This window comes from Vigna unguiculata, chromosome 5, assembly GCF_037176805.1.
Source record: "Vigna unguiculata cultivar grain cowpea cultivar isolate G323 ecotype 2 chromosome 5, ASM3717680v1, whole genome shotgun sequence".
Lineage (NCBI taxonomy): Eukaryota > Viridiplantae > Streptophyta > Magnoliopsida > Fabales > Fabaceae > Vigna > Vigna unguiculata.
In genome coordinates, this window is record NC_140796.1 from 14,682,592 (window position 1) to 14,754,680 (window position 72,089).

Here is a 72,089-nt window from a genome sequence, read left to right on the forward strand (position 1 = left end):
CACCAAGAAGATTCAATGTGCAAGAAGATCATAGATATATGTATTTGTACTTTTATGTATGTATCAAGAATAGACAAGATGGGTATAGGATAAGGATAATTTGATATGAAATGTAGAGGTTCTAATCATTCTTATGGAGACCTAAAGCAAGGAACAATGTAAACATCTTTTGTATAAGGGTTGGAGTACTACAAGTGCTCCATTATATATAGATATATATACTTTGCTGATAAAAAAAATAAAAATTGATGGTGTTATATTCTTTTTGAGTGATGTTGCATACATCTTAAGAACCTAGTTAATTCTTTAAATTTTCTAGTGTATTAACCCATTGTTAATTATCCTTGTTCTAATTGCAAAAATTTAATTTGTGCTTTATTCCATAAACTTAGAGGAAAATGCTTGTCCAAAATGAAATTTTAAAGTTCTTTTATGTTAGAGGCGTTTCAGGACCATGCATTCCTTAGCTCTCTTGTTCCTACTCTCTCGTAGCATTAGTCATAATTTTCATTGCACTTGTCTTTGATTCTCGAGATACACCAAGTTTCCTCTTCTTTCTATTATACGTCCAACCATAATTTCCTACATGTAGTTTCATATATTAAGTTGATCAGGCTCAATATATAGTTAGATATGAAGTAGTAATTTCATGATCAAGAAGAATAAATCTCATTATCCATATTCCAAAGGTTAAATGTGGTCTAATAACGTAATGTAAAACTACAATTAAATTAGGCCTTAGAACAAAAATAAGAATTATGTGATTTATGGTAAAAGATATATCTATATAACATAACTAATGGTGAAAACAAAGATAGTCATAAGAAGAGAGATTATATTTAATTGATTAAATTTCTTTGGTGTGCATTATGATGGAAAAGAAGTAGTTATAGTTATGTTTAATCATACCTTTGGTTCCCATTTTGGAGTCAAAATCTCAACTTGGTACCCGAATTTTTAAAAGTTTCAAATTGGTCCATTTTTTGTTAAAACATCTCAAGTTTGCCCTTTCTATTAAGTTTAGGTTGACGCAGTTAGAGAGAGTGTCACGTGTTAGTTCCTGGATTTTTTGACTTTATTTTATTTATTTATTTTTTTGAATTTTTTTAAAAAAATTAAAAAAATTGTCACATGTCAAGCTATCATCGTGCCACGTGGCAGTGATAGAGTAATGTGGCAATGACAATGACATGTGTCACTTATGTCATTTCCAATTTCTCAATTTGGTCTGTTTATTTTAATTTTTGTCTCAATTTAGTCCCAATTTTTGTAAATTAGTAATTTTGTCCCTCTCCAAATTGAAATCAAATTTAATTTCTATATAAATGTACACAAATATTTCTATCAAAATTGATATTTCAAGTAAATATTTTAAACCAAATTAAGTTCATTTAATTAATATTTTACATTGAACTTTATTTAAAATTGTTTTAAAGTTGTTAATAGAAAATAATGTTAATAGAAAAAAAAATTCACAAATTAACTAGTTCATGTAACAATAAAAAACGTATGAATTTAAAATTTGAAAACAATTTTAAGTAAAGTTGAATGTGAAACACAATTTTAAATAAACTATCGTATGTTAAAAATATATAATAAAAATATCAATTTGAATAAAAATATCAAATTTAATAAAATATTTGTATAACATTTATATAAAAATTAATTTTTGTTTTAATTTGGAGAGGGACGAAATTGTATTATTTTTACAAAAATAGGGAATAAATTGAAACAAAAATTAGAATACAAGACCAAATTGAGAGTAAGGAAATGACACCTGACATAATACTGACACTCGACATTATCACTGCTACATCCTCTATCACTGCCACGTGGCACAATGATAGGTTGACACGTAGCAAAATTATTATTTTTTTAAAAAAATTCAAAAAAATAAAAAATTCAAAAAATCGAGGAACTAACATGTGACACTCCCTCAAACGGCGTCAACCCAGACTTAACCGAAAGTGCGAACTTGAGACGTTTGAACAAAAAAGGGGACGAATTTGAGACTTTTAAAAATTCGGGTACCAACTTGAAATTTTGACTCCAAAATGAGGACCAAAGGCATGATTAAACCTTATAGTTATAATATAGTTAGGTTCACAGATAAAGGTTGATTGGTTTTGTTATATGGTAACTTTATGGATTGGTTTTGTACATAAAAAAGGTATAGTGGTGGTTAATTTAAAATAAATTATAATATCATAGTAACTTCGTCCGTTATGATGCTAACCTTACCCTATTATTTTATACTAATCTCATTATTTCTTTAACTACTCTCTCCATTTAATATCATCCTTGCTTTTCCCCGTTTTAGTTACTTTATTATTTCGAGTATCCGATGTTTGAAAAAGGTGGTTACCCAAGGTTCTTTACGTGGCCACCTAGGTTATAATTTTGTACAAAGGTTTGTACCAACATGCATATACACGTGGACACATTGGTATAAACACTCAAGTTTTGGGTTTAGGGATAGTAATTTTGAAACTTCTAAATCACTCTTAGATTCTTCTAAAAGTGGTGCAGGTTGGAATATATGGCTACCGTATCAATGGTATATGGTAACCTTATTGATTAATTTTGTACATAAAAGAAATAAGAAATGATATTTCGGCTTACACAATCTCTCTTACTCTTAACGTGGCGGCAGCATGGATGGAATTTTATTTTGGTTTTGATCTTTTGTTTTTCAAACATGTGGGTGGACTAATAATGAAAACATTTTGACATTCAATTCTACTCTTTGAACACATTTTCACTACTCTTTTTCATGCCATACTCATCACTATTTGAAATCCAAGAAATAGTCTCTCAGTTCCTTGGACTATACCGAATTCTTAGATGAATTGATCCAGTAACATATAAGATAGTCTTACCTCAATTGGCGATTCTTCACAATGTATTTCATGTGTCACTTGAGAAAATACATACCAAATAAATTTCCATGATTTGCTCTACAAGATTCTTCTTTTCTTCTTGAGTCATGATCACATAACATATTACTCCATCTTTTACTTCCCTGAGAAATTTTCGAGTTGAAATTGGTTCGACACAGTCTAGGAACAAAATCTTTTGTTGTCTGCAATTAATCAAAATGTGATTGGTAGTCAACCAATCCATCCTAAATGTAATTCTAAATTCTGAAAAGGCAAGCAAATTAAACTTACTCTGAAGATATGTGCTAGAATTATGATTGGGCATCCAACATAGATTGAACTGGGTCAATTTTGACCCAATACTCGTATAGAAACCACTAGTTCAAAACACAAATAACTCATTGGTAACTTAAGCTCCCTCACACAGTCTAGCGACACAAAGGAATGAGTCACTCCATTATCAAACAAGACATTCACACATAGATCATATAATGTACATGTATCATGAATCAAATTACCTAACTAGGTAGCCATAGCGAAAACCCTTCCAACAGCTCGAGGCTTTCTGTCAAATGACTTTTGTTGTTGTGATTCCCCATTGTAGTGCTTTAAGGATAATCCTTCGCGAAATGTCCTGACTTTTCACAAACAAATATCTTTAGCAAGTCGAGGACAATATCTCTTTATATGAGTGCCTCCACACACAAAGCACTTCAACCCTTCCTGATCGAATTGTTAAGGTCTGTCATAAGGCTTCTTTTGCGACTTTTTTGTAGATGGTCCTCCCTTTACTAGTTTTTCCATTAAACTTTGTAGGGTAATGTCCCATGGAATTGCTCAAGTTTGGTTGATCACTAGATCCATTCGTTACTTGTTACCTGACATTGATCATTCTTTCAAAGATTTTAGCGACTTCGTCCATTCCATCAACAACGTGCCTAAAGTCACTATTATTAGCTCTACGAGACACCTTGTCTATACCATACAAGTTAATATAAAAAAAAACACAAACAGGTCATAAAAAGTAGAAACATAACAAGCTCACTCCCCCACAAGCCCCAAATGTTTTTCAAAATTCATACTCTAATAACTTCCTCTGCTCCCACTAAGTCTTATAAGCAAAGCTTCCAAGTGTCACTTCTCATCCCTCCCTTGGAGAGCTTTTCCGACCAGAGTTTACCTCGAGTGTAGGTGCCACCTCCCATCTCTCCTTAGGATCTACCCAGGTCAAAGGTCACCTTGGATACAACTACATAGAGTTACCCTTCTCATTGCTCCCATTGAGTTATGTAGGCGAAGACCACTCCCCACTAGAGACTAGCATAGTGTCCCCCTTATCCTTAGTCACCATCACACAAGCAAACATTTACATGTCATCCCAATCATACAAAGACAACACCAACTCCACGATTTTTATACATTCAAAATAATACATCACACAAAAAATTCTATTCAAATGGCTCCACTTACATTCTCTCAACATTCTTACTTTCAATGATTGTCATCACCTTAAATATATTCTCTAACAATCCCAAATTTCCTATATCCTAGGATTAAACTCAAACTTTTTCCATTCAATTCTTACTGCACAACCACTCACTAACTTTTTTTTTTCAATTGCCATAACTTTACTTTACTTTACTTAGTTGCTTTCATCTATCCTCAAGAAGTCCATTTCGTTATGTCAAATCGAAATTACTCGATTACTATTCAAATTTAATTATACTATCATCAAAATTAATGAGTCGTTCAATCATATGGAAATCATCAAGATTCCATATATCACCATCTATTCTTACCGCCTAATATTCATTATTACCTTCTCAATTTAATGATTAAAATTACTTAAACACTTTCTATACATAAACTAAATAAAGTATACTTGTCATAACTAAATCATTTCTTATAATGAAAACTCAAAAATCAACATAGTTTAATAATAATATTCACCACTCATTATAACAAAATTCATTCAACTTATTCATACTCTAATCCTACTTAAAAACCATAAGTTTATACATCATATATACTTAAACTCAAATCTTTAAAATTTCCATCACAAAAATGCTTAGAACTCTTAACTCAAATTTTCACTTATCAAAAACCCAATTACACCTACCACAAATCATATACAAAGTATAAAAATACACTCTTTTGTTTTAAAGTTCAACTAAAAATACAAATAAGTACCTAACCACCGATTAACCAATCAAAGTGATAATACTCTTCAAAATTGAAGAACAAAGAAAGTGAAACATAAAATAGGATCAGTCGTGTTCAACTGATTGTTATAACTACATACTTATATTCCAAGCTCCCAACAGTCAAAATAAAGAATTATATGTCAGTCTACATATTAAAATTTCAACAAAATCCAACGATAAATTAAGAACATATGATTATTTTACCAAGATAGTTCATACATACAAGCTAAGTGACATCTAACGCCTTCAAAATAAAAAAAGTAACTTGCTTTAACTCCAAACCTCTTATTCCCAGTCCCAACGGTCAAAATCAAAACCTATGTCTTAGGAAATATGAATAAAAATCTCATATTAATCAAACGGTTAATTGAGAAAGTCTAGTCATTTTACCAGAACAGTTCATAGACACAGACTAGATTTTCATATCCATGAATGGTTTTCATCACATTATTTAAATAAGACAAGTTAGATCCCTTTACTACCATCATTATCAGACTTCTATTCATATCCAAACCTAGTTCTCATGATATTATTCATTATAATTATTATTTAAACAAAACAACATAGTTCCCTTTACTTGTAGAGACTTCCTCGCTAAGCTTCACAATGCAAGGTGTATGACTACTTTAAACCTCACTAGAGAGGCTAGAAATTTGATAGGGAGAATGATGTGGAATGCATGGTTAATAGAAAATTGATTGATGAAATGCATTGCCAATTAAAATATTATGGCAAGTAGATTCCATTTGGTAAACTCTAAGTGGACCAAAAAGATCAATAAGATCATTGAACTTTACACAGAAAAAAAAAGGTGTGAATGAAGAGAATGGGTTTTTCCTTCATAAGGCCCAATGAGCAAGGAGTACAATTACAATAGAATGGGTGTAAAAAAAAGGAAGATTTGTAGAAGCTAAATAGGAATATGGATACTAGTTTTATGTTATTTTAAATTATTCTATTAATGTAAATTTTCTAGGATCTTACCGTGCACATTTTTGTAAATTCTCAAAATTGTGTTGGCCTCTCTAACGTTAATGATTTCAGTCAAGTCACCACCATTTTGAATCATCATTGTCATGTAAGTGACATGTTTGAGATAAATTTGAATTGGGTCTCTAAAGTAGACGATGGGCAGTGGATGGCTTAGATCTCTATTTGTCATTTTCTGGTAATATCTCCATGAACTGCGAAAATGTCAAACATCTATGAAGACGAATAGTGATTTATTTCGACGAATTAAATTCCATACCATTTTCAAGGTGACAAAGCATATTACCATTGTCACAAATGATTGCATAAATGAAGATATCATTTGAAATTGAAGAAGTAGAAGATTTGGAAATAATTAACATTTTTGTAGAGTGAGAGCAAATAGGAAGTTTGAATGAGTAGGATGGTAAGTTTTCTCTTTTATAGAAAAGAATTAAGTGATCATGTGACTTGCACAATAACTTAGGTGATCATGTGGTTTGTATACTAGCTTAGGTGATCATGTGGGTGACACAAGACCTTAGGTGATCATGTGACTTACACAATAAATTAGGTGATCATGTGAATGCAGAAGACCTTAGGTGATCATGTGACTTACACAATAAGTTAGGTGATCATGTGAATGTAGAAGACCTTAGGTATTCATGTTACTTGCACAATAACTCATACAATTATGTGACTGACACAAGACCTTAAGTTATCATGTGACTTGCATAATAAATTAGGTCATCACTTGAGAGACCCATTTTGTGTAAGTAATGATACAAAAAAAAATGTACCAAATAAAGGATAATAGGTACCTACTCAATAAAGTTGTTAAGTCTTGTCTTTTTGACAAAGTGCATGTGAAAGCATTCATTGATAAACTAAGTCAGCTTATCTCCCAATAAAGTTGAGAAGTGAAGTCATATCAAGTTCATAGTGAAGTTTAATCAAAATTGAATTGTGTTATAAATAATCTCCAAAGAAGGGTCAGAAGGCTTGTGATGGTTGATAATACATACTATATAAGGATGGTAGTAGTATTTTTAGAAGTTGTTGAGTTTGTTAGCATAAGAAGTAAAGATGGTTTTTGTTGAGGAGATGAATGCTTTTAATTTATTTAATGCTAATGTAGATTTTGAAGATGGAAGGTTTGCCTTTTGTACTTTTCCAAATAGAGTTACGATCAGTCATATGCGGCATATCATAAGAAGTCATTTGTCGAGACCACAGGAATCAAATAAAGTCATTTTTATTATTATATCCCTCCCAAATTTGTTGAAGGAGGCACTTTTAACATCATTTTCTTAAAGAATGATGATGTTCAAAGTGTGATTTATTAACATTCAGTGATAACCATCATAGAGACGATGTCATTTTATGTCAATTTCATCAAGATTGAAAATTCGGATTATGTTTGTGGTTCATCATCCACCAACAATGGTGGAGTTACTGATGCACGCCTGTGAGGTGTTATTTGAATAAGTGTTTAAGACAGATTAATGCAATGTTTTAAGAAATTTATGTCAATTATTTATTTAAAAAAAATCCACCAACAACCTTAATTAAGAGTGAAATTTATGACACGACTTGGACTTTAGAACTCTTAATTGCAATGTTATAAATGTTATAAAAATATAATAAACAATGTTTTTTCAAGTATTTTTCTACTTAGTACCATAGAATGTTCAGGAGCCATTAAAAGAAAATTAGATGTAAAAGTTAGTAAAAAAGGAAGTCATCACCTAGACAAAATGGGTCACTCACATGATAACCTAACCTATTGTGCAAGTCATATAACCACCTAAGGCCTTGTGTCAATCACATTATCGTTTTAGTTATTCTACAAATCACATGACCACCTAAAATTTTGTAACACTCAAATAGTGTATAGGTCACATAATCACTTATGGGAAATCAAAAAAATCGAAGGGGCTAAAAAATGTACGATAAACTGACTTCACCATATCACAAGAGGTTTGGATCATGCATAATTTCCCAACACATTCATGAGATCATTGAAATTGACCCTTCAACACCAATTGCTACAATCATTATTGTCAAGTCCTCAAAGGGTACACAACAACATACACAAAAGCTTGGTTGGCAAAGCAATAAGCAATTAAAAATGTCTACAACAATCGGGAAGAATCCATCAACAAATTGTCCACCCTACTACAAGCAATGCAAAAATTTCTTCCTAGTTTCAAATACTTGTTAAAAACACAACGAATAAGTGATGGCGAATAGGTCTGAAAAACCAGGTATACTTCAAAAAACTTTTCTAAACCTTCAAACCATGCACTGTTGGAGTTGTGAGGATCCTTGCAAATCGCTTGTACAAGTCAATGAAACCTTCAAGTACGACAAATATAGCAACAACCTGCTAGCGACGGTTGCAAGGTTGCAAAAGACAGAAGGAACAACATATTCCAAATTTCATTTGCTATAGTTTAAGGTGAAATAGCATATGCTTAGTTTTTTTCCTTAAAAACATAGGAGACATGTTAAACCTCAAGAAAACTTATGTGCGTGTTAATTATTTATAAAAAATTCAATTACCGAAAACTTCACACAACAAATTTTAAGTAAAACTCATTAAACTTATATAATAAAATCAATTAATTTGACAATATAATTTTACAATCAAATTTTTATTTCTTTCAACAACAAATTTTTAATCAATTATTTATTCCTTTATTTTCAAAATACAGTTTTTAATAATCTATACATTTCACATAATTTTTAAAATATTTAATTATTTCAAAAAATTACATCAATTGATAGATTTTAATATATTTTTACATTCCCTTTTAATTAAAAGAAACAAATTAAAGAACTAACTTTTTATTATTATTTCTCCTAATTTTAATGAAGTTTAAAGAAAACGAAATAAATAAATAAATAAATATTGTAAGGCCCACTTTTATTTTAGTGCCCTAATGTTTAAGGGCTGCCACACTGTTGGGCCTAAAGGCTGGTCCATAGGGTGTCAAGACTCCTAAAGCAGCCAAGGTCTCTCATTTGCAGCTCTCTCTGAAAATCAGGGCTCTAACTCTTCCATTTTCTCTCCACAGAATCTTTGCTAGGGTTTGGATCACCATCATCTTCAAAGTAGCTCAACCTCGTTCTCTAGGTCACGTAAGTTGCTCCTTAGCTTATACTAATTCTCCTCTAGTCACATTTTTTGTAATCCCAGTTAGGGTTTCGTGGTAACCCCGTTCCTGTTCTGTTTCACCGTTTGTTTTCAGCTCTTTGGTTTACCCTTAGGACTGTTGTGCTCACTGTGTGCGTATCGAAATATTCCGCTAGCTTATTTCCAGGTAAGGGAAGCTAGGGTTCACTTGTGTATTACGTTTTTCTGCTTGCGTTACTGCTATTTCACTCTGGTATGTCTTGTGTGCTGCGGTGAACTTATGAAAAGCATTATTGAGCTGTTTGGATCTTGTTTGTGGGGTTGTTGCACAAGACACCAGTGGTGAGCACTGGTTTTCTTGCCCAAGCGAGCACGTCTTACCTAGGCGGGACTAATAGAGGCTCGCCCTAGTTTTTCTGCGCGAGCTGTTGCTTGAGCAACGAGTCTCTGTTTTGAGCGAGGCACAGTCTCACTCAAGCGAGGAGGGCTCGCCTAAGCGAGAGAGCGCAGGAAGCCATTGTTCCCCTTTTTTAGCCCTCGCCTAGGCGAAAGGAGCTCGCTTGAGCGAGGAGCTAGGCGAGAGTGCGTCTTTGTTTTGATATCCCTCTGTTCTTGGATGTTTGGCATGTGTTTGATGGAATTACTGTATTAAAGCATGAAATTGGTGAATATGCATGAGCAAAGATGTTTTATGGGTGGTGAATGATGAGTTTGGCATGATCTTAATGTGGAATATGAATGAATGGTTGGTTATATATGTGATCATGGATTGAGTATGAGCATGAAAGTTGTATTGATTAATGGAATATGTTATTAGCATGGTTAGGATGTAATTCCACGAGTTTCTAGGTGAGACTTCATGGTGGTGCCTCAGTTGGTCGGGGCATAATTCTATGACCCCAATTAGTGGGAGTTCATGGTGGTGCCTCATCTATATAATTTAGTAAGGATTCAAGGTAAGGTGGCATCTTGACACTCTAAAGAGTCAATTAGTCTCACATAGAGCGTACTGACTCTAGTGGTGAGAGTAGTAAGAGACCTAAAACTTATTAAGGGCTAACCTTGTTTGTGAGGGATGAAACATTGTAACACTTAGCTCGGGAGAGCAGAGAAGTCCACCACCATAAGTGCAAGCATCCGCTAAATCCGACTAAGTATATGTATCCGGATGAGTCGTGTCTCGAGTCTTAGTGTATTGTGTGCAAGTCATAACATGATTGGGTGATATCTGCAAATTTGGACTATGGATATGTATATAATTGTATGATAAACTGTTTCTGCTCTAACTTACTCTTCTACTTGTTTGTGTTCTTGTGTGTGGTTTTCTTCATACTTATATTCCTTCAAGTGAGTAGTGAGTCTAGTTTGTCCCTCTTTGTTGTTTGGAAAAGGAAAATAAAGATTTCTATATTTCTTCTTCATTACCATTGCGCAGTACTTTTGCTTACCCATGGCTACATAAGTGTTAACCTGTGGTATACGTTTTGAAAATGTGTGAAAAGATGTACGTTTCTGAATTCACACGTTCTCCCAATTGTATTATCTATTAGCTTTTATAGGTCTAGGTTAATAAATTAGCCTTTGCACTTCCCAATAAAGTTGATGGGTCTTGTCATAATGGGAAGGTGCAAGTGAGGTCATTTATTTGAAATATACGCCAGCTTTTACAATGGTGAGAGTAAATTTCTGAATTGGCATCTTATCCCAATCGAAGTATCTATCACCTTTTACAAGAGTAATATAATAAATCAACTTTGACATCTCCCAATAAAGTTAACAAGTCTTGTCATAATTCGAAGGTGCAAGTGATGTCATTTATTTCAAATATGCGTCAGCTTTTACAATGATGAAAGTAAATTTCTGAATTGGCATGTTATCCCAATTAAAGTATCTATCACCTTTTACAAGACTAATATAATAAATCAGCTTTGGCACCTCCCAATAAAGTTGACAAGTCTTGTCATAATTAGAAGGTGCAAGTGAGACCATTTATTTCAAATATGCACCAACTTTTGCAGTGGAGAGAGTAAATATCTTTCTTGCCACGCTATCCAGGTGAAGGTAGTCAGTTCTATTTAAGGTTGTGGTTCCTTAGTTTGAAAGTTGTGAAATGCTCTAGTATAATAAGTAAAAATGGTTTTATTTGAGGAGTTGAATGCATATAATTCCTTTAATGCTGCTATTGATTTCAAAGATGGAAGGTTCTCCTTATGTAGAATTCCAAATGGGGTTACTCTTAATCATATGCGCATCATCATAAGAAGTTATTTGATGGGACCATCTGAGCCCCCACTAAGCCATTTGTGGTACCATGTCCCTATTCAATTTGATGCGGAAGGCATTAGTTCGTTCCTTTTTGTAAAGAATGACGAAGATCTTCAACATGCCATTCAGTGGCACTCACTGATGGTCCCTACGGTGACAATATCTTTTTATATTAACTTCATGAAAGTTGAGAAGTGTGACAACTTTGTACCTATTTAGTTTTTTTATGTTTTAACATTGGTCTTTAAGATCATTGAACTTGTTGAGTTTATCTAAAGAAATTGTTGTTCGCTATTTGGCAATGAAGCACTTGGAATGATTGAGTTTTTCCATTACTGATCTTCGAAATGGTGTTAAAAACGGTAAAGTCTTACAAACACATAAACAAGACCTATTTCATATGTAATAAAATATTAAACTACATCTTTGTCCTTTTAATCACCGTAGTGGTGTCCAGTTCCACACCGTGGTCGACGCCTATTTCTGGTGTAGTTCCTCCTACGCACTTCAGGTCTAAGTTGTTCTACGTGTGAAGGTTGTGGTTCGTGTTCCTCCTCAGGTTGACGATCATCTTATGCAGCAAATAAAGATGTTTCTGCATATGAAATGTGGACATAGTAAACTGAGTCTTGGTGAGGCTGATCCAGACCTTTTAACAAATTTAGACTTTGGGGATATGTACGCAACCACGATTGTGCAGAAGGTAGTGTTTCAGCATAAGTTGCAAACATACTTCGTATGCCTAGTTCTAAGTTTGAAAAAACTGAATTCCTTATTCCCTCCATACCTCGTGGTGGAGGTGGAGTGTTTAAGTCATGTATAGTTTGTCGTGGTGGAGGGACATTTCTCGATGTCGATGCACGATACATTCTAGGATCATTTAACATTTGTGGAACTGGCAAATATAAACATGATTTTGAAATGTACCGTGACATGTACACCATTGTGTGTTGAAGTGACCCCAGCATCGGTAATCTATTCAACGTTAGGTCACACAGGTTATTCCATACCTCTATCTATTGTGCATGTTTAGTAACCCAATTCGCATCTTGTCTCCCCCTCATATCTAATTTATGTAGATGATCAAGGTTGTGGGGTTCTTTAGGGATCTCTTATGGTAACCGAAAATGTAACTTCACCCAAATAAACCACAACAATAATTGAAAATGTTAGTTATTCATTTAGAACCATTTATCGCTATATAAATGTTAACTGTTACCTGATTTTGTTGCATGTCATCTATCCTTGCCCAGTATCCGACTAAATCATCGTGGGGGACATTTCTGTAGTTCAATACTCGACCGTCGCACCATTGGCAAACTAGCAGAAAAGTTGGTGGAACTCTTGAAATGGGTACAATAAAGGGCATTCAAAACCATGCCCATGATTGTAACAACAAAGCACATTCACCCATAGTCCTCGCACGTCCATCGGTTGCTCTGCACATCTTCCTATAAAAGACAGCCAAACACGCTGAACCCCAACTATATCTCCTGGTTCTTCGAAGATTAGTTAAATAGTTCAAGTACATTAAATGTACTTTATTCCCAGTCTTATCGAACATTAAAACCCCTCTAATCAGTCTTAATATATAAGCTCTAGCATGTGCATGAATGACCTCAATACTAGAATTTTCATATATAGGCAACAAATTATCCCTTAACCATTTTAGTTTGATCATAGAACCGACAATCGATTCTCCCTTAACCGGTGTTATACCTAATAAGGTATCACACATCTCGTCCCAATCCAACATAGTTAGACCAATGATAGGGGGTCCATCGACACAAAGCCCCAATTGAAGTGACACATCTTCCAAGGTTATGGTGCATTCTCCAGTTGGAAAATGAAATGTGTGTGTTTTAGACCACCACCTTTCTACCAAGGTAGTCACTAAACCATGGTCAACCTCTAGATGTCTCATTTTAGCCATATCGCCAAACCTTGCATATTGTAAGACTGTTCCCAGTTTTTGTACACATCTTCAATTGCTTGTTGTTTCGGCAACCATGCCTTTCTGTAGGTTGTGTTATATCCCATAGAGGTCTGGATGGAAGAAATTATTGTTGCGATTGGTGTGGATGGGTCTGACTCCACCATTTGTCTTACATGTTGAGATATTATTCTTGAGCCCAAGTGCTTGTGGTCTTGTGTTATGAGTTGTGTGGCACATGTGTGCACACCTTCAACCTTTCTAATTTCCCCACACTTGGTCCCTTGTACGTAATATTACCTGACATTTCCAAGGACACACTTGTTGTGTTTGAGTGTGTGGTTTTGTAGGTGCAATGGTTTATTATGCGGTACCTATTTAAAGCATCTAGAAGTTGTTCCTTTGTTTGGAACCTCATTCCTTGGGTCAGTGTACCAACATCGTGCTCAAAGTTGTCATACAACATTGTATGGTGGTCATATGCGTTTGAGAATTCTTGATGTGGGGTCTGGTTGTATTCTTCATATAATTCAAAGTGTTGTGGTGGGTTATAGGGATATGTGTCTGAGGGTGAAGGTGGGGGTAAGGGTGTTGTTGTATGGAGTGGACATCTAGATTTTGGTCATCTTCACTAAACGTGTCTAAGGATGTTGTAGGTAGACCTAGGTTTTCAATTTCTACGATAGTTGGAGGAGAGAACCTTTGGGTGTTGTGATGTGTGGGACTTTGAAAAATATTTGAGGTAGACAGACCGGTTAGTAGTTTAATATATGACTGTATATCATTTCCCTAGTCCCCTAGGTAGGTTGTGTTAAGGTCAAATAGTTATTGTTATGGTTTAGTGTTTGGATGTGGATGATGCGCATCAAAATGTGTTAAAGAAATATTTTCAGAAGGTCTTGTACCTGAGTTGTAGGTGGTGCAGAGTTCAATAGATGTAACAGTTGGGGTGGCCTGTATCATGTTGAAAGTGTCATCCTAGTAGTCGTCATCTTGGATTTGAGTGGTTATGTATGTGATATGTTAGCCACAAACTTTAGTCGAAAATTTAAAATGGATGAGTGGAACTCCATACCTTGGATCTCTATTTGCCTTGTCCATTATTATGCAAATAAGTTTGGACAAGTCAAAACCTCTATGGATGCAGATCGTGATTGTCTTTACAGATGCAAAGTAGACACTAGTTTGAGCGTCATTGGCGATTTCTCCATTGTCGTATACACAGACAAACTTTGATCCTTCCATTTGAGGTTGTGGTTGAACCTGACTTTCGATGATTTTTTAGAGTAAAGAGAAATTACAAGACTAAGATTGTGAGTTTAAAATGTGATGGTAGTCTTTTATACCAAAATTAAAGTTATCATGTCACTTTCTATTATGTGAACATGTGACTTGCATGAGAGTTAATGTTATCATGTGAGTGGCACGAGCTTTTATGTACTTATGTGATTGACATGACTTCTTATGTACCCATGTGAGTGACACGAAGTATTATGAACCCATTTGACTGGCACGACCTCTAATGTTAGCATGTGACTTGACTACATTTTATAAGAGATTAGCATTTCACCACCCCCATTATGTAAGTTCAAATTCATTGAAATTAAAACCTGCATACACATTTGATGAAGAACGTCATAAATAAAAATACATACTTTAAATAAGAAAATATAAACATCAATCTAAGTTGAGGGACATGTTGAAGTTATTAGAAAAATCAAAATAAATTTCATCAAAGTGTAAGACCCGAGAAATTTAAGTAATTAAATAATTAATTAATTAATAAATGCAGGCAGTGAGAGTCTTTATGACAATTAATGCTAGCTTACATGATGTGGAGTAGTACTAGCTCAAGTGGTTGAGAGTACTTAATTGTGTGAGAGGACTGAGATTTGACTCTTGTGTATGTTAATTGTGTGTATTTTTAATGGTTTATTATTTTAATAATAAACTATTTGATCATGATAAGTGATAATAAAATCCTAGATTTATAGGAATTACCACGAAACATGAATGGGTTGAATGGTCGGGCATTGTCTTGATAATTAAGTTGTTGTAGGTTTGAACATTGGCTAGCATAATTTAGCCTTGACTTGTTAGGTTAGGGAAAACCTAGAAACACTAGTAGCCGGAGAAACCAAAGAGGTATGGAATAATAAGTTAGAGTGCAATGAATTCACTTATTAATGGTGTAAATTAATATTTTCGTTTTTGGTGAATAAAGGACAATTATTAGGCTAATAATTGTGAAAGGAAAGAGTGTTAGGAGGGGGAAGAGTGGAATTTCGTGTGGATTATTGGGGAGAGTTCTGGTGGGCACAAGAACGTGAGAAAGAAAAGTATAAAGAGACTTTTCTGCAAAGGTTAGAGAAAGACTTGGAACTAGATCAATTGTGGTGCTCGAAGGACTCTAGGATTTCCAATTGGAGCAAGGAATACAAGGTTAGGGGAACTGCTCTAATTGTCATATTAAATTGTATGATTTTACGTGATATGTTGTATGATTGGGTGACTTTTTTGCATTAAAATTCCACTGGTTTTGAGTTTTTGGAAATTCCAAGAAATCGCCTAGCGGCTTTGAAGGCCCACCAGGTGATGCATGAGCGTGACACCCATTTTTGGGTTTTTTAAGATGAACCACCGGGCGGCACAAGTGCTTCTGCCAGACGACACGAATAGTAGTGTGATTTCTGTGATTTTTTTTATGGACTTTATGATATTTTGGGTTGTTGCGAAAGTATCTTATGCATGTTAAATGAGTGATCTTGTATAATCGTTGATCATTACTGTGTTTTATGATACTTGAATGACCGAATGGGTTGCAAATCATGAAGGGTTCATGTTACAACAACCCATTTTCTGGGTTTCTGTTAAGTGAGTGAAAAAGGCCACTATTGATGATATTACTATGAGCGAGTGTTGCATGATCATGACGGATTTTGGGAAAATATGGGAACATGACAATCATACTTTAAATGTAATGGAATATTGAGGGCATGCGAAATAAGTATATAGCTTTGATTGTGTCTTATGTGGTGTATGTGAATTGTAAGCATGTAAAGGGTTGAGAAAATAAGAATGGGAAAATAACGTGTGTTGGAATTGATTTAAGATATGAGTATATATGAATTATAAAAGAGAGGAATGTATGCTTATACTTGAAAGATACATATGTGTTGTGATGTTATAATTTGGAGTAAATGAATGTGTATGTTGATTTCTGGATGTTTGAGAATTGAATGGTTGAATGCTAGGAACGAAATTATGGTACCTAAAATCAGTAGTGTCACATTACTGGTATAGCGCCTAGCGGTTCAGAGTGGACCGCTAGGCGATAGTAGGAAACAGGGAAGTCTTGTGTGTTGTGGCACCTGGCGATGATGTGGAACCGCCAGGCGGTCTACACTGCCATTTCGCCTAGTAGCGCTTAGGTTACACTAGGCGATGTTGCAGTAGCAAGGTGCGTTTATGATACTTTTTGCATGGCTTGTTATGTTGGTCTTGGTTTAGGATATGCTTATTGTCATGAGCGGGTAGGTTCATGACTGGTGATGAACACATGACGATATGAGTGAGGAAGTTCATATCCTAATACTCTCGTGTGGGGATACGAGCAGGGAGGTTCGTATGTTTCGTGCTCACACTTGAGAGATGCTGCGAGCGGAGAGGTTCGTAGTGGATCACGTGTGTTGGACTAGGAGCGGGAAGGTCCGTAGAGTTGGACCACGAGCGGGCAGGTTCATGGAAGCATTGAAATCCCTAAGACCAGCTTGAGTATGTACCTTGTATAGTGTAGTGTGTTTTTCTTAATTTTGTCTTAATGTTGTGATGTAAGACTTAGATCAGGAGATGTTGTGCCATGAGCGGGTAGGTTCATGGATGATGATGAACATGTGATGATATAAGTGGGGAGGTTCATATCCTGATACTCTCGTGTGGAGATACGAGCGAGGATGTTCGTATGTTCCGTGCTCACACTTGAGAGATGTTGCGAGCAGGGAGGTTCGTAACCAGTGGATCACACGTGTTGGACTACGGGCGAGGAGGTCCGTAAAATTGGACTACGAGCGGGGAGGTTCGTAGAGGCAGCACCACGAGCGTGCAGATTCGTGTGAGCATCATATATCCTTAGTCCATGGTCACTATGTGTGTGAATTGAAGGTTGAAAGGCCTTGAGGTACTAAGGTCTTGACCAAGAATTAACTAGATTAAACTAGTTTGGTGTATCTTGATTTTATTAACTTATATGTTAATTGTTTATAAGTTCACACTATCTGCTTGTGTTTGGCAATGATCGTATAATGCGTTACACGATAGCAGCTGATGTTGTAGGTGGTGCTGGTGAGAAATAGCATAAGAGAGAGGGTTAGTTGGGAAAAGCTTTTATTGGAGTTTTATCATTATTGTTTCTGTTCCTGCAGAGAACAAATAAGATAAGTTAGGCTGCAGAGAACAAATAAGATAAGTTAGGCACAAATGTCACCTTACCATATAGTCCGCTATCTCTTCAGTTGGCTTCTTCCCGGTTAATACATGTCAGCTTGAACCTAGGAGGGGTTACCTGCAGAAGAGTCTCCGAAGCTCAAGTAAGTCAAAGCTCTCAGAGAGTCAAATCAGTGATTAATGAATGTGTACCTTTAATTAATGGGGTCCACGCGTATTTAAAGAGCATTAATGATGTCTGATCACCTCATGGGCCGGGCCTTGACTTGGGCTCTAGCTTGGGCTATGAGTGGGCCTGGGCCCTAACCTAAGCCCTCAAGACCTATTGGACGCAGGGGCTTCTATTTCACTAAGTTTATTGGAGTTGTCGGCCTGGGCTTTAATCTTACCGGGTTTGCTGGAGTAGCCGGCCTAGGCCGGCTACCTTCCTTGACGATATGTATAGGTTAGAACCGATACAAGTTAGGCTGGCTCGGCCTAGGTTGAGTGCTTGGCTGCCTTGGTACATGCATTGTTTACTTATTTGGTCGAGTCAGGCTAGGTGTGGTACACTAGTCCCCCAACCTTGTCCGATGAGAGTTGTCGGTCAAGGGTGATATGTGTTGGTTATGTTGGTATGCTAGCGGAACCGCCTAGGTGTGGTACACCAGTCCCCCAGCCATTAAGTGTGATGAACAGTGTTAAGGCTAAAAAGTGGTAACCGTTAGAAGGTAGGTGAAGGGTACCAAGGGTCCAATCAAGAAATTTTGGCGTCGTCGTTTTCAAAAGTTGTATCTTTCGCAATGATGGTATCGATTGGTCTGGGATTTTATTTTGGCGGGAAGAGTTTTCGTCGTTTGGGACCTTGGGCTATAAATATGGGTTTGAAAACGGGTTAGGGGTTACTTGTTTCATTTGCGAGAGTTCTGAATTCAGAGATCTTGTGCGCATCATAATGTCCGACTAATTCCCAAAATCAACCGACATCTTCCCGTAAAAATGAAACCAGGTATGTCTAGTAGTGATAGCATGTCTACGTCTAGTAATAGTGAGAGTACCGAGTCGAAGAGGAGTAAAGATAGGCGACTTGATGACGAGGGTACGAGTTCTGGGGTTGTTACAAGTGGGATGCCCATGGAGATTGTGAGGGAGGTTCGAGAGGATCCCCCCGAAGAGTTGGAGGAGAGCAACTGGCCGGCGAAAGGCGACTACGGGTGGGTTGCTGCTGACGTTCGTGATCAATCATCTTTGTTCAGGTGGTCCCATCTACTGAACTCTTGGTTGAATTGCACACCTGTTATCTCTAAGGGTGTCAGTGGGGACATTGTTTCTCTGGAGAGGGTTAGTGCTATCGACCGGGTATGCCATGGGCAGGAGGGGGCTACCGAAAAGTTTTTCTACATGTATATGTGCCACTTTTCTCAACTTCATGTGCGATTCCCGTTAGATGATTTTGCTATGGGCGTATTGCGGGCGTTGAATGTGGCACCTACACAGTTACATTCGAATAGTTGGGCCTATTTGTAGGCTTTCCGCATTCTGTGCCAATCCTTATACTTGGAGCCCACTCCTTACGCTTTCTTGTATTTTTACGACACCAGACCTCGGCGGCCAGCTACTTGGCTATCTTTGATAAGTCGTCCTAGCATCAGCAGACTGGATGCCTTCTCCCAATCTTTCAAGCACTTCAAGGATGGGTACTTCAAGGTCGTCGTCAAGGAAGGAGGCAAAGCTCACTTTTTGAATGCGGATGGGAGTACCAAGTTTTCCTTTAGTTGGACCAGCAATCCCTCCCGGTATAAAGACATGGGGGTGGAGGAGTTGTCGGCTGGTGATAAGGAGGTGGTGGGGATGTTGTTGAAGTTTGTCGATAAGTTGTCCACTAAGGGCTTAGTTAGGGTTTATAATTCGGTGCACCCGATAATAGATATCGAAGGTATCTGTTTATTACTTAAGTTGTGTTAATAATGCTAAGTTGTTTTGATCCGAGTTGTGATGTGTTATTGTAGGGCATATGGCGCAGTCTGGAAAGAAGAATCTGGCGCTCTTTCAAACGTTGAGGAAAGAAATGGCCGCTAAGGCCAAGGCGGCTGGGAAGACTGATGTTCCCAACTTACAAGAATCGGTGGTGGAGGTGCACGTGCACGGCGGGACAAAAAGGAAGGCTGAGCTTCCGCCTCGACCCGGAAAGGGGAAAGATGTGAAGAAAGTAAGGGCGGCCCTGCTTGGAACGGGGTCGAGTAGTGGAGAGAAGGGGCCGGAAGCTGGGTTGATCGAGCTGCCGGAGATATCTGTGAGGAAGGACATTTCAATTACCCTCCCAGATACCATCGTCAATTCTATTGACAACATGGATGCGGAGCACATTGTGAGAACAATGGTCGAATTTGGGAGCAAGGCTTTAGTCTTAAGCCGGCGTGTGGGGTCGCTTTATAGGAGAGAAGTGAAGGAGGGTGGCCGGGAGAAGGTGAAGGAGTTGCAGGGGAAGGTGGATAAGCTGGAGGAGGAAAAGGCTGCATTGGAGAAGGCAAAGGAAGGCTGGGAAGCGGAGAGGAAAAGGTTGGCAACATGGAGGGTTCGTTGCTTGGACTCTGAGGAAAAGCTGAATAAACGTATAGGGGAATTGGAGGAGGACTACGATGATTTGAAGGACAAGTACGATGGAGTTGTTGGTGAACTTGATGATCTGAAGAACAACATCATACAGGAGCACATCAATGGTTTTGAGAAGGGATTGCGGCATGCGGCTTTTTTCCATCAAGATGTGGACGTAACAGACTCGAGGTTTGGTGTAAATAAGGATGTTATTGACGAGAAGTTGGTCCAGGAGGATGAGGAGAGTGGGAATGAAGAGGCGCAGGAGAAGGTGGTAGAGGACGAGAAGAAGGCGGGCGATGCCGAGGAGGTGGCACTTGATGCAGCACAATAGGATTTTGGTTTTAATTGATTCGAGAATTTATGAGCCTATGTCTGTAATATTTGGTACATTTCGTTACATTGGTACATTCTTGCACTTATGTTTAAATGCGATTAAGGTTCTGTATGTTATTGTATATGTCGGGTTTTGATGATATGTGGTGTATGTGTGATGCAATCGATTGTATGTTAGGGGTGTTCGACCCAGGCCGTTTACTTGTGGTAAGGGTGGGGAACTTAAACGAATTAAGCACAAGTTAAGGGTGTTCGACCCAGGCCGCTTACTTGTGGTAAGGGTGGGGAACTTAAACGAATTAAGCACAAGTTAAGGGTGTTCGACCCAGGCCGCTTACTTGTGGTAAGGGTGGGGAACTTAAACGAATTAAGCACAAGTTAAGGGTGTTCAACCCAGGCCGCTTACTTGTGGTAAAGGTGAGGAACTTAAATTAAGCACAAGTTAAGGGTGTTCGACCCAGGCCGCTTACTTGTGATAAGGGTGGGGAACTTAAACGAATTAAGCACAAGTTAAGGGTGTTCGACCCAGGCCGCTTACTTGTGGTAAGGGTGGGGAACTTAAACGAATTAAGCACAAGTTAAGGGTGTTCGACCCAAGCCGCTTACTTGTGGTAAGGGTGGGGAACTTAAACGAATTAAGCACAAGTTAAGGGTGTTCGACCCAGACCGCTTACTTGTGGTAAGGGTTTAAACGAATTAAGATGAAAAACACATAGAAAGTTGTACAGTTGGGAATCCTTCTTTTTATTTATTGAATAGGGGTGCCTCGTTAAAACCTCCTTGGCCAAAACCCTCCTTAGGGAAAAAAGACCAAGTGAGGAAAGAGTACACCCGGGGTTACAAGTATTGGTTCGATTACAATACACATTCAGCTGAAGTATAACTTGAGGTGGGATACATTCCAAGTGTTGGGAATCTCTTCCCCAGATAATTGTTCTAGGCGATAAGCTCCTCCTCCTACATCTTCTCGTATGCGGTATGGGCCGTCCCAATTGGCGGAGAACTTGCCATCATTCTTCCTAGCACTGCTGGCCATTCTCCATATTAGGTCCCCGATGACAAATGATCGTGGATGTAGATTTGTATTATATTTCCTGACAACTCGTTGTTTGGCAGCTAAATTGCGTATTTGGGCTTTTTCTCTGAGTTCGAGTAGAAGGTCGAGATGTAGGGCCATGTTTTGGTGGTTGTGGGTTGGGTCGTATAGTTCTCGGCGCAGGGATGGTTCGCCAATTTTTACTGGTATCATGGCGTCTACGCCGTAGACTAAGCTGAATGGGATTCGTTTGTTGATGATTGGGGGGTGCATCTGTAAGCCCACAGTACTTTTATTAACTCTTCAGGCCATCGGCCTTTGGCGGTATCCAATCTCTTGCGCAGCTCTACGAGGATGACTTTATTTGCTGCCTTTGCTTGCTCATTGGTTTGTGGATGTTCTACAAAACTTGTGATGTGCTTGATGCCTAGGCCGATGTAGAATTTGGCTAACTCCTTGTTAATGAATTGTCGGCCATTGTCTGTGATGATGGTATGTGGTACACCATATTTGCATATAATGTCCTTCCACACGAATTGCTGGACTTGGTGGGCCATGATGGTAGTTAGCGGCTTGGCTTCAATCCATTTAGTGAAATAATCGACGGCTACAATTAGGAATTTTACCTGCCCCTTGCCGGGTGAGAAGGGGCCGAGGATGTCCATTCCCCATTTAGCAAATGGCCATGGGGACAGTATGTGATGTAGTTGTTCCTATTTTTGGTGAATAAGGTTGCCATGTTTCTGACATGGCTTGCATTTCCTGACATGATCCTGGCAGTCTGCTTCTATGGTAGGCCAGAAGTATCCGGCTTTGAGAACTCTTGTAGCCATGGTGCGTGCACCGGAATGATAACCACAAATTCCTTCGTGTAGCTCTTTGATGATATATTGGGCTTGCTTTGCCGTGACACACTTAAGTAGGGGTTGGCCATATCCACATTTGTAGAGGTCATCGCCTATCATGGTGTACCTGGCGGCCTTAGCCAGCCAAGTTTTATCTGCGTCGAGGGGGGGTTGCCGGTTTTGAGGTATTGAATGTAGGGGGTGGTCCAGTTTTGGCTTTGGGAGGGGGTGTCGTTGTTAGTTGGGGTGTGGGTTAAGTTTTGGCAAGTGTTTGTGATGGAAGGTGTGGACAGTGTTTGCTGTAGTAAGGATCGGTGGCGGCTTTTGAGCTTGGTGCTGGCCAATTTGGAGAGGATGTCGGCCCTGACGTTGTCGGTTCTTGGGATGTGTTCGACGCGGACTTGTTCGAAGGCGGATTGAATGACTGCACGGACCAGATGGTAATATTGTAGAAGAATGTGGTCTTTGATCTGAAACTCGTCATTTAGATGACCTACAGTGAGTTTGGAGTCGGTTTTGCACGTTAACTTTTTGACGCCTACTTCGCGAGCTAGGGAAAGGCCAGCGAGGATGGCTTCGTATTCGGCTTGGTTATTGGACGTTTTGAAAGCAAAATGAAGGGATTTTTCGATGAGGATGTCGTTGCGCCCTTCTAAGACGATGCCGATGCCGGCACCCCTTGGATTTGAGGAACCATCTACATGAAGTGTCCACTGGTCCTCTATGGGTGTTTGTTGTAGGTCGTTGACGAAGTCTAACAGACACTGGGCTTTGATGGGGTCGTGGGGTTCATAGCGGATGTTGAATTCTGACAGTTCCATGACCAATGATGACATGCGTCCGGTTAGATTTGGTTTTAGTAATATTTTTTGGATTGGGTAGTCGGTCTTAACAGTTATTGTGTGGTTTTAGAAATATGGGCGGAGACGGCGTGCTGCGTGGACCAAAGACAGGGCCAGTTTTTCTACCATTTGATATCTGGTTTCGGGATCTTGTAATGTTCTGCTCACAAAATACACAGGATGTTGTGTGCCTTCTATTTCTTGAACAAGCGCGGCGCTGACGATATAGTCGGTGGCCGTGATGTATACCAGCAGGGGTTGACTGGTATCCGGCTTGTGGAGGATAAGTGGGGAGGTTAGGGTTGTTTTGAGTTTTTGGAAGGTTTGTTCACAATAATCAGTCCACATGAATCGTGTGGATTTCTTTAGGAGTTGGATTATGGGTTGGGTTTGTTCGGCTAGTTTGGGTAGGAAACAAGAGATGGCTGTGAGACGGCCAATGAGACGTTGGACCTCCTTAACAGTAGTGGGGATGCGCATTTCGATGATAGGCTTGCATTTTTCAGGGTTAGCCTCTATGCCGCGTTGGGTTAACATAAAACCAAAGAATTTACCCCGATCAACGCCGAATACGCATTTGTCGGGATTGAGGCAGAGGTTATATTGGCGCAGCACGAAGAACTCTGCTGACAGGTCTTCAGCATGTTGGTGATGACTTAGGGACTTGACAACCATGTCGTCGACGTATACTTCGACACAGTGCCCCATTAGGTAGCTGAACACCTTGTCCATTAGTCGTTGGTAAGTTACCCCGGCGTTTTTGAGGCCAAAGGGCATGACCCTATAGAAGTAGTCGGCATCGTCCGTGATGAAGGCGGTTTTGTGCATATCTGCTGCGGCCATGGGGATTTGGTTATACCCTGAATATGCATCCAAAAAACTAAGCACCTTGTTTCTTGCCACGCCGTCCACGAGTCGATCAATGTTGGGTAAGGGGTAGGCGTCGCAAGGGCAAGCCTTGTTCAAGTCCGTGTAGTCTACGCACATCCGCCATTTGTCATTGGCTTTCTTCACCTAGACAACGTTAGAAAGCCAAGTGGTGTATTGAGCTTCTTCTATAAATCCTGCGCTCAGTAGCTTGTCGGCTTCGACCTTGGCTGCTTGCCGACGCTCTTCACCAAGCTTGCGTTTTTTCTGGGATACGTAGCGGGGTTCTTTATATATGGATAGTTTGTGGGATGCCACCTGGGGGTCTACTCTAGGGAGGTCGGCGGCCGACCAGGCGAAAAGATCTGTGTTGCTGATGAGGATAGGTGTGATGATGGCACGCTCGTCAGAGTTTAAACCGGTGCCTAGGTTAATAGAGTGACCATTGGGAAGTTCTAGAGGAGAGGTGTCCTCAACTGGTTCGAGGCGGACATCCCGGCCTATTCTGAGGTCAAGGTCCTCGCCGGATAGGGCTATACTGGAACCGGGGGGTCGTTCGATATGGTTGGTTTGTTGGATTGGGAGTTGTGGTCGCAAGCTGGTCATGTAGCATTCACGTGCCAAGCACTGGTCGCAGTGTATGGTCAGGATGTCACTGGATGGGGCAGGGAATTTCATGGCTAAGTGAGGGGTGGAGACGACTGCACCAAGGGTGTTGAGGGAAGGACGGCCTAGGAGGATGTTGTAGGATGTTGGCGCGTCGACGATAAGGAAGCGGATTGGGATGATTTTGGTCTGGGTTCCATCCCGAAAGACGGTGTGGAGGTCAATGTAGTCCCTGGTGGATACCTATTCGCCGGAAAAGCCATATATTGGCTCGTCGTATGGGATCATGGCGGTGTCAGGAAGTTGGAGTTTTTGGTAAGTGGCCCAGTAGAGGATATCAACAGAGCTGCCCTGATCAACAAAGACTTTCTTAACAGCATAATTTTCGATTTCGACAGTCATGACCATGGGGTCATCTTGTTGGTGGTCGAGGCCATGGAAGTCATCATCTGTGAATACGATAGGAGGCATACGGCGTCTATGGTAGGAATAGGTGATGTGGTTGATGGATTGTATATGGCAGAGGTGTCTTTTCCTGGCAGAAGAGGTGGAGCCTCCGCTTGCGAAGCCGCCAGAGATGGTGTTAATGGTGCCTCGTAAGGGGGGGTCGGCAGGGGTGATGTCGGTGCGGGCGGGCTCTGGTTCTTTATTGTTGGGTTGGGCGGGGTGGTTGTTGTGACGGGAGTCATGTGGTGGACGTCTGTGGTCAGGTCGAGGGGGGTGACGGGATCGTGAGGAGAAGGAATGGTCGTCTCTACGGATGAAGCAGCGAAAGTGGCCGGGACGGACCAGTTCTTCTATTTTATCCTGGAGTGCCTTGCAATCTTCTGTGATGTGGCCATGGTTGCGGTGGTAACGGCAATATTTGGTCATGTCGGCGTTGGGGGGTGTGGTTGTCTTGCGGGGTAGAGTGATTAGATCGGCTTGGAGGGCTTCGTCGAGGATGCGGGAACGGGCTACGGTGAGGGGGGCGTATCTGGTGAAGCGAGGTTGGCGAGGTTCGCGTGGGCGGGTATCAGGGCATGGGTTAGGTTGTGGGGTGGGGTTGGCGGTGGTGGCTGTGTAGTCGTTGCAGAATTTAGTGTGAAGTGTATGCATTTCCTCCATGCGGACATAGTCGGCTGCACGCAACTTGAGTTCGTGCATGGAGGCAGATGGGTGGAGATAGACGTTGTTGGCGAAGGGGTCGGGTTGTAGGGTGAGGGTCATGCACTAGAGAATCATCTCCTGGTTGAGGTGTGGTGTACGAAGGGCGGCTTTACTGAAGCGATCGATGAACACTCTGAGTGGTTCGGTGGGTTCTTATCTAATGCACAAGAGGGATATGGTGGTGGTTTGATGGGGACGGCTGCCGGCAAAATGGGTGGAAAACATGTGGGAGAGGACGTCGAAACTGTCGATTGAGTAGGGCGGAAGAGTCATGAACCATTCTAGAGCAGGGCCTTTGAGGGTGGTGGGGAAGGCTTTGCAAAAGACTGCGTCTTAGGATGTGTATAAGGCGACGTGGGTGATGTAGACTTTAAGGTGCTCGTCAGAGTCGATGTCGCCAGTATAGCGATCCAGGATGAAAGGTTCCCATTGGGTTGGAAGAGGGGTGTTGGCAATGAAGTCCGTGAATGGGTGACAGCGTCTGGGCTGGTGAGGAGGGAGCAAGTGAGGTGGAACGAGGTGGTTGATCATAGTGGGAAAGGTGGAGGTGATGTTGTGAGGGGGAATGTGGGTTGTCGGAAGGTATTGTGGGTTATAGGGTGGAATATGGGTGGTGTGTAGGGTGGTGGGTATGTTGTAAGGGATTTGGGTGGTAGGGAGGGTAGCGACGGGGGTTGGGGGTGTGGTAAGCCCCGGTTGACCAGGTGGAAAGTGATGGGGATGGGTGGAGGTAACGGGTGTCTGTTGGGTGGTGGTGAAGGTGTGAGGGGTGGGATTGTATTCACTTTCTTCTTCTGTGGGCTGGAAGGCCAAAGACTTCACAGCTTCAGAAGTTTCTTTGGCTTTTCCCTTCAGATTGGGATCAGCCTCGATCCTTCGCCTCAGGCGAGAGTTCTCTTGCCTTAATGCCTCCATTTCATCAGCGCTACATTTCTTCAAATCTGCGAGTTCCTATTGCATCTTTGCTTGGTCGTCTAGGATGGCGGCTAGATCAGGGGTGATTCCAAGAGGTCCAGAGGGACCAGCATCCGCTTGCTTGTTCACTCCAGCTTTGCTACGGGTGGAAACCATCTTCAGAGAAAAACGAGTACTAAAGGTGTTCGTCTCGTGCCCCACGGTGGGCGCCAATTGTTCCTGCAGAGAACAAATAAGATAAGTTAGGCACAAATGTCACCTTACCATATAGTCCGCTATCTCTTCAGTTGGCTTCTTCCCGGTTGATATATGTCAGCTTGAACCCAGGAGGGGTTACCTGTAGAAGAGTCTCCAAAGCTTAAGTAAGTCAAAGCTCTCAGAGAGTCAAATCAGTGATTAATGAATGCGTACCTTTAATTAATGGGGTCCACGCGTATTTATAGAGCATTAATGATGTCTGATCACCTCATGGGCCGGGCCTTGACTTGAGCTATAGCTTGGGCTATGAGTGGGCCTGGGCCTTAACCTAGGCCCTCAAGACCTATTGGACGCGGGGGCTTCTATTTCACTAAGTTTATTGGAGTTGTCGGCCCGGGCTTTAATCTTACCGGGTTTGCTGGAGTAGCCGACCTAGGCCGGCTACCTTCCTTAACGATATGTATAGGTTAGAACCGATACAAGTTAGGCTGACTCGGCCTAGGTTGAGTGCTTGACTGCCTTGGTACATGCATTGTTTACTTATTTGGTCAAGTCAGGCTAGGTGTGGTACACCAGTCCCCCAGTCTTGTCCGATGGGAGTTGTCGGTCAATGGTGATATGTGTTGGTTGTGCTGGTATGCTAGCGGAACCGACTAGGTGTGGTACAGTTTCTATGAATTTTGCAAACCGTGTTTTATTAATCTGTGAATTTGGATATTGTATTGGAGTTTCATAAATTATGGATTTCTAGATAACTTCTGATGTAATAAATGTTTTAAAATTTCACGCGTTTTTGGAAAGTGAAGTATAATAAATGAGGTTTTCATCATATTTCTTAATTTTATTATTTAAATTAGTAATATCTGACCGGAATGTTATACGAGAATTGCATTATTATGCCTTGCTATAATAAAGGTCATTATCTCAATTGGAAGGAGACATGCTTTTGTCATTCCCATGTAAAAAATGGACTCAACATCATCATCTCCACATATCGTACAAGATCGGTAGTGTGTAATGTCACCCGATGTGAAGACCAGTAACCTATAACGTAAGTCTACTTCATAGTCATCTAACGTTGCACCATTGAATTCCTTGAGGATTGCCTGCTTAAGTTGGGACAATGTCATAGTATTTGTTATAGTCACCCATGCCATGTTGGAGCTAATTTATTTATCGGAATAGATATCTTCAACACAGATGCAACCATTGAAGTACACCAACATAGTGAATGTTGTAGATGTCATTGAGGAGGGGTAGGATTGATATCGCACTGACTTGATTAGATTGATGAATGAATTTATGAAGGACATTATTTATAGCCTGAATGGCTCAGCATGGGATATAGCAATGACAATTTTTGTTTGTTTATGTTAATGGTTTAGATTCTAAGTAGACTAATCAAACGCACAATATTTAGATCCACTTTGTAGAACAAGCCAAGATTTTTTTATAGTGGTTTATGTTGTAGTGATTTTCATTATGTGTTGTAGCTTTAATTATTTGGCATGTGATATGTCAGGTTAAAATTAAAAGCAATGCACCTGATGAGTAGTAGGCTTTAGTCAATGTCATAACGTGATACCAACATCACAGACACAGTTGATATACGTATTACATGATGAATGACAATCAGACTTTATTTTACTTTACCACGTGAACCCACTATAATCCAAGGGTAAATATTTTTTTTTACTATAAAGTAACCAAGCCGCTTATAAATTATTATGTTGTTCAGTTCACAACCATAACTACTTATTACCAAAACAAGGATGGTGATCCATCACGAAAATAACATTCACAATAATTTTCTTGTTGTTGTTAACTTCAAAGGTCGCATAAATTGTGCTTTTTATGTGTCGACTACTATGAATTTATAGATGTTGAAGGAAGAAATTGCAAGCTATCATTGTTGCAGTCAGGGAAAAAGAGTCAAAGATGTATGGTTTCACAAGCCTGTGCTAGGATGCAAGGACCAATATTAAACAATTAAGCTCCTTACGAATGATGATGTTCGCGACATGGTTGCCTTCTTCCTTCCACTCCCACATGATCTCCCAACAAACTCAGTTGCAGCCAATAATGTTGATGACTAAAGCTTAGTTCTTTATGTGTTTAGGGAAGTCTCAACAATATGTTTAGTAATCTTTATGATTAGTAGTTAATTTCCATTAATGACTTCAGTGTGTGCAATGTAACAAAGTATTTGTGTTTAATTGAACTTTTCTTTAAGTACTAAGTACCTGTTATTCGGTGACATTATCTATGGATTAATATTTGTTATCATATCTGAAACTTATGTCATTGGTTTAATTGCATAAAACATTATAGAATTGAGTTTAAATAATATATTTATCCCATCATTAAGACCACAAATAAAATTGACAAAGTCATTCACTTTACTTCATTCTCCGCCCTTTTTTACTACTAAGCACCTATTGTCTGGTTCATTTTTGTTCACATAAATAAAAAATTTTGGTATTCATAATTTTTTGTTATTTGGGCCCGACTTCTGAAAAGGTGTCTGCACTGTGTAAGATGAAGTTTGTAAAGGTCTTTGCACATGACAGATTGTTAGATTCACATTAATGACCAATAACATGACAATGCACCAACCTCAATCTAAGGGATGTGATTTGTTTAAGTAATCCAACGGCTAACTTTTCCCTCATGAAGTTTTGCATTGTCTATAAATGTTAAATGTTGTTGTTTTCATTTCTTGCTATCGACAGAAACTTACAAAGTTAAACAAAATGTTGTTATGGAGACAACAAGAGCAGGGTTGCATACATTTCTTCTCGGGTATGTCAACTTCATTTCTTATTAACACACATGAGTTTTCATATAATGACATATTTTATTTCTTTGTTTAGAACACAGAAGGGAGCATTGTGTCGTCTTACTGTCACTCCATGCCTAAACCTCATCCAATTAGTGTTTCTATAATACAAGATGCAGGGTTTGGCGGTTTGGCGGTTTGGCGATGTGGCTAAATTGAGACATCTAAAGGTTGACCATGGTTTAGTGACTGCCTTGATAGAATGGTGGAGGCCTGAAACACACATTTCATTTGCCAACTGGAAAATGCACCAAAACTTTGGAAGATGTGTCACTTCAATTAGGGCTTTGTGTCGATAGACCCCCTATCATTGGTCCAACTATATTGGATTGGGACGAGATGTGTGATACCTTATTAGGTATAACACCGGTTAAGGGGAATGAATTGTCGTTTCTATGATCAAACTAAAATGGTTAAGGGATAATTTGTTGCCTATAAATGAAAATTTCAGTATTGAGGTCATTCATGCACATGTTAGAACTTATATATTAGGACCGATTTGAGGGGTTTTAATGACCTATAAGACTGGGAATAAAGTACATTAAATGTACTTGAACTATTTGACTAATCTTCGAAGAACCAGAAGATATAGTTGGGGTTCAGCGTGTTTGGTTGTCTTGTATAGGGAGAAGTGCAGAACAACCGATGGACGTGTGATAACTATGGGTGGATGTGCTTCGTTGTTACAATCATGGACATGGCTTTGGATGCCCTTTATTGCACCCATTTCAAGAGTTCCACTAACTTTCCTGCTAGTTTGCCAATGGAGCGACGGTCGAGTACTGAACTACAAAAATATCCCCCACAATGATTTAGACAGATACCGAGCAAGGATAGACCACATGTAACAAAATCATGTAACATTTAACATTTGTATAGCGATAAATGGTTCTAAATGAATGACTAACATTTTCAATTATTGTTGTAGTTTATTTGGGTTCCTTATAAGAGTTTGGGCTTTATTATTGATGTTGAAGCATATGAGGACCAAACAATATGGACGTCATGCACAACTGTAATTTGTTTTGCCATTGTGGAAGGGCATTAGTCGGACATGATGAAATTATAATTTCGGCTATCACAAGAGATCCCTAAAGAACCCAACAACCTTGATCATCTACATAAATTAGACATGAGGGGAAGATAAGATGAGAACTGGGTTACTAAACATGCACAATGGATAGAGGTACGTAATAACCAGCGTGACCTAACATTGAATGGATTATCAATGCTTGGGCCACTTCAACACATAATGGAGTACATGTCGTGGTACATTTCAAACTCATGTTTATATTTGTTAGTTCCACAAATGTTAAATGATCCTAGAATGCATCATGCATCGACATCAACAAATATCCCTCCACCACGACAAACTAGACATGACTTAAACACTCCACCTCCACCACGAGGTATGGAGGGAATAAGGAATTCAGTTTTTTCAAACTCGGAACTAGGCATACGAAGTATGTTTGCAACTTATGTTGAAACACCACCTTCTACACAACAGTGGTTGCGTACATATCCCCAAAGTCCAAATTTCTTAGAAGGTTTGGATCAGCCTCACCAAGACTCAGTTTACTACATCCACAATTCATATGCAGAAACATCATCATCTACTTCATATGATGACAATCAACCTGAGGAGGAACACGAACCACAACCTTCACATGTAGAACAACCTAAACCTGAAGTGCGTAGGAGGAACCACACCAGAAACAGGCGTCGACCACGGTGTGGAACTGGACACCACTACAATGATTAAAAGGACAAAGATGTAGTTTAATATTTTATTACATATGAAATAGGTCGGGTTTATGAGTTTGTAAGACTTTACCGTTTCTAACACAATTTCAAATATCAGTAATGGAAAAACTTAATCATTCCAAATGCTTCATTGCTAAATAGTGAACAACAACCTTAAATAGAACTGACTACTTTCAGCTAGATAGCGTGGCAAGAAAGATATTTACTCTCACCATTGTAAAAGTTGGTGCATATTTGAAATAAATGGCTTCACTTGCACCTTCTAACTATGACAAGACTTGTCAACTTTATTGGGTGGTTCTAAAGCTAATTTATTATATTACTCTTGTAAGAGGTGACAGATACTTCAATTGGGATAACGTGCCAATTCAGAAATTTACTTTGACCATTGTAAAAGCTGACGCATATTTGAAATAAATGACTGCACTTGCACCTTCTAATTATGACAAGATTTGTCAACTTTATTGGGAGGTGCCAAAGCTGTTTTATTATATTACTCTTGTAAAAGGTGACAAATACTTCAATTAGGATAACGTGCCAATTCAAAAATTTATTTTGACCACCGTAAGATCTGACACATATTTGAAATAAATGGCCTTATTTACACCTTCTAATTATGACAAGACTTGTCAACTTTATTGGGAGGTGTCAAAGTTTATTTATTATATTACTCTTGTAAAAGGTGACAGATACTTCAATTGGGATAACGTGCCAATTTAGAAATTTACTCTCACCATTGTAAAAGCTGGCGCATATTTCAAATAAATGGCCTCACTTACCTTTCCATTATGACAAGACCCATAAACTTTATTGGGAAGTGTGAAGGCTAATTTATTAACTTGGATCTATAAAAGCTAACAAATAATACAATTGGAAGAACGTGCAAATTCAAAAACATACATATTTTAACATTGTTCAAAACATATACCACAAGTTAGCACTTATGTAGTCATGGGTAAGCAAAAATACTACGCAGTGGTAGTGAAGAAGAAATATAGAAACTTTTATTTTCCTTTTCCAAACAACAAAGAGGGGCAAACTACACTCACTACTCACTACTCACACATGTTCAAAACGTATACCATAAGTTAGCACTTATGTAGTCATGGATAAGCAAAAATACTGCACAATGGTAATGAAAAAGAAATATAGACACTTTTATTTTCTTTTTTTCCAAAACACAAAGAGCGACAAATTTGGACTCACTTGAAAGAATAAAAGTATGAAGATTTAACTTTATCACATTAACTCAAGATAACTCAAGGCATGAAAGTGTCACTACTGAAGTTATCAAAGAAAGAAAAATTCATATCCAATGAGAAAACCCTCACCGTTGGGACGAAGAAGAAGAAGAGGAGTTTTTAAAAAAAAAATATGATTTTTAAAAAACTTTCACCGTTGGGACAAAAAAGAAGAGAGATTTTTAGAAAAATAAGATTTGAAGATGAAGAACAACGATTGAGACGAAGATTAGCACGATAGAAAAAGATGAACAAGATGCTCTTCAATTAGCACAGTTTGCACTCACACTTTCTGTTTTTTCTCTTCCAATCTGTATTTGCACCTTTTGTTTTTTTCTCTTCCCGCTTTCTTCCAAAGAGAACAACGTGAAAATTGAAAAAGATTAAAAAAATAGAAAGTGATAGTATCATGCCAGGTTGTGAGAGAAGTTGTTAATAAATTGATGTTACTATATCATTTTTCAAAATAAATAATACAACACCACCTCAGACATTATACATTAATTGTTTTTACTTTAGTTAATCAACCCACCGATGTGTTTGGTTAAAAAACAGCCCAACATTGCAAAGTCCAACATAATGTGTGTTACCATGCAGGTTGGTGGGTCAACTCAGCCCACTACGGGTTCAACCCGAGTGAATCGAGTGCTTGGTGGGTCGGGTCAAAAATTGACCTGTCCTGAAATTTGTAAAAAAATTTCAACCCAATCCGAATCCATAGTAAACCGGATTGATCCAGAGATTCTGACCCACTTTGACGACTCTAGGTAAATAAAATAGAAAACAATGCTTCTAAGGAAAAAAAATCCCTAATTAGATAAATAGTAATATAATTGTGAAAAGTTTCTTCATCTATCGTGTTCTCATGTTTTAACAACTTGTAAACATACTCACAACTTCAACATGTTACATTACAAAAATTACTAACTCTTCTTACAAACAAAATTATAACCAAATGATATTTTACTTATTTCAATAAACAAATATTCATTTTTAAAATATACATTCGCTTTATAATAAACACTAAAACTTAACACTTCTTCATTTTTTTTAATAAGTTAAATATTCTAAATTAAGATAATTTCTAAATGACGATAAATAAATCATATCTTACTTATTTTTTTAATTCATCAAACAAAGCAACTAATTTTCTAAATAAAAATACATTTAAAAATTTACTAAATTTATCTCCAAATATAAATATATATATATATATATATATATATATATATATATATATATATATATATATATATATATATATATATATATATATATATATATATTCCTTCAAACTCAATTCTAACCTAAAATTAAAATATGTATTATGATGATAAACATGGAGAGAAATAAAAAAGCAGAAAAATGTTATGTTAGAAGAAAAAAAAAATGTTACCACCGTGAGCTTTAGTAAAATGTCGGATGAATCGGTACAAAATCAAGTTCACCAAACCTTCCAATATGGCGTTAAAATATTCCCTTCTCAGTTCTCTCAGTTCCTGCAAAAGACATATTCTAACACCTATTATAAGTTGAATAGTTCATTTTTTAAATAAGAAACTCAAAAATAAATCATAGTTCTGCAACATTGTCGAAATACAAGCCCAAAATTCACAGAACTCATAAATGAAGGAAACCTATGTTGGGTTTTTATTTTAATAAACTTAAATGGATTAGCCGTTGGGTGGTTAATGTACTAGCCGTTGGGTGGTTAATGTACTAGCCGTTGAATAGTTAATGCACTAGCCGTTTATAGTCGTTGGGAGTACAACGGACGAAAATTGTAAGCCTATAAATTGTATTGCTTATGGCATGAATAAACACAATGAAAAGTGAATAAGTTTTCCATTCTAGAGCCTCTTTCTCCTAACAAAGTGGTATCAGAGCTAGGTAGACAACCAGAGAGCTAGAGAAAGCTAGGTTGTTCTTGAGTGTTAGAGAGAGTCAGTTGCCCGAGTGTCTGAGTGAAACAAATAGTGAGAGAGTGATGGCCAACAATATGTCCTTACCCCAGTTGACACAAAAAGCCAACTACGATAAGTGGAGCATGCAGATGAAGGCCTACCTCGGATACCAAGACGTATGGGATGTAGTTGAAACTGGCTTCGAAGAGCCAGAGGATTCTGATGAACAGACAGTCACCCAGATTGCTGCATTGAGAAAAACACGAGTCAAAGATAGGAAAGCTATGTATGCATTGTACCGAGCTGTGGACGATGCAGGCCTTGAGAAGTTAGCAAACGCTATGACTTCAAAAGAGGCGTGGGAGATCTTGGAGAAAACATATAAGGGAGATGACCGTGTGAAACAGGTTCGTCTTCAAGCTCTCAGAGGAGAGTTTGAGAGGCTGTTGATGAAGGAGAACGAAGGGGTAACCGAGTTCATATCTCGGGTGGAGACGGTAGCAAACCAACTCGACAAGAATGGGGAGCCGTTGCCTGCAAACCGAGTTGTGGAGAAAATTTTGAGGTCATTGACAATTGACTTTGACAACATTGTGTGTGCCATAGAGGAATCCAAAGACCTCTCAAAACTCATGGTGGAGGAGCTTGCTGGGTCCTTGGAAGCGTATGAACAAAGAAGAAGAAAGATGAAGGAAGACTACTTTGGCCAAGCACTCCAAGCAAAGACAAATTTTCAGGAGAAAAAGGCGTTTTATACTCAGAACACTCAAAGCAGAGGAAGAGGCCGGGAAGGTAGAGGAAACGGTCGCAGTGGCCGAGGTCGAGGCGGACAGGAAGGAGAGAGAGAACATACCAACAACCAAAATTGGCGCGAAAGAGGACACGGTTCATGGAGAGGAGGTCGAGTGAGCAACTCAAACGTTGAGTGCTACAAGTGTGGCAAGTACGGTCACTATGCAAAGGATTGTAACTCGGATAGGTGTTACAATTGTGGTAAAGTTGGGCACTTTGCAAAAGAGTGTCGATCTGAAAGTAAGAAGGAAGTGACGACCAATTTTCTCACAGAAGATGTTGAAGAGAATGGAGGGTTGTTGATGATGTCAATAGCCGAGGATATGCAATTGAACAACTCGACAGGACAACAAAGCAGTTCAACCAACTCGGTGTGGTACCTTGACACAGGTGCAAGCAACCACATGTGCGGAGATGAGCACTTCTTTAAAGAGTTAGCAAAAGTAGAAGCTGGAGATGTGTCTTTTGGAGATGATTCAAAGGTTGCGGTAAAAGGTCGAGGAACGATCTGGTACTTGCAGAAGGATGGTCGAGTTGGGGAAATTCGAGACGTGTACTATGTACCTGATCTCAAAAGTAACATTTTGAGCATGAGACAGTTGATGGAAAAGGGTTACTCGGTGTTAATGAAAGACCGAGTACTAGACTTGAAGGACAAACTTGGACGTTTGATTGCTCGTGTAGAGATGAAGAAAAACCGAATGTATAAGTTGGAATTAAAGATCATACAAGAGAAGTGTTTGAAACTTGATGTCTAGGATGAGACAATGATGTGGCACTTCCGGTTTGGTCACTTACATTTTGACGGGCTGATGGAACTGGTGAAAAAAGGTATGGTGCATGGGTTGCCAAGCATGGAGTTCAAAAGTAAATTGTGTGAAGAATGTATACTCGGCAAACAGTCGAGGACTTTGTTTCCGAGAAATGCCAAGTACCAAGCAAAGGAACAACTAGGCCTAATTCATACCGACGTGTGTGGACCAATTACTCCTGAATCCTTCAGTGGTAAGAGATACTTTATTTCTTTTGTAGATGATTTTTCACGAAAGACATGGGTCTACTTCTTGAAGGAAAAGTCTGAGGTGTTCAAGGTGTTCAAGAAGTTTAGAGCGATGGTGGAGAAAGAGACAAACAAACACATTAAGGTTGTTCGGTCTGATAGGGGAGGCGAGTTCACATCAACAGAGTTCATGAAGTACTGTGATGAGCACGGCATAAGAAGATTTTTGACAACCTCATACTCACCACAACAGAATGGTGTAGCTGAGAGGAAAAACCGAACTATTCTTGATATGGTTCGGTCCATGATGAAGAGTAAGAATATGCCAAAGGTGTTTTAGGCAAAAGCCGTACAATGTGCCATTTATATACAAAATAGGTGTCCACATGCAAGGTTGAATGAAAAGACACCACAAGAAGTATGGAGTGGACAAAAGTCGAGTGTGTCTCATCTCAAGGTGTTTGGCAGTGTAGCATATGCCCACGTACTAAGTCAGCAAAGAACGAAACTCGAGGATAAGTGCAAGAAGTATGTGTTTATTGGGTATGATGAGATGACAAAAGCCTACAAATTGTTAGACCCAATAAACCAAAAAGTGATAGTAAGTCATGATGTTCGAGTAGATGAAGCCAATGAGTGGAGTTGGAACAACTCAATTGAAGAGATGAGTGGAGATACTAGCCCGTTAATTGCTATACCACCGGCTACAGAAAATTTTGAAACCACTGACGATGAAGATGAACCCCGATGACCCAGAATACGAACCATACAAGAATTGTATGAGTCTACTGAACAGGTACATGTTGTTTGTCTTTTGGCAGGTTCTGAGAACATAACCTTTGAGGAGGCGGTGCAAGATGAGAAGTGGAGACTTGCAATGGATGAGGAGATCGATGCAATTGAGCGTAATAACACGTGAGAGTTGTCCAATCCCCCAACAGGAGCTCGACCCATTGGTGTGAAATGGGTATATAAGAAGAAGATGAATGCTCAAGGTGAAATAGAGCGTTACAAAGCCCGACTTGTTGCTAAGGGCTATAAACAAAAGGAGGGAATTGACTATGCTGAGGTGTTTGCGCCAGTCACTAGAATGGAGACAGTTCGACTGCTAATTTCAATGGCAGCTCAGCACAAATGATCAATCTATCAGATGGACGTGAAGTCAGCATTTCTGAACGGAATCCTGGAGGAAGAAGTTTATGTTGAACAACCACTGGGATACATGAGAAGAGGAGAAGAGAATAAAGTACTAAGATTGAAGAAAGCGCTTTATGGGTTGAAGCAAGCTCCTCGGCATGGAATTACCGCATTGACAAGTACTTCAAGAAGAAAGGATATGAGCAATGTCCATATGAACATGCTCTGTACATAAAGAAAAGTAAAGGTGATGTAATGTTTGTTGCTCTTTATGTAGATGACCTTATATTCATGGGGAACAATGTTAAGATGATTCAAGAATTCAAGGACATAATGACAAAGGAGTTTGAGATGACAAACATGGGATTGATGGAGTACTTCCTTGGCTTGGAAGTCAAACAGGGTGAGAAAGGCATTTTTGTGTCCCAAGAAAGGTATGCCAAGGAGATCTTGAACAAGTTCAAGATGACAAACTGCAACCCGGTTTCGACCCCAATGGAACCGGGTACAAAACTCTCGAAGTTTGATGGAGGAGACCGAGTTGATGCCAACAAGTACCGAAGCTTGGTTGGAAGCCTTCGCTATCTGACGAGTACAAGGCCAGACTTACTACTAAGTGTTGGTATAGTAAGTCGGTATATGGAGGAGCCGAGCTACAATCATTGGAAGGTTCTGAAGCAAATACTAAGGTATATTCGAGGAACAATATCACTCGGACTATACTATACTAAGTCAAACAACTACAAACTAGTAGGGTACTCAGATAGTGATTGGTGCGGAGATGTAGACGACTGGAAAAGCACATCCGTGTATGTATTTTTCATGGGCCACACAGCGTTCACTTGGCTTTCAAAGAAGCAACCCATAGTAACATTATCAACATGTGAAGCTGAGTATGTTGCAGCATCATGAAAAGCACATCCGTGTATGTATTTTTCATGGGCCACACAGCGTTCACTTGGCTTTCAAAGAAGCAACCCATAGTAACATTATCAACATGTGAAGCTGAGTATGTTGCAGCATCATGGTGTGTATGTCATGCAGTATGGCTTAGAAATCTTCTAAGCAAACTAGAGATGAAACAAGAAGAAGGTACTATGATACGAGTGGACAACAAATCGGTCATTGAGTTGGCAAAGAATCCGGTCAACCATGAAAGGAGCAAGCACATTGATGTGCGTTTTCATTTCATCCGAGAACAGGTAAAGGAAGGCAATGTGGAGCTGGTGCACGTGGGAAGCCGAGATCAAGTTGCAGATTTGTTTACAAAGCCACTACCAACTGTGTTGTTCAATAACTGCAGGAAACTGATCGGGATGGAGTATAATAGAAACATTTAAGTTTACGGGGGAGTTTTGTTGGGTTTTTATTTTAATAAACTTAAATGTATTAGCCGTTGGGTGGTTAATGTACTAGCCGTTGAATAGTTAATGCACTAGCCATTAGGTAGTTAATGTACTAGTCGTCTATAGCCGTTGGGAGTACAACGGACGAAAATTGTAAGCCTATAAATTGTATTGCTTATGGCATGAATAAACACAATGAAAAGTGAATAAGTTTTCCATTCTAGAGCCTCTTTCAACTAACAACCTACATTATGAAATAAGAAAAGAAAAACCAATAAATATTCAAACCTATTACTTGTTTCTTTTTTTCTTGCAGAATGAAACTGCCGAACAACAACTACACCAACGCTTGAAATCCACTAAGAGAGTCCTACCACAAACAACAATGCAAAAACAATCTCGATCTGTAAACAATACCCAAACCCAAATAACAATCCTCAAAAGGGAAGATTCAACAAAACCCCAAAATAAAATACCGCACCAGAAACGCAACACAGAAACACACCTTTAGTAATGAAGATAGATTTCGGACCTTCACTGTTCTCCTCCCATACAGAAACGCAACCAAGAAACTCACCTCCCACACAAACAAAACAACCACGGTCTGATTTGGGGAAAAGGATTTTAGGTAATTCATCAACCCACAAAAGCTCCTAGCCTTTTTTAAATGAATAAAACATCACTTCTCAATTACTTAATTGCCCTACAACCTCAATTCAAATCGATCCGATATTTGTTTAAAATAGCTTAAAATATTTTTTTTCCCAATTTTTGTAATTTTTTTTCAAATAAGTCCTAATTTTTGTTTTGTGTTCAAATAGGTCCTAATTTTCGTTAATTTTATTCAATTTGGTCCTTTTTTGCTGACACCATTTAAATCATTAACGGTTATTGACCGTCACGTGTTACTTCGTGATTTTTTTTATTTTTTTAATATTTTTTTTTTAATTTTTTAATTTTTTAAATGTGCATGTGTCAATCCAGTAGTGTGTTACGTGTTACTTCATGGTTTTATTGAATTTTGTTTTAGTTTTTTTTTATTTATTTTTTAATTTTTTAAATGTTCAGGTGTCAACCCTATAATATGCCATGTGTCAATGTCAATATTTTGTATTCAATTTGGTCCCTATATCTGTTATTTTTGTTCAATTTAGTCTCAATTTTTGTTAACATTAACCAATTTGGTCCCTCTTCAAATTGAAACCAAATTTAATTTTTATATTAAAATTAACATTTTTTTATTAAATACTTTTATATAATATTAAAATTCACATCATTATAACTTTGATATAAAAATTAATTTGCTCACATCTTCGATATGGACCAAATTGGTTAATCTTAACAAAAATTGAGACTAAATTAAATAAAAATAACAAATATAGGGACCAAAATGAATATAGAACATTGACTTTGACATGTTGCACGCTACTGGATTGACACGTGAACATTTAAAAAAATTCATAAAAAATTCAAAAAACCACAAAGTGACACGTGACACGCTACTGGGTTGACGTGTGTACATTTAAAAAAATCAAAAAAATCAAAAAAAAAATAAAAAAAGAATCATAAAAGTAACATATGACAGTCACTATTCATGACCGTTAATGATTTAAACGAAGTTAGAAAAAAATCCAATTGAACAAAACTAACAAAGAGAAAAATGTATTTTAACCTTTAAAATATTAATAAACACCTCGTAACAATTGGGCGTATCTTCAAAACCAGTATGAATATAATGTTAATCTTTTTCTTAATATTAGGTACCAAAATTGAATTCATTGGTATTCTTTTATCATGTTATTTTCAATGATATAAAAAATATTTTGTTTTATGTTTATTACATTTTAAGAAATGGCACAAAGCAAATCTTAAAATTAAAAATTGTACATTTTTTATTTAATAGTTAATATATTTTTGTCTCAAAATTATTAAAATTGATATATTTTTCATTTAATAATTAATGTTTTTCATCTCACAATTATTACGAGTGTTTCATTTCTAAATTAAATTTAAATATTTAATCCTTGCATTTTTTAAAAAAATAGGTAAAAAGATCTTTCGTAACAAATGAAATATGAAAATTTTCATATGTAATGTAATACTATATGTAACAGACAAAATTTCACAATAAATTATATAATACAACCTCGACATATCATTTAGTGAAAACATATTGGATATATCACTCATTAAAATCATATTTTACATAAATTTTATAAAGTGAAAAAATAAAATAGAACTGAACATAATTTGTTATACTAATTTAAAAACAAAAACATAATCAACCTTTAAATTAAATAAAAACTTAAAACTAAACAAAGCACAACGACTATAAATCCCAAAGAGAATACAACACGCACTGCTCTAAGAACATTGTTCATGTTCCATCTGCTCCCCATAATCTGCACTCAGTCACAAACTAGACATAATTGTATAATCATGTATAAATACAAGTCAATTCATTCATAAAAAACCCGTAGAAAAGAAATGAAAAACAAATATACTAATATGTTAAAAAACACAATTCCAATTGATTTGTTTTCTCAGGTAAATGATAGTGCTACTTTACACAGATTGTACGATCGAACAAGCAAAACTATTATGAAATGAATGAGATGACTTAAGACCTTCTAATCAGATTTAAGGTATAGAACTGACATTTACAAAGTATCCAAAATGAATAGAAATCATTATCTCAAACTTCTGATGACATGTGGTTCGTGGGTGAACCCTGTCTTAAGGGTCCACCAAGGCACCCAAACCATCAATGAAAATCTCAACCAAGTAGTAATTTGCTGAACCACATAGCAGCTTCTTGTCTCTCCAGGTGCAATCTCGTGTGTTCATCTAGTAAACCATCTTCCTTTGTTCTAGTTTTTCTATCTTCCTGTTGAGTATGATAGATATTTCAGTTTCTGCAACTAAATTGGTACGATTACAGAAAGACCACCTTCAACTAACACGTGAAATGAATAAGTACAATGTACAGATGATATGGCAACTCAATCTTGACTTCTGGGAGGAGTAAGCTCTTCAGTCCTTATATTCAAACTCTCATTTTCCAATTCAACGGCAGTTTCTCTGGATTTGCTAAAAGTGTCAGAAGGAATATTGATTCCAGTAAAGCCAATCATGACAGATAAAGCTCCAAGGTAATCCATAAAGCCAGGAGCATGGCCAGTCAAGGTGTCCACAATAGCAGCCAATGGGACCTGAATAGTAAGACCAGCTGTAGCTACTGTGGTAGATGTGAGAAGAACAGCCTTGGCCCACAAGTAATCACTCAGCACATTATCCAGCAGTCCTAATTATGATTAGGAAAAAAATCCATACATTATAAATAGAACGAGTAAGAGAGAATTGTTGAAGCAATAAAATATTAGCTGTTTAAGAAGTGCCGATCAAAAGAAAATTAGTGGTTTAAGAGGAAGTGAAGTGTGGACATTTTTTTGAAGTTTGAGGTGTAAATGTAGATTTAATTTTTACATTTTGAAAAATGACTCTTGAATATTATTTTTTGAATTTGCAATAAACAGTTTGGTTCATAGATTATGCTCACTTTATCGCCAAAAGTAATCATCAAATAAGAAAGAAATAAAATATTCAGCCAATAACAGATCCATATAGCGTGATACCATGAATAGGAACACTGATTAGGCAAAATATAACATTATAAATTGCTTTCTAGATTCTCATCACTTCACTACGATTCTATGAAAGGCATATTTCGGTTTTCAAGTTTGACAGTTCTAATACAACGTGAATAGGTTTGTTGTTGTATAGAAATTTCACTCAATCTTTGTACCCATATTTTGGATATATATATATATATATATATATATATATATATATATATATCTTTAGCTAACGATGGTACTCTTGACGCTTACAAAGGATTTATAATGACTTACAAATGAGCATGTCTTGAGACAATCTAATTATGACTTACAAAAGAAATGTCATGCACACAAAATTAAGCAACTTTTTTTTCCTTCCCACTATTTCATGTCTCTGTTAACTGGGGTAAGGTTGTGTTTATGGCTAGGCCATCCTTTACAGTTTCTTAAATTTTGGTCTAAGAAATTTTACAATTATCAGAAACAAGTTCTGCATTTAAGAAGGATGATAATTCTCTGTTAGGACATTAAAAAGGGGAATTAGAAAAGTTACTTATTACAGGAATATCAAGGGCCAGCTCATCATATCTATAAATAGGAGGGATACTAGAGTAAAGAGGGAGATGTTCATTTTGTAGATTGAACATTAGCTCTCACAACAAGTGAACTTAAACCTAACTCGATCTTAAAAAACCGATTTGCAAAGTGAATTTTACATCAAAGACTAATCATCTTAAGTAGGAGAATAGATATTTATGGATAGGTTAATATCAAATGGCACGACTAGTTCAACAAAACCTCGAGAGGATAAATTCTAATGCTATCTTATAGAGTAGATTTAGACCTAACTTAACCCTATAAAATCAGTTTAAAAACTTAAAAGGTGGGAGGTTTCCACTTACATACTATAATTTGGCCACATCTCTAGTTTATGGGGAATCTCGAACAAGCTCTTTGTCAAAAGAGAGAACCTTAGAGGAGATAGTGTCCCCCCATTTCTTGTTCTTTCATTATATTCAATAAAAATATTTCTTTTCTTTCTCTTTTCAATTTGTTGTTCATAACATTTTGATGATCTAGTTTTGCTATTAAAGGGAACAGACAGTTGCTTTTTTCACCACTGAAAAAACATAAGGTAATGACAGATGTTCAGTTCAGGCAATAACAAGATTATGTTTCTCTCCTATATGTCAAAGTAAATCTGAACTTAAATCATCAAAAAGTCATCATAATTTAGAGTGAGGACAGTTTGCACATCATTTGATTTAATGCATGTAAATGATAACAAGATTTTCACAAATCGAAATTCATTAATTATTCTCATGCAGAATGCATATGGTCCATACCAAAAGAACATGGCTTTAATAATAGTACATAACTGTTTATACAGACAGTGAACTGGACAGAGCCTTAACAATATACGGCCCCTAATATGAATCTTATAATACTGATAAAGAGAAACCTTTTACCCTGAATGGGAAAAAAGATATTAGGAAAAACCATTTTTACCAAAAAAATTATGAAAACAATATTAGATATTAATGTTACTTTGTACACCCCGGTTCCCTTTAAAATGTGCAAATCTACAACATAGAAAAATGGGTTTGATGTAATGATAAAATGTGCAATCTGCAACATAAACAAAGTGAGTTTGATATAATGAGTTCCATAGGATACAAGATACAGGCAGGATGGGAAAATGGAGAAAGGCATAGAGGGTTATTTATGATCAGAAAGTAACTACCAAACTCAAAGCTTACTTTTATAGTTGAGTGCTACACATCCAGCTAAATATCCACCTACACTATATGGTAGTGAATGTTGAGATTTAAAGGTACAACATGGGAAAAAGTGAGAGTAGCAGAAATGAGAATGTTAAAATAGATGTGCAGCCATATAAGAAAAGAGTAAATATGGAATGATTATATGCGAGAAGAGAAAGGGTGGTACAGCATCTATTGAGGAAAAGATGACGGAAAATTGCTCAAGATGATTTGGACATGTTCAAAGAAGGCTACAAAAGGCGTCAATCAGAAGAGTAAAATGAAGTCACTCTAGTGAAAAGAAGAAGAACAAAAATAGCATTGGAGAAGTTGCCAAAGGAGATCTTGGGCTAAATAATATTCTTGAAAAATTGGTTTTTAACCAGGTCGAATGATGGCATCTCATCCATGTATCCAACCTCACCTAGAGGGACAAGGCTTTGTTGTACTTATCTGTGTATGTTTTACATTGTTATCCAATCAAAACTTACCCTTTCTATGAATTTTAAGGTAGATATTCTAAAATACAACAAATTTACCTACCATAGTAGTTTGTGATTGATGAGCAGTGTCAGAAACCTCTACAATGTAGGACACATATTATTTATTCTTAAATAACTTTGAATTCTAATAATAACTAAAATCGTCCTCCACTAATGATATAAGTGATCATCAAGCAGAAAGGGCTTCCTCATATAGACGTTAATTGGACAGCACAAACAACTGTGCACATATGTAAACAACCTATGTCTGAAAGAATGGTTCTAAGTAGAAGTTGGCTATTGTAGAAAACAATATGAAAAGGGCATACTGAGAGTACAAAGGTAAAACAGGTACGTTCTTCTCATAATAACAATTTCAATTTAGCAGCAGAAGTGCAGAACACGTAAAGAACTAGCTACATTCTAAAATTCAAAACAAAATGGAGAAACTAGTGATTACTGACCTTTACCGATTATCAGACAAAGCTGTTTCCAAGTAAGTGTACTAAAACTTTCCATCTTGGTAATATTTAGTATGAGGGCAACTGGAAGAAAAATAAAAAAATTAAAAAGCCCAAGATATCCAAGAAATTGAGCTGTACTAGCTTCACCACTCTTTCCATCATTATCAGGTAATTTCATGCGAATAAGAGTTATATAAACTGCATATAATCCTGCAGAAAGAAGAGCGAAAATGTCTCCAAGAAGAGGATTTGATGCAATTGCTTTTAAACCGGATTGCGAGTCACCTAGACTTACAATTATCGTTCCTCCCATACAAAGAAGAACACTGAAGAGCTTTAACCAAGTAAATCTCTCACCCAAGAATGCTAGGGAGACCAAGAAGGTAAAAAGACTGGATGCACTGCTTAAGATTGTGTTTGACTGCATATCACAAAAAAAAAAAAGAACTAATTTAAGCCAGGTGAATACGTGAAACAGAACTGAGAAATCCCAGAGGTTGAATACATATTTACTTACTGTGACTGTAGTATACTTCAATGACAAGTTAAAGGTGAGTTGAGCCAAAAACCAAAATGGGCAGATCAAAAGACTAACTTTGGCCACTCTACACCGACTCCACCGCCCTTTCTCATCAAGCTGATGATCAACCTTTTCAATCACATTAACTTGATCATCAACCAACACCCTTGTAACTGTCTCTGTTTGTACCAATTCAGAACCATTGTTTCTTTCTTCACTTACAACAGCAACCTCTTCAAGAACCAAGGATTCACTGGCTTCATTTCCTGCATCATTATCTTTGAGAAGGATAACCTGCTCCGAGTGCCTTACCCTTCCTTCCGTATGGGAATGACTATTGTCACTTCTCCAAAACCATAAACCCCCATAAGAATCCTCCAAATACCTCCCAATTTCAACAATTGGAATCAACACCACAAACAACGAATTGCATACGTAAGTAACAAGGAATGGTGACACACCAGCATCAACAACAGACTGCACTACAAAGCTAGCAGCTATCCAAATTGTTGCCACAGCAAATATGTATATCAAACCCAAAATCCATGTCCACGTTTCGTTATTCGCATCTTTTGAACCCATGACTATGTGTTACCCAATCCCAAACTCCAAATCAAGAATACCCGGAAAGAAAAGCCCTACCCAATGGGAAAATTATCAATACCCATTTGTTATTGTAGCAAAATATCACCTAAAAGCAACAAATGGCAGCAATTGGATTAAAAGCTCAGATTGAAAAATAATAGTGACAAAATTGAAGGAATGTTTGAAAAGGGGGAGATAAAAATAAAATGACACGAGGGATTAACACATTATTATAACGTACCTGTAAGAGAATCCATGGGTTAATCGAAAGAAGAAACGCCAAAGTTTAGTAGAAATGGATTTTCCATATATGAAGCTAGCCAGCCATTGATTTTACTTTCATTTACTTCATCTAATTACGGGGAAATTGGGAGGATTAATGTCAAACCGCGTTGAAATTGAATCCTTGAGGCAACCAAACACGCAAACAAGTGACAGAAGAGATGGGTGGCTTTCCAATATTGTGACCAATTTTCCTTCAACCGTCTGCATCGCATTTCTATTTGCACCACCTCTTCTGTTAAGAACACATTCCTCCACTTTTTTCACATCTCTTCAGCACCGCCTTAAAGATATTTTTTTATAACTGCTATCTAAGTCTACTTTTTAATTAAAATTAAAAAACTGTAATATTTTATTATTACAACCTAGTACAACAAACATTATATATCTTATTTTTTCTAGAATAAAAGAAACTAGTTTTGATTATACTATGTAAATAGTTCATATAATTAATCAAGTATTTGGTTTTTATTGTTCTCACACCACGTTTATTAAAGAAAAAATTAATATTAATATGTAGTGAATGTTAATTTTCTTTAAATACACGGACATAATAATTATTAAATTTTAAACATATGTTAAATTACATTAATCATTAATAAAAATCAATGAAAACAGAGATAAAATAAAATTAATGAAATTAATTTTTTTGTAATAAGATTTCAATTTTTTTATTATACTAAAAACAAAATATATCAATATTTTTGTGCTCAATCAACTATTTATCCAAATTTTTATATAATTTATTGTTTTTACTTTATAAATTTACATGTTTTATCATATAAATTTTATAAAATTTTATAAAAAAATTACTATATAAACTAAAGAGTTTTATAACGAATTATATATTTATTTAATGTATATAAAGCGTTTTTTGTAAGATATAGTTATTGTTAATAAGCATAATATATTGATCTTTTAACGATGATTTCTCCTCTAATGGTTATACTCTCCATTTGTTCATTATCTAAATATATCCTAAAATATGAATTAATCTCAAGAAGTCTTGAACAAACTAGTTTGATGTAGTTTGATGATTTTTAAAAAGCATTTAACTAATTATATTAAGTTTATAAATGGTTATCTTAAGTTGAACTAAATGGATTTTATTTAATTAGCAAATAATTTATTATCTCACATAACAATTACTTTTATGTGGTTAAAACAAAATTGTTCAATGTTTCCAAATTAATCGATGAGTCAAAATAATAATCGATTATATTGATTAAAATTGATTTTCATGATTTTTGCAAATAATAATTATTTTAAACAGTAATTGATAATATTATACGATTAAAAAGTTACGGTTTCACGAATAATTATGATTAATAATAATATATTATACGGGTTCAAAAAGCATTTTAGTTCGAGTATGAAATGAAAGATACTGATATCTTGGCAGCATTTTGAATAACTCCTTAACCTGAAATTCCACTTGAAGAAGTAGGTGTTGCGGTAGCTCTTGAATCTTTTACTCGTACTTGGACAACTGTGTGGATTAATGGGCTTACCAGTCTTGATCATTACAAAAGACAATGATATCACATCGAACCTATTGTTGGGGAAGAACAAACTTTAATTTTTAAACTTTTTTTAAATGGAAGGTATTCTATTTGGTTTAGAACTCTCTTTTTAATTATTTTTTAAAGTATTAGTTGCTTTTTTAAAACAAATTTTTTTGAATAATTATCTTTTACATTTTGAAGAAACTTCATTAGTCAAAATGATCAATTAAGATTGGAAGTACTATAGATTTTTGTTGCAATTCTTTTTAAGAATATTTGTCACTCTAGATTAAACTACAAAAAAAATTATTTTTAGCGGGGTTAGTTTTGGCATTTCTAAGATTTTAACACCCATTAATGGTTTTACCAGGAGTTTAGAATTCCCTGGAAACAATTAGAGTAACTAACATATTACCAGGGGTTTCTAGTAACCCCCAGAAATCGCACAACTTATTGGGGGTTTAGAAAACCCTGGTACTTCTTGGGGTTTTGAACCCCCACATCTACTTGCAATTTTGAACCCCCATAACTACCTGTGGTTTTGAACCCCAAGCATTATCTATGATTTTAAAAACCCCCATTAATACCTAGGGTTTTATAAACCCCATTAATACTAGAGTTTTGAAGTGCATTTTGCCACCAACATTGTTGTATCACATTCTATTTCATTAATCTTACTCTAATGCTAAAGTCGTATTACAATGTGTTATTTTAAGACATTCAATCTATACATAGTTTTTAATTTGCCTTTCTTCCCTCCCATCTTCTCTCTTTTTCTTTATTCTTGTATTTTGAAAGGTGTTGTAATTTCATATATCTCTATTGTGTAGCAGATGAATAAACCAAATCAAGATCATAATTATAACAATTTTATTACCCTTTTTTTTCATTCAAATGGGACCAGTACTGGATTAGCAATCATAGTGCTCTTTTTCCTTAAAGGAGAGAAGAGTAATATAATAAGTGTTGGAAAGGTATGGAAACAAAGTTTAGTATCCACCCTATTTGTTGTTCTTGAATGTTATGGCAAACAATTAACTATTTGAATAGGTTGATTATTGGGATTGGCTTTTTCTTATTCTCTTTCGTTGTTCTTTATGTTATTTATTTACATTTAGAAAGAGATCATATACCCTTACAACACAACTTCAGCACCCTCTTAATTGCTTAAAGATTACAAAAGTAAAAGTATTTGCAATCTTGATAGTTCAAAAAGCCTTTATTATCCCGTCACAGACCTTTCAGCATGAGCAAGCCATAATTGTTGGCGAGTTGTTTGTGTTTGTTTTTTCATGCACCTATACTTGTCTCCTACACGTCAACTATATTAAAGATCTGAAACTAACAGGAAATTTATAAAGCATCATATAATAACCAAATGTTCCCCAAAAGCATATTTGTTGACAAGTTCTAAAAGTAAACGAATAATATCGTCTAATGCGGTGCTTGATGTAATATGAATAAAATATATATAAGATACAATAATATAATATATTCAAAACATATTCAAGTATGAGTTAAAAATTGTGTACCCGGAATTAATGAAGGATCCATGGAAGCACATAGTATGAGATGCTACTGTTCTCTTTCTGATAGGTATTCTAAAATATAGGAGTATTTTACGTTGTTACTCTTAAAAACTGTCTAATGGGTATCAATTTTATAATCTCTCAACAGAGACCAGGGACCTCTAAAAAAATATCTGATTATTCAAGTCCATTATAGACTGTTTGCTAAACAATTCAACCCATCACAGATCGTTCATTAGAAACCCAAAATTATATATTACCCATATTAATTTAATATTAACAAATAATTTAATTTATTGATTAATGTTAATCCATAATAATAACAAAATAGAGAATAATAATTTTATATAATAAAATATAACATTCTTCCACTTGGATAACATTAATAAATTAATTAATTATATCAATTGCAATATAAGTACAAATACCAATTAAGAAATAAACATGAATCACAAATATAATATCCGATAGGGATACTTATCATATGCTTAGATTTCTTAAATAATGGATAATATATAAAATAAAAACAAACATAATAAATATGTGATCCCAAAATGGTTCATAAATTCTATATGTAGAAAGAGAAAGAGATGTAATGAAACTGACGTCATTGACAAATTTACATCTCATGAAAACCATAATAATATAAAGTGTAAATTTCAGACTCCCACTAACCCAATACATCAAAAGACTTAACCACACCCATATGAGTTACATGATTTTAAAAGACTCCAACATATAAGCCTTTAGTTAGTGGATTTGTTAACATATTTTCTATAGCAGTATGCTCAATCCGAGTTTGATAATCCAAAACTTTCTCTCTAACAAACAAACATTTTATATCAAAATGCTTTGAGCGAGTAAACTTCTATTGTTTTGAGATAAATGGACAGTAGTAGTGTTGTCACAATATATCACAAGTGGCCTAGAAATACTTTCAACAATTTGAAAGCCATAAATCAAATTCTTAACCCACACAGCTTGACAAGTAGCTTCATAACAAGCAACATACTCTGCCTCCATAGTGGAAGTAGCTGTAAGAGTTTTTTAACACTCTTCCAAGAAATGGCTCCTCTTGCCATCATAAAAATAAAGCCAGAAGTAGACTTTCGGTCGTCAGGGCAACCAGCAAAATCAGAATCAGAATAACCAATGACCTGAAGTTGATCAGACTTCTTAAAGGTCAACATATGATCCTTAGTTCCCTGCAAATATCTAAAGACCTTTTTAACAACTTTTCAATGATCCAAACCTGGATCACTCAAGTATATCCCTAAAGCATTAACAACAAAAGCAATATCGGGAGGAGTATAAACTTGAGCATGCATTAAACTACCAACAACGAAAGCATATGGGATTTTTTTTCATTTCAACTCTATCATTATCATTTTGAGGACACTGAGATTTGGAGAGTTTGTTGTAACATCCCTAAGGAATATTACTTAATTAAATAAATAAATAAGGAAAATGAAATTAAAACGTCTCAATATTATTATTCCCAAACGCAGGAAAATTTAAATTAATATCCAAAGCGACAAAATTCAAAAGAAATTAAATCATAAGTTATTACAAATTCTAAGTTCCAAATAAAACAAATGAAAAGATAATTAAATCCCTAGCTCTAGTCCCCAAGCTAGCCCTCACTCCGTCGCCTGAGCATCCACAACATCACCTGTATCATCATCTACTCCCGTGTAATGAATCACACGATCATCGCCAGTCACAAATAGAAAGGGTGAGCTTATAAAAATAAAAACAACATATAAAGTAGCAGAATAAAAACAATAACCCCATCTTATTCATACTAGTTAGTTCTTGGCCAAGACATTAACCCCCAAAGCTTTTCAACCTACCTCGCCCGTATCCCCACACGAGAGTAATTGGATATGAACCTCCCCGCTCATATCATCACATGTTCACCATCATCCATGAACCTACCCACTCATGGCACAACATCTCCCGATCCAAGTATAGCGTCATTGCGTTAAAACAACACACACACAGGCCATTGATAGTAGTATTATCGCCTGGCGCAGCTTAAGAGCCGCCAGGCGAAATCTGCCCAGACCGCCTGGCGATACATGCCCCGCCGCCAAGCACCACGCTCCAGACATACCCATTGTTTCAGGGTTTGTTGCCTGGTGGAACACACCTTGCCGCCAGGCACCACGCGGTGCAGGAATGTCCTTGGAGTTCCTATCGCCTGACGCACCTACCCAAGCCTTCAGGCATTATGATAGTAGCGAAACCTGCTGGTTTTTGGCACTCATCAGATTGTCCTGTAATCCAGTTGCTTCCAAAGTCGAAATGGCATTCTTTCGTATCAAAACCTAATTCCAAATACCCACCAATCACAACCTGATTTGATTTCCTATAAGTCATACTTATCATTCAAACATCCTAACTATGTAATTCACTCAGCACTTTGTAGTTATATCATGTCTCAATCAACTTATAACAGAAACAAATCTTACTCATTTCTTATACCCAATTCGGCTTCTTAGCAAGCACTCATATACTTAACCAATTGTTTATGTACCCTTTCCTCACTCAATTGCTATTCTTAATTTTCACCTACTCCAACGCACCAGAACCCATATTTCCAGCTTACTTATCCTTTCTTTCAAATTTAGTTATTCTCTATATGCATTGTCCTCTTGTATCAGATTATTAATCTCCACTAATGTTCATTATCTATTAGCCATCCATGCATTCCAATTACACTCTCCAAAATAATGAACTATATATAACCATAACAACCTCATATTCCTCTATGTTTCATCTAGTCATGCTAAATTTTTCTCCCAATTCGATTCACCTACAGCCGCTCTCGCAGCCATTGTGCCAAACTTCCCATATCAGTACTGCCCAGCTGCTATCGCCTGGCGGCCAATAAGATGCCGCCAGGGGCACATCAGTACCTGGGTAAAATCCCAGGTTTCATGTGTCTGCGAACCTAATTTTTCCCTCTTCTTCTTTTTAAGTCACCTGCTACGCACTGACATTTCAGGATTAATACAATTTCATGCTATTAACCCATCCCAAAACAACATACCAATTTAACTGAAGTATCATTGACGTCAAATTCCAATATTCAGAATCCCTCCGAAATATAAAATGAACCTTTCAAGTTTAATAATCACAACCCAAATTCTAAACACTCCAAGTGATGACATCCAAGTAGAATTAAACATTCAAATAGGCAAAAATATCCCAAAGGAACATCAACACATCATAGGATTCAGAAAAACGAGACGAAATCGCCCCTTCAAGTCGCGTCGCCTGGTGGTTAAACCTCGCCGTCGGGCAGCTCATGACAGAACCCAAAAATTTGGGTTACAACTGATGCGGCGCCTGGCAGCACCAACCTTGCCCCCAGACAGTTTTTGGGCGGAAAACCAAAAACCTCGAAAAACAGCGTGAAAAGACATGGTTTACATGCAAATTGATCATAGCAAGGCACAATACATGATACACAAATCAAACACATAATATAACAGCTCCCCTTACATGGAAATTCGTGCTCCAATTTGTATTCTAATCCTTCCTTGATGATGTCAAAAATCCTTCCTTCCTTGCTCCACGATTTCAGCTTTCCTTCTTTCTTTTCGCGTGCACGAATCACTCCCTCCCTCACTCTTAACACCCTATGCTAAATGATTATTCCAGAATCCTTCTAACCAAACTTTGTCCACCTTAATTCCATGGGTTTAAATAAAAAACGAATTTATCAATAATGGGAGTTAATGAGCATCAATTATCATTAACATGGTGGTTTCACAATCCTTCTGATTTCCCTTGCTGACGGCTAGGGTTTTCTGACCCTCCTCATTCGTGCCCAAGGAAAATTGGCAAAAAAGAAAGTTTAATTTAGTTCCACCAAGGTTCAAACCCATAACCATGCCAATACCAATCAATGCACAACCATTCAACCAATTAATGTTTCGTGATAAATCCTATAATTTTAGGATTTCATTATCACTACCCACATCCAAACATATCATTAAAAGAATGCACAAATTAAAATAACATACAATTAGCATACATAAGACTTGAACCCAAGTCCTCTCACACAATAAAGTACTCTCAACCATTTGAGCTAGTACTTTTCCACATCATAGCACTCCGCATTAAATTTCTTAAAGGCTCCTATTACCCGCATTTATTAAATAATTATTTAATTATCTATTTAATTTTCTCGGGTCTTACCTTCCTCCCACCTTTAAGGGTTTTCGTCCTCGAAAATAGGACATACCAGGAAACAAGTGCGGGTAGGATTGCCTCATGCGATCCTCCATCTCCCAGGTCATCTCCTGAGTAGCCTCATCCCAAAGCACTTTCACAGTCCTAATCTCCTTCCCTCGCAGCTTCTTCACTTGAGAGTCGAGAATCCGCACTAGTCTGGTGTTTACTATTAAGTCTTCTCTAATCTGAATGTCGTCTGACTCCAGTACATGAGATGGATCTGCTATGTATTTCCTCAGCCGAGAAACATGAAATAAATTATGCAAATTCACCAAGTGCTATGGTAGGGCAATCTCTTAAGCTGCAGCACCGATCCTCCTGAAAATCTGATAGGGCCCAACAAATCTTGGAGTTAACTTCCTTGATTTGACAGCCCTTCCAATACCCACCATCGGTGTGACTCTAAGGAACGCATGGTCCCCTGCTTCAAATTCTAGAGGCCGCCTCCTCTTATCTGCGTATGACTTATGTCTACTTCGAGTAGCTCTCATTCGTTCCTGAATAGTTTTGACTTTATCAAAAGTCTGTCGTAAGAACTTTGGACCCAACACCAGTGACCTACCATCCTGATTCCAACACAGTGAGGTCCTGCATCGTCGCCCATACAAGGCCTCATATGGTGCCATGCCTATACTGGAATGATAGTTGTTGTTATACGTGAACTCTACCAATGGAAGCATCTCACTCCAACCTCCCACAAGATCCAACACACAAGCTCGTAGTAGATCCTCCAATAACTGGATCGTTCGCTCTAACTGCCCATCAGTCTGGGGATGATAAGCAGAACTCATCCTCAATTGGGTCCTCAATGGTGCCTGTAGAGACTGCCAAAAACGAGATGTGAATCTCGGGTCTTTTTCTGATACTATACTAGTTGGCATACCATGCAGCCTGACCACTTCTCGAACATATAACTCGGCCAATTTATCCAAAGACCACTTTTGATTAATGGCTAGGAAGTGGGCACACTTTGTCAACCTGTCCACTATTACCCAGATTGAATCATGCCCCCTTGCAGATTTCGGCAGATGCGTCACGAAATCCATGGCGATACTATCCCATTTCCACTGTGGGATGTCTAACGACTCTAGGGTACCCCCGGGTCGGTGGTGTTCAATCTTGGCCTTTTGACACACCAAGCATGATGCCACGAAGTCGACAACATCAGTTTTCATCCCATGCCACCAAAATGATTGTTTCAGGTCCTTATACATCTTAGTCATACCTATCCAGCTCACAAACTGCTCATTTTCCCCATAACCATGCCAATGCCAATCAATGCACAACCATTCAACCAATTAATGTTTCATGATAATTCCTATAATTTTAGGATTTCATTATCACTACCCACATCCAAACATATCATTAAAAGAATGCACAAATTAAAATAACATATAATTGGCATACATAGAACTCGAACCCAAGTCCTCTCACACAATAAAGTACTCTCAACCATTTGAGCTAGTACTTTTCCACATTATAACACTCCGCATTAAATGCCTTAAAGGCTCTTATTGACAACATTTATTAAATAATTATTTAATTAACTATTTAATTTTATTGGTCTTACATTTGTCACCTTTTTGAACAGGTGTTGCACATGAGGAGCAAGAATGCATGTTAAACCTCTTGAGGACTTTATCAATGTATCCTCTTTGAGACAATCCAAGAATGCCATGTGACCTGTCACGAGAGATCTGAATGCCTAGAACAACAGAAGCATCACCAAGGTCTTTCATATCAAAGTGGCTATTTAACATAAATTTTGTCTCAGTCAAAAGTTCAACACTACTACTAGCAAGAAGAATATCATCAACATATAAGACAAGAATGATGAAATTGTTCCTATTTTTCTTCAAGTAAATGCATTTATCTGAGGGATTTTCCTTGAAGCCAAAAGAAGTGACCACCTGATCAAATTTCAAATACCATTGCCTAGAAGCTTGTCTTAGTCCATAAATAGACTTCTTCAACCTACAAACTAAATGCTCCTTACCTTTTTTAGCAAAGCCATCAGGTTGAACCATATACACTTTTTCAAATAAATCTCCATTCAGAAAAGTTGTTTTGACATCCATTTGATGAAGCTCCAAATAAAATTGAGCTACTAGACATGTCAAAGTGAGCCAACCCGGCTCACCACGGGTAGGGTTTAAAATTGTTGAGCTCAACCCGGGTCACTTTCTTGTGAGCCAGAAATTTTCCAACCCGGCTCAATCCACCACAGGTTGGTGGGTTACAAGGTTGGCTCACTAACTCGTATAAAAATAAAAAAAAATATTTAAAAAAAATCATATTTGTAATTTTTTTTCTTCTCTTTTTTTATCTATTGCAGAATAATGGCTATAAAAAAATTGGTGATTTATGAGATAGATGTTATGCACCAAAACAAACAAAAATATACAAAATAGTAAGTCCCATTGCAATAGTAGGTCCCATTGTAAAATGAGTTAATAACAAACACAATGTTTGAAATTTCATGTGCTTCCAGTGGACCCAATCATCTATAATCTTATACAATTTGATTGGTAGCCATGATGATCCTATTACAAAAAAAACTAACTCCTTCACTCTATTTCTACAAGTTCCAAATTCCATAACATGAAGCTTTCCAAATTGACTATGCCTCTGCTTATAAAAGAGAAACCAAATAATAGAGGTTTTGGCCCAAGTAATCAAAAACACATGCATAATGATGATAATAAAAACAAAAAATCTGAAAATATAACACTCCAACAATATCTCAGTATCTTACTTCCACTTATAACAAGTTAGATGATAGCAAGGAATTTTTGACAATAAGTAATATCATGAGCCCATCATAATTACTTTAAATATAATAAGGATCCCTACAACAAGGTAACCTTCAAAGGGGGCTGAATTCAAGTTCCAACATGGCATACAGGAACCATGATTTACTGCACTCAACATAAACAAGTTGTACATAATTCAAGTCTGAAACACTTAATCATTCCAACGTTTACTGCACGTATGAACAGACCAATGATAAACATCAATTTTGTTTCTTGCATAGGATATACAACTCATCTTGTGTTCTCCTATAGGAACCAATAGATGGTCAATCACATGCTTATAAGGTGACTGTAGACCATCCTTTGGTTATTTGTAGAAACATGGAAAATTATACTAATCAATAGCATAAACCAACCAACTTTATCGCTACTACGAAATTGTTAAGTTCATTCTAAGGTTAAATTAAGCTTCACATATCACAACAACAAGGAACAAGTGGCGCAAGCAAATTCTAGTTTTGTTACGATACTTTCTGTTCAATTCTTGTGGACTATATTAGCATCGTAACCAGAAAATTTCCTTACAAGGAATAAGTCAATGACACATGGCATAATATAAGAAAAGGAAACAATTCACATACAAGTTGGACAAACAGAAAAATAGCTTCCTTACCTACAATTACTGTTCAAAAGGTACATTAGAGTCATGGGTTGAAAAGTCTAGAACAATTTCCTCTTCTTTTTTAGCATCTTCATTATCTTCATCTTCAAAATTAAGAACAAATTATTAACAAATGATATAATGTAGAATAAGAAGTATGATGTCAAAAAAAGATTGAAAAGTTATATAAATTAAATTACCAATATTTTCAAAGCCATGTAACCAATTTTGAGTTAAAATTAGAGCTTGAACATTGTCAGGAAGAAGATTAGATCGATACTTGCTAAGCACTTTACCACCAATGCTAAATGCAGACTCACTAGCTACAGTTGTTATTGGAATACTTAGCACCTCACAAGCTAGTCTACATAGATTTGGATAGCATTCTTGTCGATCCTTCCAATAGCTCAAAACATCTAACTTTGGAAAATACTTTGGCTCAAGTGGTGTTTTCGTTAGATACAGATCCAATTCAGACTTGCCAGTTACATTCACATTTTGGCTTACATAATTGATATATTGATATAACAATATAAAGCAAACATAAAAATTGGTTAAAATAAAGATAAGATAATAATAAATAACAAAATTAGTTACGAATAATGACTAACTAACTTACATTATATGGATCAATCTCTTGGTCTTCTTCCATGTTCAAATGTTCTTCTGTTGAACAAGTGAATTGAGAACTTGATGCATTGGATGAATTTGACCTCACACTCACATATTCTTCAAAGAGTTTGTACATCTTTCCTTTTATATGATTAAGCTATTCATCACAAGAGGAAGGATCAAGTTTTGAATAATAGAATCGAAGTGCTTCAAGTTTCATTCGTGGGTTAAGAATCATGGCAATTGAAAGAATGGTACTATATTCACTCCAATACTTATCAAATTTATCCATCATCCTTTTCGCCATGTCTTTCATTAAAGGATCATCACTCCTTAGAGTATCCCTTAGCAAGCACTCAATTTTCCATACTTGCATAAAATATTCATTAGAGGTTGGATAAGATGTGTCAAAATCAAATTGGTTATCTTATAAAATGGCCTTAAAAATTCACACATCCTTTCAGCTCTTTTCCACTCTTCATTTGTTGGAAAATATTTAAAGTTTCTATCATGTATAGTGAAACTTCCAAAAGCTCGACGATACTGAAGACCACTCTCAAGCAAAAGAAAAGTAGAATTGCATCTAGTAGGAACATCTAACCTTAAGCCCACTTTAGTATCAATACCTCTCACTTGAACAACACATTTAGTAAATGCTATTTTTCTTGCCTCTGACCCTTTCACATATTTAATGCTTTCTCTAATTTTGTGCTAAGTAACTTCAGCCACTTTTAAACCATATTGAACTATCAGATTCAAGATATGAGCATAACACCTCACATGAAAAAATTCACCCTCACACAATAAGCTATTTTGTAAGCTTAATTGTTCACCTAAAATTTGTTGCATACAATCATTAGCAGTAGCATTGTCTAAAGTTATAGAAAATATTTTCCTATCAATCCCCCAGTCAGTCAAATATTCAAACACTTTATTTGCTAAATCATGACCTGTATGTGGAGGTTCCATTTTACAAAAGGCAAGAATTTTACTATTCAATTTCCAGTTGTTATCAACAAAATGTGTTGTTAAACAAATATATCCCTCTTGAGTACAAGCAGTCCAACAATCTGAAGTCAAACAAATCTGATTATGACATTGATGCATTTCATGTTTCAATTTCTCCTTCATCTCAAGATGGGATTTCCACAAATCAGAAACAATTGTATTCCTACTCACATGTTTCACATCAAGATTCAAATATGAAAGCAATTCTCTAATCCATTTATACTCAACAAACTTAAATGGCAAACCATGTTTAACAATTGCCATTGTCATAATCTCTCTAACATGCTTGTGATCAAGTTCCCTACCCCTTAACTTTCCCATATTATCAATTATCATCCCACCTACATCTTTATATTTTGGGGTAACATTGCACTTTTTCAAATGACGCAAGAGTGTAGAAGTACCTATTTTAGTGCCACCAATTACATATTCTTGCCCACATGCATTACATTTGGCCTTCTCTTTACCATCTTTCATTCCAACTTTTGTAAAATATTTCCAAACTTCAGAGGTAAACGTCTTAGCTTTCTTACTTTCTTTTTAAACCTCATTATCTTCATTGTTAACAGAAGGTGGCTCTTGCTCATTAGCTTTTTCATTATTTATATAACCATCAACGTTAAGATTCACATTAACACTCTGATGAATAGTTTCAGATTCCATGCTGCACATTAATTTGTGTAAAAAATAAAAGTGAAAAACTTACTAAAAAGAACAATCAACACATAAACAAATCTGACCAAAAAGATGACATGAATAAATTAAATATACAAACTGGAACTGACCCTAAGAGGAAAGTTGCTAACTAGAGTTGAGCTTTGTTCACAGAATCATACAAATATCGCAGCAAGTCAGCAACTCCCTTTAACAGAAACAGAATCATAGATATGAGACTGATAGTCTGCAAAACTCCCTTAGTAGAAACAAAATCATACATAATTAAACATATAAAGCAGCAAGTCAGCAACTCTATTTTAGGCAATGTATATCAACAAAAAGTCATTGGTGTCCATACATGATAAATGTCTTAAATAGAACATAAAAGTAAATATCAACCAAATATAAGTTTCCTAGATACTAGATGAGAAATAGAAATTGTCAATCATTTTCTAAATTCAAATCTTCTTCATTAACATCATAACTATTGTGACATGTGTAGATTGTTTCCCCTTTCTCGCTTAGTTTCGTCAACTTACAATGCTTGGCCTTAAAGTGCAGCAGCACCTACCTATCCCTTGTCTTTCTCACGGCCTACTCTAAACCAAAGTCTCATGCACATCAACTAAATTGGCAATATCTCAACAAGTCCAGCTGTTGTAAACACGAAATATAAGATGTTTAAAGAGTAGTGATTATCAGGATTGAAGAAAACAGAGAAAGAAAGAAACATGAAAATGACAACGCAGTACCGAGTGAGAGTGGCTAGGCACAGGAGCAGTAGGAGTAGAAGAAGTGTCGGCTCGACCACCACAGAACGACCAGCACCAATGTCGACCACTGTTGCCAAAGAACGACCGACGACCACCACCTCTGGCCACCATTGCGATGGACATGAGTGAGAGGGAAGGGAAGTGCGAGTGGGTCGAAAATGAAAATGATAAGAGGATTAGGTTAGGGATTGCATTTTTTCTCGACTTGACCACCACCGAAAGGCTGGCACCAACGTCGACCACTGCCACCAAAGAACGACCGACCACCACCATTTGTGGGCACCACCCCGACGGACACAAGTGAGAGGGAAGGGAAGTGCGAGTGGGTCGAAAATGAAAATGAGAAGAGGATTAGGTTAAGGATTGCATTTTTTCTGATTCTAAAAATATTAACTTTAAATAATTAATTTTATTAAACTAGGTTTTTTTAATATAGGTGGGTTGGTGGGTCAGCTCACCATAACCCGGCTCGAACCCGCATAGCCCGTGAGTTAAGTGAGCTCAACCCGTTTTGACCCATAACCACAAAAAAAAAATTCCAACTCGACCCGGCTCGAACCCGTGGTGAGCCGGGTTGGCTCACGGGTTCTGGCTCACATTGACATCTCTATGAGCTACTAAAGCCATAACAACACGAAAAGCATCCTTAGTAGAGACCGGTGAGAAAGTCTCCTTATAATCAATGTCATCCCTCTGACTATAGCCTTTTGCTACAAGTTTGGCTTTATATCTCTCAACTTTTCCATCTGGACTACGCTTAGTCTTGAAGACCTATTTACACCAAACTGGTTTACAACCTAGTGGCAAATCCACAAGATCCCAAACATCATTATGGGCCATAGAAGTTAACTCATCATGCATAGCATTTAACGAATCATCACCATGGGAACTAGAGATAGCCTCTTGAAAAGTATTAGGATCATCAACATTATTTAGATCATATTCATTCTCTTGAAGATACATAAGATAATTATCAGGTATATAAGACCTGCATACTCTTTGAGATCTCCTCAAAGAAATTTTTTCAACAACATCATCATGAACTTGTTCATCTACTACAAGTAATTTGGCATCCACAAGATCTGGAACAAATTCATTTTTATCACGGACAACTAGAATCACATTATCTGCAGGAAGATAAATGGATGGCACGGGAATAACAACACAGTTTTCTCTAAGAGTGATTGGTCGTGGTGCATTGCTCCCACTATCCAAATTATCCTCAAAGAATACCATAATACTCTCTAGCGAAAGTATTATCAAGAAATCTAGCGAAAGGTACAAGATTTCTTCTAGTCTCATCATATCTGCCATAATACTCTCTACCTTTGTCAGACCTTACACATTTTATCTTCTTTCCTGTTTTCAATTCAATAGCAGGTTTGAAAGACTTAAAAGCATCCAAGGAACTTGATTTTTCCTGTAGGAGATCTATCCATCCAAATCGGGAATAATCGTCTATAAAAATGATAAAATACCGACATCCCCCCATGGAAGTGGGTGTGATAGGTCTACATATATCAGAATTAATAAGCTTCAACACATTGTCACTCTTGTTTGCTCCTGTATTTCTTACTTTTGCGGTAAGCTTGCCCTTAACGCAATCAACACAAGTATCAAAATCAGAAAAATCCAAATCATTCAGAATACCCTCTTTAATCAACTTTTCAATCCGAGGTCTAGAAATATGTCCCAAATGTCTATGCCACAACATAGAGGAATTTTCATCAACTCTACTATGCTTATGTCCAATAACATAATTAACAAACATGTGATTCACATTCAGCATGTAAAGTCCATCATATAAAACTCCTGAGCCAACAATAATTGAATTGAAATAAACAACAAGTTTACCATTGCCAAATTCAAAAGTGTAGCCATATTTATCCAAAATTGAAACTGAAATCAAATTCCTTCTCATAGAAGTCTTTCAATAACAAAACATGCCCAAAAGGTAGATTTAAAGAAACTACTCCTATATCTTCAAATGGTGCTCTAGCTCCATCTCCCATGATAATCTTGGACTCGACATCACTTGGTTTTCTCAAACTTGTGAACCCTTATAAAGAATTCACAACATGAATAGTGACATTCGAGTCTAACCACCAAGAGTTGGTAGGAACATCAACAACATTAAACTCAAAACAAGTTAGAGCATATAGGAGTATACCTTCCTTATCGGCATTCTTCTTCTTAAGAATATAACAGTCAGCTAGCTTGTACCCAAATTTCTTACAATAGGCATAATTCCCCTTGAAGTGCTTCTTCTTAGGCTCCAAAACCACTGATGCTTTCCTTGTGTTCCCCTTTTCAGGACGAGATTTACCTTTGAATCCCTTTTTCACAGGTTTAGTGCCAGAAGTAGTAGCTGTGAACTGCACACTATGAGACTTGGTCTTTTTAATCGATGCTTCCTCTTGAGAAATAATAGCTATCATTTCATCAATTTTCCATTCCTCCTTCTGAGTGTTGTAAGAAGTCTTCAACACATCAAACTAAGAAGGAAGAGATTTTATAACCTACCAAATCAAGTAACTATCACCAAGCTCTACCTTTAGAGATTTGAGTTTGTTATAATAGTGCATAAGCTTCATCATATGCTCACGAACACCATTGACACCATCATATTTGGTCTTCTCAAGAAGTGACAGATATTTACCCTTTTAAGCTTTGTTAAAAGTCTTAAACCCATCACCAACTGATCTCATAAAATCCTTAGCATTGTCATTATCTGGAATGCTCTGTCGAATAGACTTCTCCATGGTGTATCTCATCACCATCAAGCACACCATGTTCGAGTGTTCCCATTTTGCACCAAAAGCTCTCTGGACACTAGTGGACTCAGGCGTAAGAGCTGAAGGTTATGCTTCTCTCAAGGAAAAGTCCATATTGGTAATTGCCGGATATAAATCCAAAGATTCTTTCCAGTCCTCAAAATTTGTCCCATTTAAAGTTTGGACCGAATCAATGATATAGGCAAAGAAGCTGGTATTAAAATAACAAAGAAAAATTTAATACACACTTATTGTGTAAATAAACAAAATAAATGTTTATGAATACACAACACAATATGCCTATAATATCAAATTATTTCTCATTTACTATGATCCCACCTAAGGGTCCTGAATCATAATAAATAAGAAATATAATCAGAATAAAAAATATAATGCACATCTCATGTCAAAAGAAATATAATACCTATAGGGTAAAAGACAAATAATTGACATAATAAAATTCACAAAATACATTGTATCAAGAAAAATAAAATACATTAATAATAAAATGCAAATAGGGTATGATTAATATTAATTTAATATCAAATTAATTAATAAAATAATTAAATTATATCATTACCACAAAATTTCATACAAATGTACCCATGATATCGCGTCCCATCACAAGAGAACAAAAAAAAAGCAAGCCATTGTGACGTGAATAGGGACCACCAGCGCGAGCGAATGACCACCGGTTTGCATTGCTGCGAGCCTCCGCGATGAAACCATCGCTACAATATCTTGCGAAACCACCATGGCTGGGCACCTCCATGTTATCAACATCGCACTCCACCGCACCAATGACGAATACCGAAAAAACCAGACATGTTGTAGCTGCCCGCCGGTGACATGTCGTTCGATTTCCAAGCCGAATGAAAAAGGGTTCGAAAGGTATTTTAATTAGGGTTAGGGTTTCTTTAATTTGGGGTTTCAATAATTTTAATCCCCTTTAAAAATTCATAAATTTGCAATATCACCTTGGAGCAGCACCAGAACAACAAAAACTAGAAAGAGAATGGGGACAGATACCATTTAATGTTCATGACAATCGAGAACAAAACGTAAACATAAATAATCCATTAAACTCCTTCATCAATTTTCTAATTGAAACGAGAAATTTAATATATCCATATAATATTTCATGCCTTAGTGAACAGTTATGGAAATTAAGATAAACTCCTAAAAGAATATCTATATTTTGTATCTTATAGGCTTTGATACCATTTGATAGGAATAAAATATATATAAGATAAAATAATACAATAAATTCAAAACATATTCAAGTACGAGTTAAAAATTGTGTACCCAGAATTAATGAAGGATCCATGGAAGTACGTAATATGAGATGCTACTGTTCTCTTTCTCATAGGTATTCTAAAACGTAAGAGCGTTTTACGCTGTTACTCTTAAAAACTGACTAATGGGGTATTAGTTTTATAACCTCTCAGCAGAGACCAAGGACCTCTAAAAAAATATATATCTGATTATTCAAGTCCATCACAGACAGTTTGCTAAACAATTCAACTCATCACAGATCCTTCATCAGAAACCCAAAATTATATATTACCCATATTAATTTAATATTAACAAATTATTTAATTTATTGATTAATGCTAATCCATAATAATAACAAAATAGAGAATAATAATTTTATATAATAAAATTATATAAAATATAACATGATGTTGATCATTTATTTCTTTGTTAGGAACACTTCCTTGATTAGATATCTAACATATCAGAAATAATGATAATTAATAAGTTTTCAAATAATAATATCAAATATATATTAATTTAATCAAGATTTAAATATTACCGTTGGTGCATGACACATAGTAAAATCATGAGCACGAGACAACTCTCCTTGATAATTTTGTACCAAAAAATTACTTATTGCCTTCATTTCATTGAGTTTGGATGTCAATGTAGAAACCTATTTTAAAACATAAAATTAATCAAAATAATCAAAATAGAGAATCGGCTTACTTCAAACACATTCAAAGGTAACTTTGATAAAAGCATCATGATCAAAACTAAAAACCTAACCTGATTTTGTAACTGAGCATTAGATGATGAACTTGAAGATGTTCCACTATATGAATGACCGTTGTAGCCAAACACTTTAGATGGGCAAGGACCCAAACCCAAACCCCTAACACGTCCATAATGTTCTTGGCTTCCAAAAGCAAAAGATAAAGAATCGGTACTTGATATTTCTTCTTATACAAATGATGATGATGTTGATTCATATGCTTTTTTTTTCCTTCAAAAAATACAACAAACTAATTAAAATAACACAAAGTATGGTTGAAAATTATAGACTTTATTAGAATTGAACTTACATCAATTTCCCTCGCTTCATCAGTCACAAATGCTCCATTAGCATGTTTATGTGTTGCTATTTGTACCTCCTATACTAACCTTCATCACTCACATGTTTATGTGAGTTGCTAGTTTTTCAGATACACCAGATATTCATCATAGTCCCTTTGGATGAATTTTCATAATTGATTAGTGTGGAAAGATAGAAAAGAGTTGCTTTTTTTTTACCAATTTCTTGATTGATCACTTCTTTTCAATATTTCTATTCTAATCAAATATCATATGTAATAAGTATAAGTGTCTGGCTTTATAAGTAAATGGAATGCTATGGTGCTTATAATCAGAAATGAACTTTGTTCTCACTATCTACTAAAACTTTCTTTAAAAAACATGTATGAAATTTGTCTTTTTTGTAACATAGGAATAACAATCAACCAATAAATCTTGTTTCATTTTTTTTTCTATCTTAAATATTAAAAAACATTAAACTATTTAAACTATGCAGAAACATTTTACTACTCAGAAGTTATACTACTGAACCTATACAGATGTATGAAAAGATTGATCAAATTTGACTATATAATAACATGGTTTGTATTTATATGTGTCATCAAATTGTAACTTGTATGGTAAATATTCAATCAAGAGAAAAATTTAGCACCTCACTAACAACAATATCAGAGGAGATTAAAAAAAGGCAAAGTGGTGAAACTTAAGAACAAAATCTAAGATCACAAAATCAGAGATGAAGTTACAAAGAGCAAAGAGGAGCACCTAAACAGAAGTACAGATCACACTATTACAATGGTTACAATGGTCGTCGAATCACACTCTGATTACAGTGGTTGTGGAACCATCAGCACTGCTACTTGATAGTGCCAAAATAATCAGTGAGTTAGGGCATGAGTAAGAGAGATGAAATTGAAAGAGGAAAACGAAATTGAAAGCAACGACGCAAGGAAACGAAATCAAAAGCAATGAAGCAGGGAACAGAATCGAAAGTTACATGATACAAAAATGAAATTGAAAATAAGAAATGAAATTGAAAGAGAAAGAGCGATAAAAAGCAATAAGACGAAATTCAAAGCAAATAAAACGATCTTCATTACCAAGAACGATGGAGGCACGGTGGAGGTACACACATGAAGGCTTTATTTTCTTAGTCCTAGGGTAAAAACAATGAGAAAGAAAGAGAGAAAGAGAGGGTAATGCGTACGCGGGTCATCTAATTAAAAATTACAAAAAAGGAGAAAAATGAAAAAGTAAAAAGGCATTCTTTGGAGTTTCTTAAAGCACCTCGGATAGTAAACCAGGGCTTTCAAAACCTTCACAATGTGTATATTTTATTGGAGGTTATTATAACCCTAGTAAACAAATCCCAACTAAAATTATATACTTTTGTAGTGTTATAGATATTTGAGTGTTTTCAATACCTTGTTTTCTTTTTTAATGGTGTTTCAAGAAGGGTTGTGAATTTTATGCTTTAGTGCATAACTAAATAGTTCAAGAATATAATGAACCAATTTATATAAAGTTGTTTGGATTAATAGGGATGTATATTCTTGTTGAATTTATTGCTTAAATTATAAAAGGAGTTGGAGAGAAAAGGTGTACTTCACTTACCACTTTGAGTACTAGAAAGAAAGTTGCAAATGTAGAGTCAAGCATGTTTTGAAAAGCACTAACACGAGGACAATGAACCACATGTAAGAAACGTAAGCTATAATTGTTCTTTATCAAAAGTCTATAAATAGAAGTCATCCCATGCAAAATGAAGTTAATGCCACATACAAGATTTGACATGAATTGAGTACATTGCATGCAAAAAGTTTTAACAACTTCTAAGAGCTAGTTCATAAGATCATCTATTATAATACTTTAGAGAAAGACTTTTATTTGTAAATTATTCACTTTAAGTTAATCTCTAGAATAGGAGTGCTTAAATTCATAACCTCATTATCATAGTATCCTTGTAACTAAACAAAATTTGTTCAATCTTGAAGTGGTGGTTAAAAAATACTTGAGAAAACCATAAATATGACTTCTAAAATATAATACATGTTCCTTATATCAAGGAAGAGAGATAAGGATACTCAAGAGTGACTTTGTGTATTTATTGTAAACAAAAAATGGAATAGAAAATATTTTAATCATTTACTGAATACTGAAACCCTTTATAATTGAAAAAAGAGAACAAATTATAACACATATTAGAGTGAACCAATATTAAAACAAAAGTGCTCATTATTTTTTTAATTACATATGTGCACGCCTTAGACAAACATTTGTAAAAATTATATAAAACTACTAGATGATCCTCATATATAATATCTAATAAATGACATGAAAATTTTTCAAAACATCTTTTAAAGCTTTGTTCAATCTGCACGCCCCTTTTAAAGTTGACTTCCTATTTCATCTTTATCATATCGACAACTCATGGGTAGTGTTAATTAATTGACCATTACATAAATTAACATCTTATTAGATGTTCAATAGATGAGCTACTTCCTCATCCTTCTCAACATGTTTACACTTGGTAGTGATTCATCATATAATTTGCTACTTGAGAGGTACCTCTAAATGAAACCTATTTTTGCCTACTAGGATAACTCCTAAATTAGTTATTTATAGTGATGTTTATTGTGTTGCTTGTTCTAAAGCTTAGTGATTATCATTGATTGGTGCATTATTTTTGCCTCCTTTGTTGATCTCATTGGAAAGTAAAAAACAAGCAAGAATATTTAAATCACCTTTGAAATAATTTGATTTATTAATCTTTGGTTAAACTTGCAATTCCTAAAACAAATTGAACGTCTTGACAATACAAGTGTCATCATATTATCACAAATTTAATGTTCCATAAGTGCATTAGTCATATTACAAGCCAGGTAGTGAGAAAGCACTATAAAACCTGTAAAATCTTTTTTTCTTTCCTAAATAAACCAAAATTCTAAGCCTTTTGTTTTCAAAAGAAGCATAAATCCTTTCTTATGTTCTCTCAACTCCATCTCCTCCATCTCCATCTTTGAACCTCCATTTGTCACTATCTGTTTGTTAATTTGTAGAACCAAGACTGTAGGGTCGTTCCTCGGAGCAAGGCCTTTGATTCCTACTGATAGTTTCTTGTTTGGGGTAAGTAAGTTTTTCTCGCCATTTTTGTTTCTTCTACAATGCGTTCAAGTCTTCCTTGCTTACATCTGCCTTTTTGGTTTCCATCTTGTATCCCTTCTAATTAGTGGTTGTGTTGGCACGATCAGATTGTTTTTCATTGTCTCAGGTCAAGGTTGAACTTTCACAAGTTTTAAGGTGCCTTGAGGGTTCTTAGAGTTTGAGTCTATCTTTGAAGGTGAGGGAAGTTAAACCTTACCTATGCATGATGATTTTGTTTGAATGCCTGGTTGTGTGTTGATGTTGTGTTTGACAACTCAAATTGATATGTTGATGTTGTTCTTTGTGGGTGTGAGATGAAAAATCCCTAATTTCATGTTTGAGTATGTATGGGTTAGAAACATTTGGGGGTTTTATTGAATGCATATGATTTAAGATCAATTTGATGGAAATTAAATGGTAACGTGGAATTTGAAATATTTTTGACGTATATAAGGCTTAAACTTGGTTTTAAGTTCATTTGACACTATCAAAATGCATTATTTTTCGTTTATGCTTTATGCAGACTCATTGAGTGAGCCTATTGTTCACCTAGCGAGTGCCAAAATTAATTTGAATAGAGATTTTTCCTCGTTGGGCGAGCAATCCTCTCACTGAGTGGAATTTTCCAACTCTAAGTTATCTCATAAAATTTTGAATTCATGCTTCATTAACCGTTGGATCGAGCTGAAATTTTTATAGCAGATCCTAGAAATATGATGCTTTGTTGTGACCGGTGTGATCTTTGTTTGAAATTCTATAAAGAAAGTAGTTTTTCGGGTAAGGTTCCCGTAGATTAGGTTGTTGACTCCTTTGACCTTTGTCACTTATTTAGTACATAACTTTTTTTATAGGTACCCAATTTGATGGATTCTTTTTACATTGAGTTGTTGATTCCTTTATCTTTCATTTGAATGTAAAAACATAATTTTTAGAGCTTTGTTCAAATTGTAGTTTTATTTTTAAAACCCCTAACCAATTTGCATATGTGTTGTTAAGTTATTGTGTAAATTACTTGGTGATTATGTGAATGTGTGAGGATGATATGAACTTTTGTGATGATGATGACCTTGCCAATGGATATATGTGTTGTACATTGATGATATTATGTATGAGACTTGTTTAATTGTGAATTGAGAATGATGAATGGATTTTTAAAGGAAAATCCATTTAAAGTATGTGTGTTTTGGTGTGCATTGATATAGGGACTCAAAATTTGAAAGTTTATCCTAACACTCTACTAATCATTCACACTCATGAAGAGGAAAATGAATTAGGAGTAGAGAGTAACAAGAGGTCTTTATTGGAAGAACCATTTGTAGTTCTAGGAACCTATATAGGATTAATCGTGTGGGTGGAGGTTATCCATCACAAGTGCCAAAACTTCTAAATAGTTCTACCTCAATGTTGGTTATCTGGATAACTAAATCTAATGGGTCTTTTACCATGCAGTTTATTGCTTATAATGGTATGAATAATTCAACTTCCTAATATGATTTAATTTATGATTAATGGAACATTTTTTTTTATATTAGCGTACCCTCTCTTGTGTGTATGCTTTTTGTGTTGTTGTTCTTCTTTTGCAATAATCACCAATATTTGGTGTAAGCAGACGAAGATTTAGGTGTTGGCTCCCTTGACAATGGTGATGACAGTGAAAGAGTTTAGAATTTAATTAGCATTTTGCTACTCGTTATCTTTTGAAAACTCTGTAGTTATCACCCTTTCTAGCTTGTTCTTGGGTTGAATTTGAACTTATTTTGGTTATAGTTTTACCTTTATAGATTATTGTAAATGAAGTGATTTATATACTTTATGTATGTTTCTTCTTCTTTTGGATAGTAACCATATAAGATCCTATCAGGTAGTTAAATTTGGGCTGTTATTTTGGGATGTTACATTTTTTGTATCATAGCATCGCTCCTTAGAAAACATGTAGGTATAGGCATGATTAGCTTTTGTTGAGCATTCTCGATTATGCTCTGGATAGTTTGTTAGCTTCCTTGAGTTAAACTGATGGTTTTCCCTATGTGAGCAAAGTTATGGCACCTAGGCCATCTCCTTTACCCCCTCTAACCTTGGATATGCCCGATCTAGCAAGGGCAATCGAGACCATGGCAGTAAGTCTCCAGCAGCAGAGTGCTGCCATGATACAGCAACATTAGGCGACCTTACAGAAGATGAAGCCTCTAGGCTATCTTCTAAGGTGGCTCAAAGCGGTACCTGACACCAGTAAGGCAAATAAAGGAAAACAAGAAAATAGTTGGTCCTTCATAAGCTCCACCCTCTCCACCACATGAGTGAAGTTTGGAGGATTTTCTGCAAGATCATCTGACAAAGTTCGATGGAAAGATAAGCTCGGATGAAGCAGATCAGTGCATGAAGGATATAGAGAGAGTTTTTTCATGTTAAAAGATACTCGAATGAGAACAAGCTAGCTTACATTGTGTACATGCTCACTAGACAAACATAATACTGGTGGGCTAGTATAAAGTTGATGTTAGAAGAGAAGACAGAAGTTATGAATTGGGAAGTGTTTAAGAACCATTTCTTTATTGAGTATTTCTCATATGTGCTAAAGAAGTGAAGTTTTGCAAGGGAACATGTTGTTGAGTATGCCGAGAGGTTTAAACACCAAAGGGGTTTCAACACCATAGTCATGGATGAAGAGTGACCTTGTAGGAAATTTGAGAATGGACTGATAAGAGATATAAAGTTGATGGTGACACCTCTACCTATAAAGAAATTTCCTGCCTAAGTAGAAAAAACAAGACTGATAGAGAAAGTTGAAAGCGGAAGTTGAAGCACAACAGAAGCAGTAGAAAGTGGGAGGACCATATGGGTTCGAACCTCGACAAGAAGAAAGGAAGAGACCTTACTATTGGCCCCAATCTCAGGGGTCTAGGGGGACTTCTTCCCATCAATTTTCACAACCGGGACGGATTTAGTGTTATAACTGTGGAGTACCACATTACATAAATGTATGTCCTCACATGGCAGGTTCCAGGAGATGTCACTCTTGTAATGGAAGTGCACCTCATGCGTCAAGAAGAGTTTATGCTATGATTAGAGCGGAGGAAATTGGTTTAGGTAACATTATCGTTGGTTGTTGTATGATAAATGGTAGAAGATTATGTGTTGTATGACTCTAGAACGACTCACTC

At 36.5% G+C, this 72,089-nt stretch overlaps 2 protein-coding genes across 8 annotated transcripts; both read right to left on the reverse strand.

The window, feature by feature from the left end:
• Positions 1–21,311: 21,311 nt before the first annotated feature.
• Positions 21,312–39,901, reverse strand: LOC114186159 (uncharacterized). 7 transcript variants are annotated; one of them, XM_085673639.1, is made up of 5 exons: positions 39,729–39,901; positions 39,519–39,593; positions 34,441–34,543; positions 27,414–30,826; positions 21,312–27,339 (listed from the first exon to the last, which is right to left on the reverse strand). In XM_085673639.1, exon 5 carries the CDS (start codon positions 26,145–26,147, stop codon positions 25,182–25,184), a length of 966 nt encoding a protein of 321 aa, XP_085529765.1. In that variant the 5' UTR covers positions 26,148–27,339; positions 27,414–30,826; positions 34,441–34,543; positions 39,519–39,593; positions 39,729–39,901; the 3' UTR covers positions 21,312–25,181. The 7 variants fall into 7 exon arrangements, with proteins under 7 accessions (XP_085529765.1, XP_085529770.1, XP_085529763.1 ...); XM_085673644.1 differs by having other exon boundaries at positions 21,312–27,221; positions 27,414–31,788; XM_085673637.1 differs by having other exon boundaries at positions 27,414–31,788.
• Positions 39,902–41,702: 1,801 nt separating this feature from the next.
• LOC114184973 (EamA-like transporter family) lies at positions 41,703–47,158 on the reverse strand. The gene is made up of 4 exons (XM_028072416.2): positions 46,896–47,158; positions 46,067–46,760; positions 45,550–45,970; positions 41,703–42,527 (listed from the first exon to the last, which is right to left on the reverse strand). The coding sequence occupies exons 2-4, from the start codon at positions 46,649–46,651 to the stop codon at positions 42,226–42,228; spliced, it is 1,308 nt and encodes a 435-aa protein (XP_027928217.1). The 5' UTR covers positions 46,652–46,760; positions 46,896–47,158; the 3' UTR covers positions 41,703–42,225.
• Between the last annotated feature and the right edge of the window lie 24,931 nt (positions 47,159–72,089).

Coding starts and splice junctions, on each gene's coding strand:
- LOC114186159 (XM_085673639.1), bottom strand. CDS start 26,147: ATGACCCTCACCCTACAACCCGACCCCTTCGCCAACAACGTCTATCTC.
- LOC114184973 (XM_028072416.2), bottom strand. CDS start 46,651: ATGGGTTCAAAAGATGCGAATAACGAAACGTGGACATGGATTTTGGGT. Junction 45,971..46,066: donor TGAAGTATACTACAGTCACA/GTAAGTAAATAT, acceptor TGTGATATGCAG/TCAAACACAATCTTAAGCAG. Junction 42,528..45,549: donor TTGTCTGATAATCGGTAAAG/GTCAGTAATCAC, acceptor AATCATAATTAG/GACTGCTGGATAATGTGCTG.